General features: G+C 33.7%; 6 protein-coding genes and 1 long non-coding RNA gene across 13 annotated transcripts; 3 read left to right on the top strand and 4 right to left on the bottom strand.

Annotated features, from left to right (window-relative positions):
- Nucleotides 1-6534: 6534 nt before the first annotated feature.
- LOC132598907 (uncharacterized) lies at nucleotides 6535-8729 on the top strand. Its single transcript, XM_060312056.1, has 2 exons — nucleotides 6535-7300; nucleotides 7775-8729. The coding sequence occupies exons 1-2, from the start codon at nucleotides 6696-6698 to the stop codon at nucleotides 8481-8483; spliced, it is 1314 nt and encodes a 437-aa protein (XP_060168039.1). The 5' UTR covers nucleotides 6535-6695; the 3' UTR covers nucleotides 8484-8729.
- A 3724-nt stretch (nucleotides 8730-12453) lies between these two features.
- On the bottom strand, nucleotides 12454-17025 carry LOC132598906 (uncharacterized). 3 transcript variants are annotated; one of them, XM_060312055.1, is made up of 2 exons: nucleotides 16754-17025; nucleotides 12454-14194 (listed from the first exon to the last, which is right to left on the bottom strand). In XM_060312055.1, the coding sequence occupies exon 2, from the start codon at nucleotides 14153-14155 to the stop codon at nucleotides 12662-12664; it is 1494 nt and encodes a 497-aa protein (XP_060168038.1). In that variant the 5' UTR covers nucleotides 14156-14194; nucleotides 16754-17025; the 3' UTR covers nucleotides 12454-12661. The 3 variants fall into 3 exon arrangements, with proteins under 3 accessions (XP_060168038.1, XP_060168036.1, XP_060168037.1); XM_060312053.1 differs by having other exon boundaries at nucleotides 12454-14175; XM_060312054.1 differs by having other exon boundaries at nucleotides 12454-14170.
- A 1472-nt stretch (nucleotides 17026-18497) lies between these two features.
- On the top strand, nucleotides 18498-29005 carry LOC132598904 (uncharacterized). Of its 5 annotated transcripts, none has more exons than XR_009566723.1 (4): nucleotides 18498-18926; nucleotides 19018-19185; nucleotides 22369-24545; nucleotides 25078-29005. It is a non-coding gene; the product is annotated as an uncharacterized LOC132598904 (long non-coding RNA). The 5 variants fall into 5 exon arrangements; XR_009566725.1 differs by having other exon boundaries at nucleotides 18498-19185; nucleotides 25078-25158; nucleotides 26373-29005; XR_009566724.1 differs by lacking the exon at nucleotides 22369-24545 and having other exon boundaries at nucleotides 18498-19185; nucleotides 25078-25158; nucleotides 25279-29005.
- Nucleotides 29006-30935: 1930 nt separating this feature from the next.
- Nucleotides 30936-32875, top strand: LOC132600205 (probable xyloglucan endotransglucosylase/hydrolase protein 10). The gene is made up of 4 exons (XM_060313296.1): nucleotides 30936-31162; nucleotides 31268-31368; nucleotides 31464-31657; nucleotides 32082-32875. Exons 1-4 carry the CDS (start codon nucleotides 30979-30981, stop codon nucleotides 32482-32484), a joined length of 882 nt encoding a protein of 293 aa, XP_060169279.1. The 5' UTR covers nucleotides 30936-30978; the 3' UTR covers nucleotides 32485-32875.
- A 1214-nt stretch (nucleotides 32876-34089) lies between these two features.
- On the bottom strand, nucleotides 34090-34594 carry LOC132600204 (pathogenesis-related leaf protein 6-like). The gene has a single exon (XM_060313295.1). The coding sequence runs from the start codon at nucleotides 34579-34581 to the stop codon at nucleotides 34090-34092; it is 492 nt and encodes a 163-aa protein (XP_060169278.1). The 5' UTR covers nucleotides 34582-34594.
- Nucleotides 34595-37599: 3005 nt separating this feature from the next.
- LOC132600203 (pathogenesis-related leaf protein 6-like) lies at nucleotides 37600-38203 on the bottom strand. Its single transcript, XM_060313294.1, has one exon. The coding sequence runs from the start codon at nucleotides 38201-38203 to the stop codon at nucleotides 37712-37714; it is 492 nt and encodes a 163-aa protein (XP_060169277.1). The 3' UTR covers nucleotides 37600-37711.
- Nucleotides 38204-39587: 1384 nt separating this feature from the next.
- Nucleotides 39588-40447, bottom strand: LOC132598903 (basic form of pathogenesis-related protein 1-like). Its single transcript, XM_060312052.1, has one exon. The coding sequence runs from the start codon at nucleotides 40415-40417 to the stop codon at nucleotides 39872-39874; it is 546 nt and encodes a 181-aa protein (XP_060168035.1). The 5' UTR covers nucleotides 40418-40447; the 3' UTR covers nucleotides 39588-39871.
- Between the last annotated feature and the right edge of the window lie 23351 nt (nucleotides 40448-63798).

Genomic DNA, 63798 nt, shown 5'->3' with positions numbered 1-63798 from the left:
AAAGAAAACATGAAATTGTTATAGTGAAATAATGTTACGAAGGATAATTATTAATAAAGAGAGGTTTGACCGTAATGCAGGTATGTCAATGGACATATTGGATTACATTTTGTGTGAGTTAATGTAGGTGAATTAATTAATGTATTGAATCATAATTCATGCAATATTTGCTTAAGTTAAAAAGAGTGGGTCAATTTGAACTAAATTATGGATCATCTCATGAGTCATCCGAGATGGACCGAGAATTTCGATTTTATAAGTTCTGAATTCAGAACAACGATTTCAAATGGTAATAATTGAATTCTAAATTATATATATATATATATATATATATATATATATATATATATATATATATATATATATATATATATATATATTGATGACTTTCTTAGCACAAAAATATTGTTTGAGCAAAAGTTACTGAGTTCAGTGAACCTGTATTCAACTTTAGCCGTTGGAGGTATTTAAAATATTAATTTTTCTGCACTTAAGTACACGTTTTTTTTTTTTTTGCTCAGAAATTGTTCTTATTATTTATCTTTGCATAGTAGGGGACTATTGGAAATAACCTTTGACAAATGTAAAAATAAAGAAATTTTCCCCTTTCCTCTCTTTATTTTTTAGGGTCCCTTTTTATTTATTTATCTTTGTCTTATGTGAAAGATAAAGTGTCCCTCATTGGTGGTAGAAAGAATTTTTTTCTCTTTATATTGAATTGTGCATTATTGGGATTGTAAAGAACTAGTAAAAGGAAGTGGCCCCGCGCACACGAGAAATGAGTCTTGCAACCCAAAACAAGTCAATTTTTATTGTATCTTTAAGTAAAAAGTCAAACTAATAAAAGTTTTTTTTTAACTATAACATGAATTATCTTACTCCTCTTTGAGATTTCGAGAGTAATTACTTTCTCTCAATTACACTCAATTCCTTACTAATCAAGTAATTACTTGATCAAACAAAAAAATCAAACAGTATAATTACATTCAAATTTAATTTCCTTGTGATCCAAACAGAATCTAATGTAATCCGAGCTACCATCATTGTTGATCAGCCTTTCTCTAACGGATCCCCAAAAAGTCCTAGGACTTGTTTGGCGAATTCAGGAATACAAGATGAAATTATCAAAATAAGACAAGCAATATCATGTTTAGCTGTTGCAGGTTGGCAAGGGTCCCAATTTTGAGTTGCTACTTGCCAAACAGCAGTGGTCCTAATTGAGGTACCCTACTGCAAAATTTTGCGGCCAGCTGAGCCATTGATTTTAGCCAACTATGTTTCCAGAATCTTTTTCTTTTTCTGGATTAGTTTATACCATAGAAATATATCAATTTTGTTGTTAAGTTCATGTTTAAATGAGTGCATATCTCTTATTCCAATTTGGAGTATATATTGTCAAATCTGCCGTTAAGGGGTGTAAATGGACCGAATTGGTTCGAGTTTTTTAAATATCAAACTAAACTAATTGCATCGCGTTTTTAAATCTATAAACCAAATCAAACCAATAAAAGTCAGGTTTTTTAACTTCGGGTTTTCTCGATTTTTTCGGGTTGCTCGGATTTTTCAGATTTTTTTGAGTAAAGTCTTCATACAAAACATATAACTTGTACTTCAAATATTTCTTTAATCCTAGTAAGATACAACTATCTAATTAAGATAATTTTTAAGAAAATAACACAAGATGAGAGATGACATTGTATTAACATACTCAACAAAAAAAAGCAATAAAATTGCATAAAATAAAATGATCATAATCTAAAAGTACTAAGTCATGCTATAATAAAAACGGCTAATTTATAAGGCATATAGATAATGATCATAATCTAAAAGTACTAATAGCCTGTTTGGCCAAGCTTATTTCCCCCCCAAAAGTACTTATTTTTTCAATAAGTGTTTATTTGAAAAAAAGTGAAGTGCTTGGCGAAGCTTTTGGGAGAAAAAAGTGTTTTTGGGGAGTAGCAAAAACAGTTTTTCAGAAGCTAAAAAAAATTGTTTTTGAGAAAAATACAAATAGAAATATTTTTTAAAAGCTTGGCCAAACACTAATTACTATTTAAAAGTGTTTTTTTAATTAATTGGCCAAACACAAACTGCTTTTCGCCAAAGTGTTTTTTTTTTAAAAGTACTTTTAAAAAAAGTACTTTTTAAAATAAGCTGATTTTAGAAACTTGGCCAAACAGGCTATAAGTCATGCTAAAATAAGTACGGTTAATAAGTATTAATTACATGATTAAATATTAAAGAAAAAAAATAAAACTAAGTTATGTATTTTCACTGTCTAAATCAAAAAATATAAAACTAAAGAATAGATATCCAACATTATTGTCATTCCTAGTGTTAGAATTGAATTTCTTTTGTTAGCATTAGTATTGATTTGATTTTTGTTGGGTTTTATTTAAGTCACTAATTCTATTGGCTATATAAAACTTATTGAACCATTCAAAATTTTAATTCCAAGCTTGAAATAATATGTTAAAAGATAAAAAACTATGAAAAAGTTTAAGAAATATTTATAAATTACATTATACATGTAATGTCGGATTGGTTGATTCGGTTTGACTTTTAGTTAAAACCAAACCAATAGTGGTTGGGTTTTTCCTTTTAAAACCAAACTAAGTCAGACCAAATCATTGGTCGAATTTTTTTCTCGCTTTGGTTCAGATTATCGATTTGATGAGGCTTGTCGGTTTCCTTTCTACACCCCTATCTGCCACCTATCATCATATATCTTTCATATCTGCTGTAGTACTTTATTATAAATCAAATCATTAAACACTTAATTGTGCAAAACTTAGTTAATATATGCAAAAGTATAATCATATCTCTTTAAATAAATTGACAGAAGTTTTCTCGGTATCCCTGTTTACTAAGTAAGATTTAATTTTCTACTTTCAATGATAAACAAATGTGAAGTATACTTCAGATCAGTGTATGCTCCAGACTATATTGTAATTCAATCTGTGCTATGTAAGAATTAACTCAAATCAAACTAAACTACAGTAGGACTGCACAACATAAGAATTAACTCTAGTTGTACAAAGTGACAAAAATGAGTACTATTAAAAGAGTGATAATCTCCCAATTTTAGAAAAATGATGGGTTTTCTCCTAGCAAAACTCTAGACAAAGACATTCAACAGCCTTAATTATAGGTTTAACTAGTACTAGAATGATTTATCCCTCTTTAACATCTTACGTAACTACCATTCGAACAGTTGTGAGTAGGTATGAAAAAGTTATAAATAAATGTCTTATTTTTCTAACACATTGAATATTTTTAAAACAAAGTTGATTTACAAAACGACATACATTTAGGACCCGGGAGTAAATTGGATAATTTGGTATGTCGAAAAAGAAAAAAGATTAATAAAATCAAGAAAGGACGGAAAAAAACGTAGATGAAATGGGTGATGGGACCATATTGGACATGACCTAGGATCGACGTTGGTCGAGAAAAGGACCAAAATCATCCATTATGTTTGGGTTTGGATCAAAATCATACATATTCTTTCACATGGAGCACTAATAGTACATTATGTTTGCATAAGTGGTGCACTTTTAGTCAAACTCCCTATTAAACTTAACGGAAAAGAACAAAAATGCCCCTGAACTTTTAGAAAAGGTATAAAAATACCCTTTATTCATCTATTTTGCTAAAACTACCCCTCAATTTAACTTTTTGGCTCATTTATTCCCCTTGACTAACGGACAACACTAATTTTTTTTAAAAAAAAAATAAATTGCACATGACATTTTATTACTAAAAAATTGATTTATTCTTTTAAAAAGAAATCTAAAAAATCGTTATTTGTAGAATAAGGAAAAATAATTTTTCAACATCCGTTTATTTAAAAAACAAATGTAGTAAGCCTTATATATATATATATATAAAAAAACAGAATTGGATTTTCATTAAAACATGTGGAATTTTTTTAAGTTTGGAAAACTTTTTTTAACGGGTGGAAACCCCTTTTTTTTTTTAGAAAATTCAATTTTTAAATCTGAAAAATTGATTTTTTTTTAAGTAAAATGTGCAAAACTAATACTCCATAATTTTCTTCTAGATTTAAAAAAAGATAATTTTCTGATTTTTTTTTAAACACAGTTTTTCCATAAAAATTGTAATTTTTTTAGATTTTTATAAAAATTCAATTTTTCACATTTTGAAAAGAAAAAAATAATGTTGTCCGTTAATCAAGGTTTTACCCGTTAAAAAAAAGTTTTCCAAATTTAAAAAAATTTCAAGGTTTTAGATTTCTTTTTAAAAGAATAAATCAATTTTTCAGTAATAAAATGTCATGTGCAATTTAATTTTTTTTTTTTAAAATTAGTGTTTTCCGTTAGTCAAGGGGAATAAATGAGCCAAAAAGTTGAATTGAGGGGTAGTTTTAGCAAAATAGATGAATAAAGGGTATTTTTATACCTTTTCTAAAAGTTCAGGGGCATTTTTGTTCTTTTCCGTTAAATTTATTTGGGAGTTTGACTAAAAGTGCACCACTTATGCAAACATAATGTACTATTAGTGCTCCATGTGAAAGAATATATATGATTTTGATCCAAACCCAAACATAATGGATGATTTTGGTCCTTTTCTCGAAGACTGGTACCAATTCCATTCATTTTCCTACTGGCTTAAATGAAAAAACTCCCCAACAGCTGTTCTACCGTTGTAATCCAATTACAACTGGTCCTCTTTAGTCTTCTATCTTCCTAATAAATCCAAAATGTATTCATCACAAGGCTTTTTTGCATTATCCATCCCTAATATTATGTACCATTTTCTTTAAGTTGCATCCTATGTTTTATTCTTTTACGATTTCATCCTTTTATTCTCAATTCTCTTGTAACATTGTTACACATCAACATTACAAAGGAAAAAAAAAAAAAAGAATAGCGACAATAAAGCTAATTTTAGTGTAATTTAAATGTTAATGATCATTTTATGAGATAAAACTGTCTGTAAAGAGGTAAAAAGGAGAAGGTACAACTAGGGATGGGCACAGTTTGGGCCAACCCGAAATACAAACTGAAATCCGAATTTTTTTAAATATTTGGTTTGGATATTTGGATTACGGATTGGACTTCGAATTTTATTTTTAAAATTTATGGATTTCGGATTGGATATGGATTTAGTACTATGGATTTTTGGATATCCGAAAATCCGAAATTTTTATACCGTATATCTAGCCCTACCTATATCATATGTGTCCAGTACTAATAAGTCTAGTTTCTAAAGGTCCAATAGATTAGTACCTACGACCCTACCCATTAAAATATTAAGTCCAATATACAATTCTCTACTAAATCAAATATAATATAGGGCTTTCTTACTTCTTCAGTCTCAAAAGTCTCAAGTTAGTGTCACCCACGGCAGAGTTCTTTGTTATTTTTCTGGATGACTACTTAGATTTTATTTTAGTCATTTCCACTTTTCCAGAATGCTTTTATTTGGTGTGGATTTACTATGTTGGACATAACTTGGATTTGTTAATCCTAATTTGAACTGGATGACTTTTTTTACTGAGCAATTAAGATTATGATTTACCTTTGTGGAACTAACACATGAATTTCGTTCCTAATAAGTTTGCCTTAAGTCTCAAGAGTCAAATCCGACAATCCGAAATATCCAAACCGAATAATCCGAAACCGAACTTAAAATATCCAATCCAATCCGAACTTATTTGGATTGGATTTGGATTGTAATTTCTTCAATCCGAAAACTGAATATCCAAACCGAAAATTTCATATCCAATCTGATGGCCTGAACGCCCACCTCTAGGTACAACTATGATTAAGTAAAAAGAATCTGCTTTATAGGACAATATCTTTGGTTCATCTCGATCAAATATTCAACTATGTGTCGAAAGATAAGATATTAAAAGTTTTAGCCGATTTTTTTTTTTAATCTTTAGAGAAGCAAAACTCGAACTAATAACACATATAGTCCAATTGCATAATTTTTTCTTTTTCTTTACTTCTACTCGTTGCGATTAAGACTTTGAAGCGAAGGAAGGCGGTCCCAGCGTTGCCTATATGGCTATGTAGCGCCAGTGTTGTTTGAAAATCACATCAGTGCAGACGCAACGTTGCGTCATGGTAGCATTAACTATGCGAGACTCACAACTGTATAACTCTGCTAGTGAGCCCCTGTGCGATAGCTAGACTCAAAGCGAGACTTTCATATTGACTACCCCTAATTCGGTCTATGTTTGGGTTGTTTCCATACTCAAGGTAAGGGGCTCCAAAGGTGAACGCGACCTGGCCTTAGAGGAGTGGGGAGGCAACTTTGGATTCTAGAGGAATAACTATAAGAAAATTAAAGATTAGGGTGTAATATTAGGAAAGAAAATAATATAGGGCTATAGAATGCGAAAAAGCCCTTGTCAAGACATACCTACAAGGGTCACAACCCAATAGAAAACTAGGAAAAGAAAGGAAACACTTTGTGAAAAAGACAAGTTAAGAGGGAGGGTTCAGGCTTAAATGCTTTGATTAATTGACAGAGAGAGAACAGAGATGCTCTTTGCTGGCGCACCTTGTATGCGTACGTGCCCACAGCTCATTCCGCACGCACGCCTATGCACCTTAACTTAATATATATGCCTTTACCCTCAATCCCACTTTCTTCCCTAAAATTCCACAAATCTTTTATCTCTTCTTCTTTTACACAGCAAAAAACAAGAAACGAAAGGACTAATGGATCCATGTCCTTTCGTGCGTATTGTGATAGGAAGTTTAGCTTTGAAGTTCCCAACTGAATCTAAACTGCCCCCCACTACAAATTTTGACTGTAAGATCAAGCTTAAAGGTTTCTTGACACAATCAACAAGTATCTCAGCGTTTTTTCAAGAACAAGAAGCGATCTTGGATAACAGAATTCATGGTTTTTTTAACTTCAGTAAATCAGAGCTAGTGAAACTTGTTGAGAAATCGAATGTTAGAGGAAAACCAAGTTGTTTAAAGATTGAAATATATGGGGGTAAGATGGGTTTTGGGTATTTAAAGGGTAGTACTGGGAAGCTTTTGGGAAGTGTTTTGGTGCCATTAGATTTGAAGAGTTTGGAAAATATTGGGCATAGAGGAGTTGTGATTCAAAATGGATGGGTTTCTGTTAATGGGTCTAATGGTGCAGAATTGAATTTGAATGTGAGAGCTGAACCCGACCCGAGATTTGTTTTTCAGTTTGATGGTGAACCTGAGTGTAGTCCACAAGTCTTTCAAGTCAATGGCAACGTCAAGCAACCTGTTTTTACTTGCAAGTTCAGTTTCAGAAACTCCGGTGACCGGAATATGAGATCCAGGTATAAATCCTTCTTTCAATCAATTGAAAATTTTACTTTGTCAGTTGTCACAGTTTTTTGGTTGCACGCTACATGTTTTGACCAATTTTTAGATCTTAAATAGGGTACAGAAGGTTCTAGGTAGAAGTAGTATTATAGTTCTGGCACATAAACAAGTTACGATTTTGGAATTTTTAGTCCAATTACATGTAGTTCAATTGAGTTGTTGATTTTGATGCCCCCTTTAAGGATGAAAAGCCAAGTCTTTAATTTCTCTAATTAGTACTTTCAACAAAGTGACAAACTAAATGTTTTGATTCCTTTGTATACCTTAACCTAACTTTTAAAATAAGTAATCAATCAGCTCAGATAACTGATATTTCTTGATTTGATAATCAACTGATTGTTGTTAATTCTTACTCTTTCGTGAATGGGTTTTTATTTTTAGTTTTTGAAAAGGGGTTTCTAATACTTAATTTGCTATTTTCTTTACAGATCGTCACTATCAGAACCAAGCACATCAACAAGCTGTTTCAGTTCTTGCACATCAGATAAAGAGACACCTGTAAAAGAACGAAAAGGATGGTCAATAACAGTCCATGATCTCTCAGGTTCACCCGTTGCAGCAGCATCGATGGTAACCCCATTTGTCCCATCACAAGGTTCTGATCGTGTTAGCAAATCTAACCCCGGGTCCTGGCTCATCCTCCGACCCGGTGACAACACCTGGAAACCATGGGGTCGCCTGGAAGCTTGGCGAGAACGCAACGGTGAGCTCGGATACCGGTTCGAGATCATCCCTGATGGAGCCACTGATGCAATCACATTAGTCAACTCAACAATCAGTACCAAAAAAGGTGGTAAAATTGGGATAGACATTATCAACGGGGCTACCCCGTTGACTAGCCCGAACAGCAGCTTCGACCTGAGTTCCGGGTCAGGATCCGGATCGGATTTCGGGTCGCAACCTGGATCCGGGTCGTGGGCGCAGCTGCTGTACCGGGGGTTCGTGATGTCGGCGACAATGGGGGGCGAGGGGAAGTGTAGTAAGCCGGAGGTGGAAGTTGGGGTGCAGCACGTGAGCTGTGCGGAGGATGCGGCGGCTTTTGTGGCGTTGGCAGCTGCTATGGATCTCAGTATGGATGCTTGTCGGTCATTTTCCCAGAAGCTGAGAAGAGAGCTGAGACAGCAGGATCAAGAATGATGCGATTAAACGGGTCGGGTCGCAATTATCATGATGGGTTGCTTCGTGGTTCAGTTTAAGTTTTGCTAATTAACTAACTTGACAGCAGTTTTTAGCTGGATTTTTCTTTTTCTTTATTGCTTTTTCACGAGTGTACAGTGCGAAGACAGCTGTTTGTTTTGAGTTTCCTTTTAATTCTCCACCTCACTTTTGGAATGTATTTATTGATTGATTGAATTGTAATATAATGATTTTGAACTTTCGTTACATGAATCTCTCACTTTTTTAACATTCTTCGTTTTGGATGAATGACATTAGTATGACTACTTCGTGTTAAATTTTAAAATCTATTGAATACTACTCCTTCCGTCTCATAATAAGTGATATTTTTAGCTTATGTCACACCTCTTAAGAAATTATTTACTCCTTAAAAATTAGAATTGTTTTTACTTCTCCAATCAAATTTTACTTCCTTCTAAGTTATTTTTTTTGTTAGAAAAGTTACTTAATGATTCTTGTTTATATAAATAAAGGTAATTTTGCAACAATAAGATCAATTTTTTCTTGATATCATAAAGCACTAATTATTTTGAAACAAAATGAAAAGTTTAAAATACCATTTTGGTTTGTACTCGTATTACAACAACAACCTAACATACCTAATATATTTCCAAAATTGAAGTTACGGAGAGGATGGAGTGTATGCAGGTCTTATCTTTATTTTTTAAGTAAGGATGATATTGTGGCTAATTTACGTCCATGATAATCATTTTACAGGTACTTACTACCTTTTATATATTGAGTATTTTTCAATAAGACTTAAATAAATGAAACGACATTACTTGCATTAAGTAGTTATTTCCATTAACACAAAATGGGAGTTAATTCCACCCAAGTTTAGGGAATTAACTTCAAATATCACTTTTATATTTTTTAGGCCAACAAAGTCACTCAACTATTACTATTTTACTTAAAATATACTAAACACATCAAAAGCCTCCTTCTCTCTTAATTGGCATGTCATGTCATTTAAGCCAATTGTTTGAATAATATACCTATTAAACTCATCAAACACATTTAACCAAATTCATATTTAATACTCAATTAAATATGACCCGATTAAAAAGCAATTGAATTAAACCATACTTTCTATTAAGCCACTTTTAAATAAATCATCAAATTAAGATTCTTTTATCTCAATTCAAATATATTACCTTCGAATTTATATTTATATTTGAATTTAAATAATTTTATCTTTCTATTTAAATTCAAATATTTTTAAATATCATATTTTTTCCAAAACCCTCTTGCCCGTTTAATTTGATAGATATTTGTTAAAAAGATTGTTGAAATTACACACAAAATTTGGCAGCATCTTCTATTGCATTGATTTTTTTTTTTTTTTTACTATTATTACGTTAGCCTATAGATTTAGAAAAAGAAGAAGAAACAAAGTAGTAACTACTATTTGGGTAAACACATAAATAAGTATATACATCTTCTATCACATTGGAACAAAAAATTATATCTAATTAGGTAACGAAAGAAGAAGAAACAAAGTAACTATTTGGTAAAGGCAAAAATTATATCTAATTAAAATTTAGGTTAAAAAGAAACGAATCAGCAAATTTGGTTTTAAAAAATGATTGGGTTTAATTTTTAAATTAAATAATATATGCAGCCAATCATAATAAGTCACATGACTTTTTAAAATTGAAAAAAAAAATGGATCATATTTGATTAGGTATAAAATATGAGTTTGGTTAAATGGATTTGACGAGTTAAATAGGTCTATTATTAAAAAAATTAATGACATGACATGTCAACTAGGAGAAAAGAAGACTTTTGAGATGTTTAGTATATTTGTGAAAAATTGTGATAGTTAAGTGACTTTGTTGTTCTAAAAGAAACAAAAATGATATTTGGAGGCAATTCCACAAACTTGGGTGATCATCTAGGGAATTAATTCCACGAAAGGGTATGCATAATGTAGATTTTAACAAGGCAATGGAGTTTTGTTTTGGAAGTGGGAATCCAAAGTTGGTTTATATTTGTCGCTTTTTCCAAAAGAATGCAATGTATATGGTTTTCTAGGCTGGCATACAATAGGCATCAGGTGGTTTTGGATCTGGAAATACATGTCTTATTAGAATGGTAATGCAAATCAATTAAATAAAATATTGCTGCATGACAATTAAAATAGTCAATTTTATTTGCATCGTTCAGCAGTACACGTGTGTATCTACTTGGTAGGATAATAAGACTTGGCTTGGCTGTAATATGTGGCAATTATCTGGTTTCTCATGTGTTTATTGGTGTAGTACAGCCCATTTTGGGTGATTGTCTGATTTGGTTTTTTCTTCTCTTTTTGATTAATCACATGGGTACAGAACACAAGGTAAAGCTATGTAACAAATTTACTGTTAAAAAGATTGATGCTCAACGGGGTAAATTAAGTATGTGATGGATATCCAGGTTAGGTTTAATCCGTGGCGAAGCGAGAAATTTTAGTTTTTTGATTTTTTATCCCATGTCTAGTGTTTGTATTGGGGCTTGATAAATCCGAATTTGCGTCGGGCAATCCCATAGTGAAATAAAATACTCCCTAGTAAAGACGATTCTTCATATCTAGCAAGGCTCGATCCAAAACCTCTAATTAAATATGAAGGTGTACTTACCACCCACTTAGTCAACGAATACACTTAACTATCAAGGAGGGCATCACATGATAGTTATGGAACGAGTGTTATAGAGATGGTTATGCTCTTAGTTTATGCAAAGTAATGTCCATGAATAATCTTATATTAAAAGATGAATCACAGGAAAATATAGAAAAGTCGAAGCTTTTCAAGGAAAAAAAATTTGCTAACAAATACTCTAGAAAAGAAGAAATATTGTAGTGGATTAGTGTCCACTAGCAATTTTAATATTAGCAATAAAAGAGAAACCGTGTATTCCCAAAACATAAATCGGAGAAATATCTTGTTAGTCCCTATGGCTTAATGCACCAACCTTCCATTTGCTTTGCTCATCTGTACCGTTTCAATACAGCAGTCTACATGATTTTTAGATCATACAAGTATTATTGTATCTCTATTGAAAATAATAAATAAAAGCTGGTCACAACTCACTACTGTCAATTTTGATCCCCAAGTAAAAGTCACCCTCTTCATTTTTTATTTTTTATTTTTAAATTTTTTGAGTGGATTTAGAGAGAGAAAATAGATGGAAATATTAGGAAACAGCTGCGTGTAACTATGGGCAGACTGGGTCCTGGCCCAAGGTTAAAGAGAGCCACGAGGTCCAGAATGAAAATATAAACATTTTCCATCGACGAATTTTTAGCGTCCACAGATTTTAGATTATAGCTTTATGTACCTATCCCATATCAGGTCCATCCCAAAAAACTGAAACTGGACCAGGCTTATCCATAGGTGAGGCGTAAATGGATAATTAATTCATTAATGAACAGTGACCTTTAATGTTGAGATCACATATGTAATTCACCTACTATTATTTTCCTTCACATGCAAACACACAGTGCGTCCATTATTTATTTATTTTTGGCTCGACTTCTGTAGAGAGTGGCACAGGCCCATATCTTAGATAATTGAATTTGAGATTATATCCAAAACCAGTATTAAGACTTGTGATGGGACAAAGGATTAAATTTGAAAGAGACTAAAAAATTGGGACTTCCATTTCTATTTTGGAACAATCTGGTGTTACACGAGAGTTCATGTTGAAATGCTAATACTTTCATCTTCCGTGCGAACCAAGTCCTCCTTGGAATCTTGAAAAATATCAGAAGAACCATGATCTACTTTGATTCTACACTGTGATTTTTAGTATATGCTACCTTAATTAATACCTTGGCAAGCAAAACAATCCAAAAAATTCAAGCTACCAAGTCATAAAATAGCATATATGCTCCAATACACAGCACAAACTTTGTAACAGAAGCACGATCAATACCACGATAGGAAACAGATTAAAGTGAAATGGAAGACACTCTGGTACTAAAGAGGCGAGAAACGATTATACAAGTTGGTACACTTCACTCTTGTCTATATTTTGTCTGCAATGTTAACATGGTCTACAGCTTATGAATTTTTGCACATTCGCGAAACTGAAAAGTAAACGGAAGTGTGAATTCTCATCACGAAAACTAAACACACTACTGCCCTAATTGTACAGTATCATTCTGCTGCAGCATCTTCCATGTTTCCTTCAGTTTGTATTTCAGGAAGAGTTTCCACATCTGTGCGGATATGTTTCTCTTCCAAGTGGGTGGAAGAATCAGAAGTATCAATTGGATCATCTTGAGCTTCTCCCAAATTCTCAGCAATTGACACATCCGCGCCTTCATCAGTAGTTCCAATTTCTTCACTAGTAGCATCTGCCTTCTCAACCTCAGTTGCATTTTTATCTTTCAAAGGCAACCCCACATTATCTACTGCTTCAATAGTTGTATTCCTCTGGACGACTTTTTCTGCCTCTGTATCACCAGACACATTCGAGGAATCTACCAGGGTTGAGTCTAACTCGTAATTTTTTGAAGAAACTGTTAAGTTAGAATCAATTTGATTATCATCCACCATATCTGTAGCGTTGTTTTGCTGTGAAGAACTAATTGACAGGTTGGAAACTCCAGACGTTGTATCACCTACTGTAACATTATATTCTTGGGTAACTGCTTGAGTTCTCGATTCAGAATTATCAGCCAATCCTTCTGTTTTTGTGGAATTTGAAACTGAAATATCTCTAGCAGTAGATGAGATCGAATCATCACCTTTCTCTTCACTGTTTGTAGTGTTTTGAGGAGGGCCGTCTACAACTGTTTTACCATCTTCCACCTCCAAAGCCGCTGTTGTATTTTGGCCGGCATTGATCTGCATGATGTTATTAACACCAACTTCACTCTTGGCTTCAGCAGTATGTTCCGCTTCTTGCTCTAACTTACCAGTGTCATTTTCAGTGGTAGTTACAACTGCATCATGAGTCACTGCACTTGAAGCATCATCTGCTTTATAGTGTTCTTCACGTGCCTCATGTGAACTGCTCGAATCCTCATCATGGTCGTGGTCCTCCAATGAATTCTCTTCCTCCACCTGACTATCATTCACTTCAGAATCTCTCTTTTCAGTTTCCTTCTCGTTATCTTCTCCTCTCTCATCAGTTTCCTTCTCGTTATCTTTTCCTCTCTCATCAGTTTCCTTCTCGTTATCTAATCCTCTTTCCTTGTCTTCGTCGACAACATCCTCTTCTTGATCAGGCTCTACATCAGACTTCTCTTGATCATGATCATCGACCTCGTCTTCTCCATCTTCTTTTTGTTCATCATTCTTCTCTTTAGTATTGTTCTCTTCTAGATCTTCTTCCTCGGGCTTATTCCCTTCTTCTTCTTCCACTGTTTCATCTGCTGGTTCCTCTCTATGCTTCTCACTAACAGTATCCGATCCCTCAATCCGGGGTAGGAGATCTTTCCTTCCTAGTTTCAGAAGTTCATTACTACTTCCAGTCTCAATTGGAGTCTTAGTATCATCTTCATCAAATTCTTTCTTTTTATCATGGGAGTGCTTGACCTGGTAAATCAACCAAAAGCAAACAGCAAGCAGCAGACAGATTTGTAAAACATTCTTAACCTTGATGCCTTTGGATCTATGGTTCCTACCAGGTGATCGCTTGTACATGGTGAGTTTTACTACCTGTTCTGCAAAGAGTCATTAAATCTGTCAGCAACCAGACTTACAAATCAGTCCAAGCACAACTCAGCAGCTTCAAAGCAAGATAGTTACTAATCAAATTCAATAAATTTGTCATCTTAACCTGCCAAATATACTCAGAGCATAATACAACACATCAACCTAATCCAATACATTTGGTTTAAACCAGCGCATGGGTTGGAGAAACAAGTGCTGCTGGAATCTACCAGTGTATTTAGCTTTAGATTTGCTAATTGAGCATTGACATCCCAGTAGACAAACAAAAAAAAAAAAAAAAACACCAGATGATTTCTTATGCCTAAGCCTTGGTGACTTAGTGTTACCCGGAACCTGTGCTAGGGAGAGACAGCATATACCCAGTGAAATAGTTGAGGTGTGCGCAAGCCGGCTCGAGCACCACCATTATTAAGAAAATGAAATGTTTTAAATTTGCTTAGAAAGTAAACTGCTGCCATACGCACATGACCATTTTCACATTTAATATTCTGAAAAGCATCATCTGGAATGTATGATAATGCATATATCTCTTGGCTACACAGGTATCTCAAATTATTAGGATTTAGGAGAATCCCAAAGAAGAGAGGAGTAATTTGGACATAATGAATAGATTTTTCCTTAAGACGGGCCAATTGTTTGAATTTGACAAAAGAAAAAAACTGTAGGCCCTATCAAGACCTATTTTTAGCTGATAAACAACCAGTTGACTGATTCCTCCTGAACTCGACTTTGGCAAAAGTTTATAAAAATGACAATAATCTGAATCTCTCTATATCGTGGACGTGATATGGTCAAAGTTTTGTGGCCATAAAGTTCCCATAGTTGGACAGGTCACCTAACTGAATAATAGGACTCCTTGCAATAGCATAACACGATCACCATTACAATCTTCCTCACCACAACCTAGCCTTAAACTTGTTAAGGAGTTAAATATCATTTAGTTTCAAGTAGCATATAGAAAATAGGCGCCAGACTGCTACTTTTAAGAAGTCAAAATATCTTTGAATTACCATCTCCATGTGCCTCACAAATGGCACCATATAGGCTGACAATCATTGATCTAATTCTTTCTGAAGTCAACTGTCAACTAGGTATTATAATACATGGTAAGTTATAGGCAGGCTAAAATTTTCTAAGCAAGAGGACTAGCATTACTTAGGGATGTAATATCGGTATCCTACCTCAGCCTCCTTAACAAGCAGGGAAGTGAAAAACAAATTAGGGGCAGAGGGGAGGGGAGGGTTGCAAATTTGAGTTAGAAATTACTCCACGCGAGGCCTTATTATTATTACTGAGATGGTTGTCTGGGCAGTACTAATAGTTCATTCAATCAATTTGGAAGGAAATAATATTCGGTGCACGTCATCAATGCACACAAACTGACTCAGAAACCACTGTTATCCCAAAAAGAATATTAGTGCATCAGCAGCATTGCGAAATCCATCTAAGTCACTAGTGGCAGTTTAACGAGAAAAGACAGTCAAATTAGATAAATAGGAAATAATGCACTTATGAAAAGACAGTTAAATTAGATAAATAGGAAATAATGCACTTTCTCATAATTTTAACTATGCCAGTAACATAATTGTGAAGTTTTCCAAAATAAAAATAAAGAGGAAAAAGGAAAACTGAGAGCGCAGTTGAAACCCTTAATCGAATTCCATTCATAAACGAGAAGTGCTCCACTTTCATGAAAAAAGGGTGCAATTTTTTTTTTCAACCGCTTCTAAAGAGGTGGTCTTATTAGAACAAAAAGTTCATAATTTTCAATATCCAGGTAAACGCTACAACGACTCGATTGAAAGATCAATTGCATTCATAAAAGACAAAGTGCCGAGAGATTACTTTCACGGTGTAATTACTATTTACACAATCAGGTCAATTATTAGATAATTACAGCTAAATCCTTCATAAGCATAATCAGTAATATGGTAAAATTGGTAACTAATATGCAATCGCAAGTTAAAATTCCCTAATAGTGTAAAAGAATCGTTACACAGTCAATATAAGTTAACTTCTTTGCTAATCCTTGTACAACCGACTCGACCCAAATGCAAAACGGATCAAACTACATCACAGTCATAGATTATAAAAGTGCATTTCTTCTATTCCCTAAAATAAATACTCCAAAGTCCAAACTATTGAAACTGAGGAATTAACAAAAGAATATGAAAAAAGGTTGATTAATATAAGGGAACCCTAACAACAAAACACCAAACTCCATAAATGCAATGACAGAGTAAGACAACTAATTCAGACTTCCCAAACTTAACTAAACCCCAATTAAATTTACACCAAGACAAGTTAAACCTAAAAAAACTCTCACACAAAAAGATATATTCATTAAATTACACAAACCCATTTGCAGAAGCAGTTGATTTACCAGAAAAAGATCAAAACTTTATGTATCAAGAAACTAATATTCATATTACACATCACACTATGTGTAAGAACAAGAAAAGAAAAATAAACAAGTGAGCTAACACTAATTGTACAAACTCAAACACTTCAACAAAATAAACAAGAAATACACTTCAAATAAACCTTGAAAGAGTAATATTGAAGTACCTGAAAAAGGAGGTGAGAATAAAGTAGCTTAGTTCCCAAGTGCTAGGCCAAGAAATGGGAAAAAGGGAAAGTAATAGCCTTAGTCAAAGAGTTTTCAATACAAAGTCTATTAGTATGTGTATGATGAGGAGATTGCAGTCCTTCAACATCTATAATTCTTCAGTGTCTCTTTCCTATTTGGATCTACAAACAAAGCAAAATGTACTGTTGAACAGTGAGAGGGATACCGATTTTGGACTGGCTCGCATACTTTTACTATAAATGGACCGGGTCATATGCCTGCTTTTCTTTTCTCATCATAAAATATACTACTACATCTGAGTTAAGATTTTGAGTTTATGAATTTTAAATTTTATATTAGAAAGTTATATTTTATCTGTTTTAATTTATGTGAATTTTTATGGAGTACGAGAGTCAAACTTTATTATAACTTTGACAGTAAATTTTAACATAGATTTTTGAAGTTTATAAAAATAAAATTTATATATTTAGATACTACATAAAAAGTACTATAAGTCATGTTAATTTGAAATTGAAATCATTTCAAAAAATTATTAGGAAAATATGGTCAAAGAACCATCTCGTAGACTCCTCAACTAATAATAGGTTCACATAAATTAAAACAAAGGGAGTAGATCGCTAGTAAATTGTTTATGCATATTAGAGTTTATTATAGGTTTTAAATTTAAAATAGAAATACAATAGATTTTTGATAAATTATTTATGCATCTTAACAGGGGCGGTGCTAGCTAGAGACAAGGGGGTTCACAAAACCCACTTTGGCGAAAAATTACACTGTCTATAGAAGGTTAAAATTGTTTTTTCATATCTCCATAACTTATTCGTGTATTTACTTCTTTATATTTTTGAATCCCGGAATGCTAGCTTTGCCCTGTCGAACAGCAACACCCCCCCCCCCCCACGCCCTCACGTGTAAATGTACAGTCAAACCTCTCTATAACAACATCTTTGGGTTCGAAATTTTTCAGATGTTATAGAGAATGACTGTTATACACCTATAACAACATGACATTCAAATAATATTTCGCTATTATAGGGAAAAAATATGCATAAAATCTAATTTTCATTTTTAATTGCCAAATTCTAAGCTTAATCACACTTTGTATGACGAAGGAAAATTTTTGTATAACGAAGGAAAATCGTTTAATGATGAAAATTTATAATCATATAACATTTTTTTTTATTGTAATAGTGTATTAAATGATCAAATATTTAGTCAAAATCTCTACACTTATTATTGGTAGTCATAGATATTCTATTTTTATAAAAATGGTTAATTATTATATTACCAAAAAAAAAGATAGCGGCTATATGTGGGATAATTTTACAGAGAGTGCATTGTTATAAAGTTAGTTGTTGCTGTTATCGGTGAGATGCTGTTATAGAGAAGTAAAATATAACATAAAAAATCGGTTTCGAAAAAAGTTTGTTATAAAGAGGTGTTGTTATATGCGGGTGTCATTATAGAGAAGTTCCTATCAAATAACTCTCCTCACCAAGATTTAGATTGATAAAAATATAATCTTGTGCTTTTTGTGTCTATTATTGATCTCTTTTGATTTTCACTTACTTTACTATTCGTTATGTCACACCCTTGATAGCTGTTCTCCTCACATAAGAGATAAAATAATATCTATTCTTTTTTATGAGAAAAAAAATTAATTCTTTGATAATAAATTCATGAGGACAGACCTAAAATAGAAAAGAAAGAATGAGCATAACATCGATGGTCACATGCAAAGCCAACAAGCTTCATGGGTCTTGATACTATGGTTGTGAATTTGGACCCACCCTAATTTTGTTATACTTCTTTAATACTCCTACGTTTTTCTTCTTCTTTTTGAACGATACATGATTTAGATGTGAATATTTCTTGAGGTGCGAAACTTGTAAGATACAGATTTTGTTATGAACCCAACACAGGACCGAGCTGTGGACAAGGAAGTAATTGGGTCGGGAGTTCAAGAATTTGGGCCTGAGGAGCAAACGACAGAAGCAGCCCAATAGGCTTTTGGAAGATTATATGTGGCAGCATGGTTGAAGCACATGTGGCAACAGGTAATAGTACGGTTATATTATGCAGTTCTAGAAGTAGTGGGATCGTTATTGTGTAAGGTTGCAGCACGTGCTCTGTCTCATCTTCATTATCTCTGTAATTTCTCCTCATCCCTTTTCCTTCTGATTTCATATTTCCCTCAAGTTGTAATTTTCCTTCCAGTTAATTCAATCAAAATCTTTGTTAGTTTGCAATTACGAATTGGGTTTGTTGCATTGGTGCTTTCATTGCTATCTACCGATGGTGGATACGAGACTCAAGCAACTCGAGGAGAATCAAACGAGCATGGCCTGGGAGATGTCGGAACTTCGCTCTACATTTGATGGTCGGCATAAATTGAGTCGGAACTTCGCAGGTACCTTCAATTGGATCTCATCTGAAAGGTCCGGTGGAGATTTGTATTGTTAACTTGGTACCTTGTTTGTTAATGTTGACAATAAATACTTAATGTCTTATTTTTTTATATATATATATATATACCTCAGGATTTTCACTCGGGGTAAAAAAAACAAGAATAGCTAAACATAAAAAATAATGTTGTCCTTGGGAGTCAAACCTTGGATGCCAAAGAGAATTTTGAACACCCTGGACCGCTTGAACTAACATTTTCAATTAGGTTAGGATATTCAAAACTTATATATGTACACAAGCACAGAAAATCTACCCTATAATACAATGTAATTTTTCGTGGACGGTGTCACCCGAACAGCCCCGCATGCCCCTAAATCCGCCCCGACCCGAACAGCCCCGCATGCCCCTAAATCCGCCCCGAATAGACCTTCTGCTCAAAAAAAGCATATATAAAAATTAATATGATTGATGAAAAACACCAAGCATATTCTTTATCTTCTAGTTCTCATTCAGGAGCGAACAAGAATTGTTTTGCTTAGATTTACTAAAAAAAATTGCTAACAGTAGACCTTTTTTTGCTGCACCGATAAAATCTATGATAGGAGTATAAGAATATCATTATAGGAGGAAAAAGAAACATCATAGAATACATAGAACTTTTATATACTGATTATGAGCCCGTTTGAATTAGCTTATAAGTTGGTCAAACCAGCTTATAAGTTATTTTTAACTTATTTGAGTATTTGACAAAATAGAAAACAGCTTAAATTAAGTTAAAAAATGCTTAAATAAGTCAAAATCAAGAAGTTACTTAACCCCAAATTTTTTTTTTTTTGGCTTAAAAGCCATTTTGGTTTGACCAACAACTTTACCCTTTTATACCTTATATTTTCTATTAATAGGATAGATAAATATCATGCTCTCTTGTTTTTTTATTTTACAGAAATGGTTAGTCAAAGTTCTGTTCTAGAATAAGTTAACACCAAGAGGGATCGGAGCTTTACAAAATTAATTACGGCCGTCTAGGTCTCACCGTATTCCTTTACAGTCGGCCTAAGTATGTATTTTAATGTATACTAAATATATATATATATATCAATGGTATAATCAATATAATAGCATACACATTAATCAAACACATATTATAGCTGAAATTACACCAAATGACCTTGAAAATGGATGGATTTGAAATTTTTGTCCACCCGCTTGCCTCATAAGAAAAAATTCAAGGCCAGAAGTGCGAAACTTGTTAAACTAGAATTTTTCTTAGGGGATGAAGTTCACAAATAGCCGATTTTGGTACCGTTGTTTCAGTTGTAGCCGAAGTTGATATTTTTCCTCACAAATTTAGCCACTTCTAAACAACTTCACGGGATTGAAGTTGCAGAAAGTCGTGTCTGAAATTTGATGAACTTTAGACCTTTTTTTGGCCTGAAGTATGGTCTAGCTTGTCATAGTTAAACTTCAGACATTTTTTGCCTAAAGTTTGGCTTGGCTAGCCAAGCAAACTTCCAACATTTTTACATGAAGTTTAGGTGAACAAAATTTTATCGAGATACAACAACTTGTTCTTTGAATTTTAACCATCCAACACGCCATTTAACATCCAAATCTACTCCAAATGAGCTCAAGCTTCAATCATCAAGTTGTCATAAAGAACAAACTTCAATCATCAATTTGTCAAACAAACCTATTTTGCAACAATAGTGGGTTGTCATTATTTCAAGCTTTTCCGATAAATGATAATACCCACTTAACTTAAATTCACTTTTCATATTTGAAATTATACACTCAATTTTTTTAAGCATTAAAATTTAATTTCGATAAATTAGAAAAATATAACAAAAAGAGAGAAGAAATAGTTTGCCTGAAATTACCTACATTGAATATCAGTTAAACTTTTTGAGAAAAATGAATACAGATTAAATGAGAGCGATTGGGGGTATACAAAGAAAATCAATAAATCAAATCGAATCAACCCGATTAAAAAGATCGACAAATGATTGGTTTGACTTGATTTGATGTTGAGGAAAAAAAAATCAACCATAATAAGTTTGGTTTGATATTAGCAAAAAAAAAAAAGAGTCAAACCGATACCAAACCAATTACATTTTTTTGCGCGGATTGCCCTTCTTTTGGGGTGGTCTTTAATTTTTGGCCCTCAAATTGCTAGTCTTTAATTTTTGCCCTTCGCTTAGAAAGGTGGCCGAAAATACCCCGAGGTTCTGGGTTTGAACCCACGCTCGGTTAAAAAGAAAAAAAAAAAAAAACCCAAGGCAAGGCTTTTGCAAATGTTTGCCTTATGCGGTAGACTTTGCCTTAAGACATAGCTAAAAGTTTGCCTTATAAGGCAAAGTCTGCTGTCTCCCGCATAGGTTCTATGCAACTTTGCTTGAATAGGCTTGCAAAAATATTAATTTTTTACACTGCTGAGTTTCGAACCTAGAACCTCGAGGTATTTTCGATCCCCTTTCTAAGAGAAGGCGAATTTAGGGGCCAAAATTAAAGACCAGTCCGTATGTATGAAGGGCAATCGTGAATGATTAAACTTGTAAGTTAGAGCTAGAAATTTTATTTTAAAAGTTCCCAGAAGATATCTATATTTTAACAAATTAATGAATTACAAAACTTGACATTAAGATTGAGGGGGTCATATTTAAAATGAGGCCGGCCTCAACTACCCTCCTTTTTCCACTAGTGCAAATGCTTAGAAACGACCTCTTTATATAATTAGATTGAGAATTATTGATTCATTATTTTAGTACATATATACTTCTTAGTTCTTAGTTCTTACAATTGGTTGACAAATTAAATGGATCTTGATTAAAGCTTATAGGGGATACTTTCTAATATAAATAGGAGAGATAAAGATCATGGACTCTTATTTTTCTCTAGTACATAAATGGTTGGTCAAAGATTCATTCTGGAAAGGGTAAAGGGCCTGATTTGCCCTTTTACTTTGCGAAATAGTTCACATTTGTCATCCGTTATACTACGCGACCAAAAATACCCTTGACGTTAGTATAGTTGTTAAAAATACTCCTAATTTTAACAGAGGTCCATCGTCGCCAGGCAAAGGAAATTTTTGGGTTCAAACTATACACGTGCTGTCTTCTAATTGGATGATATATTTGATTAATTATATTTAGTTATTATTTCTTAATATACCTTTTTCGTCCGAGACAAGGTTGGAATAGCCTCAATGGAAGACAAGATGCGGGAAGCGAGACTGAGATGGTTTGGGCATGTGATGCGCAGAGATGAAAATGCCCCAGTGTGGAGGTGCGAGAGGTTGGCCAGTGATGGCTTCAGAAGAGGTAGAGATAGGCCGAAGAAGTATTGGGGGAAGTGATTAGACAGGACATGACGCATTTCTTGCTTACGGAAGACATGACCTTAGATAGGAGGGTATGGAGGACTCATATTAGGGTAGAAGGATAATAGGTAGTCGCGCTTATCCTCCCTTGAGAGTAGCTATGTTGTTGTATAGTTTCTTGTCTCTTGATTTCTGCGAGTATCTATTGGTTTATAATGACTTATTTACCTTCATTGTTTTCATTTTCATAGTTATTTATAGCAGTTAATTCTCCTTTTACCATGACTTTCTTGCTTTGTTATTCATTGCTTTCATATTGTTTTCGATACGCTTGATCATATCTAACCTTTTGTCTTGTCTTGTCTTTCTTTCTCTTCTCTCTTGAGCTGAGGGTCTTTCGGAAACAGCCGTCCTACCTTTCAAGGTGGGGGTTAGGTCTGCGTACACTCTACCCTCCCCAGACCCCACATTGTGAGATTATTATGGGTTTGTTGTTGTTGTATTCTTATTTTTTTCCTTTTCTCTTTATTGCTTCTCTTCTTCCCAGGTCACTGCAAGCTCCCCTTCTACGCCATTTTCCCCCTCTTTTTTATTTTTTATTTTTTTGAATTCTTTATAAAGAGATTTGTTGATTGACTTGATATTAAACGGAATGAAGAAAGAATGGAGTACGTTAAAGGTCGAGGGGTATTTTGGGTGGTTGGAAAGCTTGACGTTCTCCGACACCATTTTTTCTGGCTAATGTAGAACAATTTTTTTCAGCTCATCTTCAAAAGGAACAAGTTCAACTGAAAAAGAACCAATAGATCTGAAGTATCCAACAACAATCATTAATACCCAACTGAAATATCTAGCAAAATACATTAACATTTCCAATCAATTAGCAAAGCTTCACTTTGTAGCAATTGCTGATAAAATTCAAGCCCAAAATTTCAATTTCAAGAATCACCAATCTCTTCTTTTTCTCTTTTGTTGCCTTTTACGATGGTTTGTTGGTTATAATTTATGAAAGTGGAAGAAATGGGTTGTTTCAGTTAGATAAAGGGATGGTGGGTGGGTTTTAGTGTGTATGAAAGATTGTAGTTATTTAGATTCTAATTTAATTAGGAATTAATGTGTAAAAATATCAGCAATGAAAAAAGGAAAAACTTTCAATAAGAAAAAAATATTAAGATTTAGTATTTTTTTTTAAGAAAAAAAATTGGTGGGGAGGTGGCGTGTCACATGACCTCCATCTCAGCCAAAATGTCAGGTCATGTAGGATTGTAATAGATGGGAATTCACTACAGTGGACCTCTGTTAAGAAAAAAGGGTATTTTTAGCAACTATATTAACGTCAAGGATATTTTTGATCGCATAGTATAATGGGGGCAAATGTGAACTATTTCGCAAAGTAGAGGGGGGAAATCAGGCCCTTTTCCCTTCTGGAAAAAGTTTACACCCAGAGGGAACTTTACAAAAATAACCAGGCGACTAAAAATATTTGCGGCCATCCAGGTTTATTCCTTTACAGTTAGACGTAAGTATCATATATATATATATATATATATAAAAGCAGTACAAAGGCTCGTGGCACTTTAAAACCTTCTTTTAAAGAGAATTCCAGCAGTCGCTTCTTCTAATCCAGAAAATAAAGGACCGAAATAAGACTGCAACAATTAGGACTTCACACCTTCCTCTCCTTGGTAAGCAGCACCACACCGGAGGCCGAAAGTCACCGTTGATTCTTGCTTTAACCGCATGTTCACTGACAAAAACTTCGATTCACATCATCAAAAGGGCCGACTGATAAAAGAGCCATACCCATATTGAAGAAGAAGAAGAAGAAGAAACAGTGGGACCCCTGAGGAAGAAATTGAGGCGCCTCTGATGAGGAGTTGGAAAGTGATGATTCATTGGCAAGTACAGAGGATTCTGATACTGATGATTAAATGGATGAGGTTTGCTCAGAAGAGGAAGACACTTTCGTGCAGCTACACAATGAAAAAGATCCAACTTTTGTTACGCTATGAGATTTGAATTTATGGTGTTTAATGACCATTTACCGGGTTTGTCTTGATGTCTCAAGGAAACTTTGGAATAACTATTTGAGCATTTTTGAATGCTGGAGTAAATTGTTAAGAGATTGTGTTGAGCCTTCAATGGTGAACATAGAAATAATTAATGAACATGTGCAGCCACTCAAAAAAATAATGAACTGGTGCATTGCAAATAAGTATTGATTAGCTTTTAAATCGAGTTGCAGGCATAAATTTTCCTTTTCTAGACGAACTGACAAAATAAAAGAAATAGAAGATAGTCAGAATGCAGGAGACCACCAATAAGTTCATGCATTTGTCTAAAATATATGATTGTGGTAGTTGTTATCCATCCTGAGATCATAAAAGTTATATGTATCCTACTGTGGTCATAATGTGGATTTCACCTTGATTTTGTGATTAAAAATATCTGGATTGCACCTCAATATGAACGTATAAGGGGTCGTTTGGTTTGTACCACAGATTTCAAGCTACTATATAAGGTGATTTATAGAATGTTGTTGGTATAAATCTCTGCATAGCTAATATTGTTAAACTTCAGGTTTTCGGTTTCAACGGCACCCAACGCAGTGAAGAACCAACAAACTAGAGGAAATCTTCAAGTTTTCAATTATCCTGACAGGTAAAATTTATATTTGATTAATAAAACTATGAGACATATGAATTCCGATTAGTTTCTTATTATTTTTTTTTTTTGTGAGATTGTTTGTTCTTTATTTTTTTGTCATTTGTGTTTGTTTAGGGTATCAATAGTTTATCCTTCTATTGGGGGGGCATATCTTATTTCTTCTTCTGCTTGACAAGTGCTGAAGAGGGTGCTATTAATTCCCCATATTTATTTCTTCAACTTTGTCCGCTGGAAATTGGAATCATTCTTGCAGTTCATTTTCATGAATGGTATAGTCCTATTATGCCTCGAACAAGAATTTGCAACTTTAGTCTCTGTCTTCAATTTATTTTTTGAGGTTCTTGAAATAAGAGCAACATATTTGATTAACGACATGAAATCGAAGCTTCTCATGCATTCCTTTACGATCGATTTTAACCTCTCGCTTTGAAACCGTTTACTATATATCTTCCTCATATTTCGCCACGTTATTGTTTGATTTTCATGTTGACTTATTAATATTATGAATTTTGTTATCTGTGTAAATGTATTGTTTGAAGAATATATTGTTTTAATAGGCTGAATAAGTTATATAGAATGACAAGCATCTACTTCATTCTGTTGGAAAATCTTCAACTGGAAAGGTAAGCTACATAAGATTTATATCTTATGAGCATGTGTCTTACTCCTCAGTGCAATAATATATACATAGCCATTCAAATTTTGACTTATGTGAACTTGAATTTTTTCTATCGAAACAAAAGGAAAACAAACCCCAGATAGGCAAACCAGTTGAAAAAAATTGATGTCATTAAGATTTGATTCATTGCAGCAACCTTTATCAACTCTACGAGAAAACTAACATGTATATAGATACCACAAGAAGCAGCAAGAGCCTTTTTGCTTTCCCGGCTTGCTGTAATTTCATTTTCATTTCAGTTTTCTTCTTGCTGGACCTTCTTCTTATTCCTATTATTTAATAGTTGAATGTTGTATATTTTCAAGTACTCAAGAAAATACTTAGGAAAACTATTTAACTTTTTCCTTCATTTTTTTTTTCTCTGATGGAATCACCCTCCATGCCCCCTTGCCAGGCATCAGGGTCTTAGTTATGAAATTAATATAACTACATAAGAAATAAGAATATTAGCCACAACATAAATATAATGTTAATTGGGACTTGGGACTTGGGAGGAACACAGAAAACTAACCCGTGATATTTTCATAAGGTGACGTTAATAAAGATGGAGTTTTGGGTCACAGGGAGTTTGTAGCCATTTTAGTCCACCTAAGAAAGATGACATATAAGGAGCACCTGCAGAAGGCGTTCGAATTTTTCGATAAGAACCAAAATGACTATATAGAGATTGAGGAGTTAAGGGAGGCCTTACATGATGAGATTGAGAACAGCAGCGAAGAAGTTATCAATGCTATTATGCAAGATGTAGACACTGCAAAGGTCAGTAATATACTTTTATACTAAACCAAGATACTATGGTCGTTTCTAAGACTAGACAAGGGCGAGGCTATGAACTGGAATAGAAGAAGACTAAGGTATCGTTAAAATCCTATACTTTACCTTTTTATGTTTGAGGTTAATGGACACACAAAATTACTCATGCTTGGCTGCCTTTGAGATTTTTTGATTTTCTTTTATGTATGGTCGGGTCATGGAGTCTTGGGTTTAATTTTATCCATAATATATATATTAAAAAACTAAAAAGTTACTTAATTCCTTCTCTTCCTCTTAATTTGTGTATCGTTATATCATGTATAACGGATTTCATGTTTCTCTTTTCAAAACTTAATGACCTCTGTAATCTTTTTACTTCTTTTACATGTTCGAAATTTTCATAACCCAAATTCGAAAATGATCCATTTTTCAGAAGAACTATTTTTGCTGATAAGTATTTGTCACTTCAACCGTAGTTTCATGATTGATAATGCCTGTTATTTATACACCCTCCACGTTATGGTAAGTAATATTTGTCTTTGAATTATTTTTATTCAGTCAATAGTATGTCACCGCGAACTCGAAATAGTTGAGGTCAATTGCATAATCAAAATGAACAGGCGCATTTGAATCTGTGACTCACAACTCTGTAAAATTAAACATAAATTCATGTTGATTAGCCCCATTCTCTTTGATTATTTATGTTGTGATAATGTTCAGATTGATGGTGGAAGCGAACATGGAATTCTCTGGAACCAGTTCAAATACTTACACATCCGAACTTTTAAATCAAACAAGTTTTACATATCCTGTGATGTTCGGTAGTTTATGGACGGTGAGCTCAATTGGTTGAACGTTTTTGTTTAATTGTTATTGATTCTTGCAGTTTCTATTCTTTTAAACCAGCAGTTTGTCATTACTTATAACCAAGTGTTCTGCTGTTCCTTCTTCCCATTTGTCATCATCATGTTTTCCTGTTAGTAGTTTTAGAATACCAAACTTTTTGTAGTTGCTCACTTTTTCCCTTCACGTTTATTTACTTCTTGCAAAGGAAAGATTTTCCATTAGAGGGCATAAGGTACATTAAGATTCTCTTTATGAATTCATAACTTATTCATTTCTTCAATATATATTTTCAACATTATCCAAGGCTTTGTTACTTGCCCTTCTTGTGGCTTGATAGTACAATTTGGGTGTTAGCCATGAGACTCACTTTTCAATTTTATGTCCAAAAAAGTGATGATGGATTTTCCTAGAAGCCCCCCTAAAAAGTACTACTGATTTGTAAGCTTACATATTTATCTATTTTTGCACGGATTTGCAGTTTTACATTTATCGGTTCTTGTATTTGATGTGCACCTCTTGTATATGTGGTGCTTCGATTATGAATTTATTTGAATGAGTCTTTAGATTAAATTTAAACTTCTTGCTATTGTTAAACAGTCACTTGAGTCAAGTCATTATGCAAGTTCAAAAAAGTATAATGGCTCGATGACAACTCTAGAATTCACTGGGACGAATCAAATTAGCCTTTTAGCCGAGGTTTTTGCAGGGCTATCAGCTACACAGTGCAACATATCTGAAGCTAAATTGCTGAATCACTATGGTCGAATTGTCTCCTTAATTTATGTAAAGAAAAACAATTCGAGGGGTCCCATTGAGGGCTCTGATCAAAAGATTGACAGAATTGAAGCCCATTTTAGGTGTGTTCAAGGGGGATAATGATTGTTAAAGTTGATAAAACATTAGTATTTATGGTTGTCACACAAACAGAAAGAAGACTTCACCAAATGAAGCTTGCGGATCGTGATTATGGAAGGAAGCCAGTGGTTAGGATTAGCAATGATACCACGATTGTATCAGTTTTTAACTGTTTGGAAAAGGGCTACTCGGTCATAAATATTCGATGAAAAGCTCAAACTAAGATTCTATTTGATGTCGTTTGCACGTTAACAAACAGTTCTACTACTTCAGGATACAACAAAGTACTTAATGTGGGGTAGCACACTCTTCTACAAACTGGTACACTATTGCAGCAGTTCATTATGGTGGTTGAAGAAAAAAGTTTTCACTATATCGGGAATGTAAGGGGAAAAAATCTTGGGGCTGATCTTTTTCCTGGATTGATGGATGTCCAAGGTCATTCTAATTGTTCAATGGTAGGAAAATTCTATTATCTACCTTCGTGACACACTGGAAATTTTGATTTATGGGTACAAAATTGTCAAGATGTAATGATAATTTGTAGGTTGTCTGGAAATTCAGACTTCTTTCACTTGAGATTGCATTCATTAATTACTTTATCTTCCTTTTTTTTCCTTCCTATTTTCATAAGTGTAACTTCCTTATTGAACCAGTTGACGATTTTTTGGAAAGAATTATGTTAGAATACATCACTATTGTTTAGCATATGCAACCTGTTTGGCTTCTATTTTTTTTTTTTTTTTTACAATCGCCCTTCTCTTATCTTTTTTCTTATCTACGTTTATTCATTAGTCAGAAAACTAATAAGAGGATTCCAATGACATTGGAAGGGTGAACATAATTGAAAAAATGTTAGTGTTCGGAATTTTCCAATCAACATTATTATTGACTTAAACTTTTAGTCAATTTTCAGCTTATTTAAACTAATTGTTGAGATTAACAATGATTATTTTAGGAAGCCCTAATATCACAAAGTTCGCGAGAACGAATATAGTGTATATGATGAGATTATTCATTAGACGTTCTCGAGATATGTGACAATCTCAAATATTCTAATTCATGTTAGAATATTTAATATTTACAAGAACCTATCTTTTCATTATTTAATATTCAGATATTAGCAAAAGATTGTAAGTTTAATGCTGTTATTCGTGATCGCGCAAAGCGAGGGCAAATTATCTAGTATACTAATAAATATACATTAATGGTATACTTAATGTAGTAGTATACACGCTAATTATACATAATTTCTGCAAGGAATTATACCTTACAACATTGGAAATAAGTAGTCTTCAAATTTTGACACTGGGCAAGCTTTGAAGGTCAAAACTGAAAAATTTATTAAACTCAAAGTTTTGTCCATGGGGCAAGCTAGTGGGATTAGAAGAGCTTAAGACCACCCACCTCCAAACATACTATTTTCTCGAAAATAAGACTAAACCCAAAATCAAATCGTTTCATATTCATCTAATTTCCACCAAAAAGAACTAATAAAGGAAAACGTCGAGCTAGCTATGGGTCGGGGTTGGTAGTAAGGTAGCAGTCATAATGCTAATTATAGGAATGCTTATCATATTCTTAAACGAAAATGAAAATTAATTAATTAAGATATATGAGTTGTGGTTGACATCATTTGGTGATGATTTCAAAAGGATCCAATATTGGCCTCAAATATATTAAGCAATCAAAGACGGAAAAGGAGGGAAGGAATAATTCTTAGTTCAATTTTAAGACAGGCGAATGAGAAATATGCTTGATTGAAATACCCTCAAAAGAAAGAATGACGAAAAAAGCAAAAAGCAAAAAAAGTATTTAAACGTTATTATGTATCAGTTCGTACTTTCCTAAACGTTATGCCTCTGAATTAGACGTTAAAAGGCCTGGTGATCAGCATAAGTTGGAAGCTTTGAAGGTTATTAACTAGTTATCGTATGTTAAAATAATACTGATGATGTAATTCTTTCTTTTTTGCAGTATTAGTATATAGGAGTATAACTTAAAGCTATTTAATAGGAGTTAAAAAAAAAGTCAATTTAGACGATAAGTGTATGATTCTAGGATTAATTGTAGGTCGAGCTGGTCCAGCATGTTGTGTGCGGGCTTACTGAACCCAATAACTTTTACTTGACCTTATATATATATATATTAGATTAATTTTCACCATATATGTATATATAAATACTTGATTTTGAACTCAGTTATTATCATATATTAACTTGAAGTAGTCATAGAAATCCATAAATTTTAAATTCTGAATCTGCCGCTTAGTAATTTCCTTACAGTTTCGGTGTATGAATGCTTAGCTTTAAACCATTAAGTTATTATCATATAGAAATGGGGCCTTAATCACCTAACGAAACCAGATCGCATTATTGAAATTCAATTTGTTTCTCTATCAAATTACGCCTTTTGGGTAAATTAAGCATACTTCAGAAGTAATATGAAATCATAAGCTAAAACCTTTTTTAGGGCTTAGAATAATTGTTATCATTAACGGCTAGCTTTGATACTACTCCTTTGCTTCGTATAAAAGATATTCTTGCTTAAACACTAAAACTCTTAATCTGTTCTCCTGTTTCTCGTCCCACCAACTTAACTCCCATGCAATACCTAACTACCTATATATTATCTCTGTTATCCCTATTTCCTCATCCTCCACTCTTGATAATTTTCCAAACATGAAAAACTTCTCTAGACTTATTTTCTTGGTCACTATTTTTATTTATTTATTTCATATTACATTAGCTTCTATAGTTTCTACAGGAGATTTTAATAAGGATTTCTACGTAAGCTATTCACCTAACCATGTAAACACTTCGATTGATGGCCGTTCAAGAAGCTTGATATTTGACAAGGAATCTGGTAATTACATGAAATGCTAATTCTCTATACCTCTATTGTTTTTAATGTTATGACCACAATGTTTGATGAATATTATCTTAATACTTGTCGTTTCAACTTGTTCAGGTTCAGAGGTTTGTTCAAATGATATGTTTTTATTTGGTCAATTCGACATGAAAATTAAGTTGATACCCGGAAATTCAGCAGGCACCGTTGTGGCATTTTATGTATGGATAAAACTAAAATTCTTGTAGTTTTAGTATTTTAAAAGTTTTACTTTATTTTTATTTTATTGTCAATGAATTTGGAACTATATATGCAGTTAGCTTCGGATCAACCAAATCATGATGAGGTAGATTTTGAATTTCTGGGGAATGCGCCTGGAAAACCTATTACTCTTCAAACAAATGTTTATGTTGATGGATCGGATGATAGAGAAGAGAGAATCAACTTGTGGTTTGATCCAACTCAAGACTTTCACACCTATTCTATTCTATGGAACCTTCATCAAATTGTGTAAGCCTTTTATTTTCTTGTTACAATAATTTTGGGTCATCACGATCAGATCAGGCGTGAATTCAAAATTTAAATTTGATATGTTCAACTTTTAAATTCTTATTATTGAGCCTGTTAACACTTTCAAATTATGAGTTCAGAGTTGAAAATTTAGTAAATTTTCACATATTTATTCATGCTTAATGTCAAAAAGACTGGGTCCAGTTTAACCCGTTCATTATATAGTACTCTATCTGCCCTTTAGCAGGCCTCATGCATATTTAACTTGATATCATTTTTACACATCACACGCGGGCATATATAAATTTTGTTTCAGTCTGAAACAAGTTGAAATTGACTATATATAAATGATTTGTGTATATTTCGCTCTATTCGGGTTCATTTAATTGTAATATTAAATGATAAAACTGTGATTATTGGGCAGGTTCATGGTAGATTGGGTACCTATTAGAACATACAGAAATCATGCAGATAAAGGAGCTAAATATCCTCGTTGGCAACCAATGGAACTCAAACTCAGCATATGGAATGGAGAAGGATGGGCAACAGATGGTGGAAAAACAAAAATTGATTGGTCACAAGCACCCTTTGTGGCCACATTGGGGAATTACTCAATTGATGCATGTATTTGGAAAGGGAATGCAAGATTTTGCAGAGCAGAAAGTGAAAGTAATTGGTGGAATAAGAGGCAATTCAGTACTTTGACAAGGACTCAAAGAAGATCGTTTAAATGGGTCAGAAGATATCACTTGACATATGATTATTGCATGGATAATCAACGGTTTCAAAATAATATTCCCATAGAATGCTCTCTGCCAAAGTATTAATCATCAACAATTATGGGCGTCAAATGAACGAGTTGGGCATGTTAAATTTTTCTAGGCTAAATTTGACGCCTCTGCAATAGAGGATGATGAGAAAAGATCTTTTCTTTTTCACTTTATTTACTTATATTTGTTCTTTGCATAATATAGATTTAAATCTAAAAAGTCTTTGAAGGTCCTTTGATCAAAGTATCTTTATCTATGAAGCAAAGTGGCGATTTTTACTTTATATTAGGCATTTATATTTTCTTTTCTTTACCTTTATTTATAGCTAGGGTGGAAGGATATTGGGATTGGTGGATGGTGCACCCTTTCCTAATTTCGTGTAATGTACCCTTTCAAGAATGTTTTTGCTGGCTTCTAATGAGGGAAACATTTTTAATATTAATGAGTTGACATAAACGGCCAATTGAGCTAAATTTAAGCTTTAAGTTTCTGGACGCAACTGGTCATCTTTAACGGGAAAGTGAATATATAGTGTAGATTCTGTTATTCATGTTTTTTTTTTTCTCTTCCTTTTAAACCCAAATATGAGTATTAAAAAAACTATCAAATAACTGCCCCCAGACTGTATATCCATATCGCTGTTTTCGTAGAATAAGAAATAAAGTAAATAAATCTTTTAGCATAGAAAATGCTGATTTCTTTTAGAATATATATATAGTCGTGTAACTGAATTACATTACTGAATTCCAAAAAACGTGTTAAAATATTAATTTGATGTCATTGGATTAAATCCAAAAAATTGATGAACACATTTGATTTGTCATCTCATAATGACTGTAAAATAAGAAGAACATAAACACCATTAAAGTCAAAAGTTAATTTTTGGGTCATTTGCACTTTTGTCCCAATTTTGTGCTGGTCTTAATTTTTGGTCCCCTATTTCAATTTTTTTCGCGGGGCATAAATTTGTATTTTCGCATCATAATCCCACAAGTTATGCCCCGCGCCCTTCAGAACTTATGTATCGCTAGACATAAGTTCGATTTTGAAGGGCAAAAATTAAAGGTCAACCTATTTGTAGGGAAAGCTGTGCAATTTCTTCTTAATTTTTATCATTTATTAAAGTCAAATGTTACAATTTAAGTATGATCATGTATGGGTAAAAAATGCACCTGACGCGTGGACCAACAAGTAGTTGACGCGTGTTAATTTATTACAAATTTAACTATTTGAGGAAAATACGAATTTTGACTCAAACAGATCACTTATTAATTAGACCAAACGGGCTCTAAGTTATCTTCTCATTTAGCAGATGAAATTTTCCGAGAAATATTGGAGTAAGTTCAATTTTCTTCTATTTCTAACACAAGCAGAAATGACAAAAGAAATTTAAAAAATTAGAGAAATACTGTAACTGAGAATAACCAATCCAACAACTAAATATGTCGTGCTTAAATTTCAATCCGAAGAACTCAAACAACAGATACGTAAAAATAATTCAGCAGCACTGGTCGTACACTCGTAATTTATTAGTGCAACGATGCTAAAATGCTAGTAGTACTTAAATGTTGCCAATAGAGATCATAAAACCTCTATATATTAGCTTATTCATCACATTGTTATAATGTTCTTATTTGATCATAGAACTCTTAGTCAAAATACTCAGTAAGGGAGTTGACCAATGTAGTTGCCTCGAGGATTATAGTTGCAAATAACAAACCACCAGCCATTGGAACACTGAACTCTAGCACAACCAACTTGAATCGAATTACGCCAGACCACCTGAGTATAATGTAGACATTGTTGTCCACCAGTGCAACAGTTATTATTATAGTCATAGTACGGCTTCTCCGCCACCCACAAGTTAACAGCAGCAGTGCCAGTGAAAGAACCACTTCCCTTAGCAATATTTTCACCATAAGGACCATTAGAGTGGACAAGATTGCAATCGCCAATTCTTTGATTGGCATAATTTTGTGCATAATTTGCAAGAGTTGTGTTCCATGCAATGGCACTAACACCAACTTGAGATCGAGCAGAATCATGTGTATTGAGATAGTCTGCTTGGGAATTTTGGGCATGAGAAGGAAAAGCAAGCGCCAACATTATTAAACAAATTAGAAGAGTCAAAAAAGAAGCTTGTGAAAATGCCATGTTTGTTTTTGCAATTTTTTTTTTCTTGAAGAGGTGATGAGAAGGAATTGGATATGTTGGATATTTATTGGTGAAAAAGGTGAATATTTTGCTTCGTGAAATTAGGAATTGCATGTGGAAAGTGAAAAGAATTTTAGTGTTCTAAAGCAACTTCTATAGTTAGGAAGACATCTCCCTTGGCAACGTTATAGTGCTTTGACCTTAATATATACTACTATATTAAAGTAAGAATTTAAATTACACACACAAAAAATATAAAGTATTTACATATTATTAGTGCAGTTTTATCGGCTATAACAGGTCACGATCAATCATACTTGCTATAAAAATTTACTTATAATTGACTTTCTAATAACCTGAATATAATTTTTACGTTGTATATTTTTAAAGTACTCTAAACTCATAAAAATGAATATAATGCAAGTAGCTAGGGCATGTTGAGGTTTGAATGTTGAGACAATTATTTGGGTATCTTAATGCCTTTAACAAAAGAAGTAATCACGTATTGCTTAAGTCTAGCTCTTTAGACAAATCAACTTGACTTGGCCTCTCGATTAACTACAATAATGTATAATAACATTTTTTCTCCGTTTCATATAATTATACAAGTGTGTTATCCACTAGAAAATTGATTAATAGTTTTAATTACTTTGTTTCTTTTTTGATATTATCCCATAAAATTGTTCACTTTATCAGTAAGTAACAAATAAAAGTCTTTTGAGTCATAGAGGTTAAATACAAATTGATTCCTAGCTAGCACTCAATTGATATTTGGAATTAACTCACTCATTGGTTTACTAGTAGATAGAAGTGTGATTTCTTGACCCAGCTAAATATTTAAATATCAGACCTGATCTTAATTACATTTACAGTTTTCAAAATTTAGTCAAATTAAGACTAGTTTTCAGGGGCTAGTGATAGAAAGTTTTGGGTTTAGTAACATTTTGTTTTAACCATATAGCAGGCTTTATTGATCAGTGGCAAGTGTATAAAGGAACGGGGGCTTTAAAATCTCCACCTAAGAAAATATACAGGAATGAAGGCTTTAAAAGCTCCAGGTGAAAAAAATAGATATATGGTTGATCATCAATAATCCTATCATTGAATAATTGGATTATAAGAAAATATTTCCTTAATATTTCCTTACTATCATTGGTAAAAGCACAAAGTAAATACGAATAGGAAGGGGCGCGCTTATCAGCAGCTAGAGGCGGAGCTATGTATGGTGAAGGGATCAATCGATTTCTTCCTTCGTCTTCGTCGGAAAATTATATTGCATATATTGAATCTCCTTTATAAACAAACAATTTGACATTGTTTTCGAAATCTATTTTTATTAAATTTTCTACTACGTCACTGCTTATCGGCTAGTCGAATAATGCTCTTACAGTGATGGAGTATTACTACAAGTTGTGTATCAATATATAGTGGCGAGTATCTCCACATGTTATGCGGTCGACGGACTTTTTCTTCCTTATCACTCCGCAGTTACTGAATTATTAAAGTAACAAATGTCAAGGTAAACTTACGTACCCACAAAGTTCAACTTGTCAAGCTTTAATTGTAACCTGCCTATTTCTCATTACAAAATGCTAATTACTATATAAATAAAGTAACAAAATCTAATTTTAGCCCATAAAAATATGATCCGCCTCCGCCGAACTGCTCAAGTGTGGGCGAGCTATTTATTGGCTCAACCCATTCCGATCCATTTAAACATTGGGTTAATATATAGCCTAAATTAACCCATGAGAAATCTTGTCAAAATATTTTCAAATTAAGAAGACGTTTTTTTTTCCCCGTTTGATACGTTAAATATAGTCATGATAAAGAGATTTTTTTTATTAAGTACTTAAAATAATTATGAAGGAATAAATAAAGAAATTAAAACTCAGTAAGAATTGAGCGGCTTGAATTATGACCCGCTTTTTAGCTCGTTTCAGCCGAAATATCTTTTGAGCGGGTCAATTCCATTTACTACCATTTTGACCCATCCAAATTTAACTCAATCCCCTTGTTTGACACCCCCTGAGTAACTATCTTAACCAAAGAACTCATTATTGCGCTTGCCAGCGATATCTTAAGGTTAGAGAAATCAAAATCTCCCAAACTGTACACGTTTTATTTTGTTTCATACTTAATTTAAAGAGCCCCAATATTATTCAAAATTGTAAGAGTGAAATGACATAATTAAGACCACAAAATTTAAAGAATATTATTAGTATATTATACACATATTTCTAGTTAAAAATCATAAAATTCGAGAATATTTCTTATAATCTTAAAAGTCGTACACGGGAAAACTAAACATACATAATAAAACAGAGAAAGTATTAGGGGAGACGATCGAGTCTAGTTCTTCACTTCGTTTTAAAAAAATAAATAAATAATCAAAAATCAAAGATAGGAAATAACAGAGAATAATTGAAATTTGTGTGAATTACTACCTCATAACGCAACAAGCCCACGACATGCACTTAACAGTTCCGCACGTTTATTATAAGCCTTATTGTCGACAATATCCATAATAAATGACTACACCAAAGACCAAGGTTTGGACTCTGATCTTAGATCTTGTTATTTAGATCAATACTATTAGTGAATTGATATATAGATTGTTTTTAAAACAAAAGTTAGTTTCTCATAAGTAAATTCTTTTATTACACTAAACAAACACATATTCAAATCGATGTATACGGCTTCTCTGCCACCCATGACCCATATAACATTGCTTGTTGAAGAGCGTGACAATCTTATCAAAAAGCTAAAGATGTTAGAAAGAGAGCATTTTTAATAACTTAATTATTATGTCTTAATTAGCAGAGTTAACACATAAAAAAATAAAAAAGGAAAAAGGAAAAGAAACTGTCAAACTGAGAATGGCTAACGAAATATGCCATGCATAAAATTGAGTCCGAAGAACTCAAACAACTGGTATAGGAAAATTAAACAATTTAGCAGCAATGGGTCGTTGACTCCTAATGATTTAGTGCAACGAAGCTGAATGCATGCGGCCAATAGAGATTATAGCCTCTATATTATTATTATATGTTTCTTTTTAGTAACTTATTCAAAACATTTCAATCACATTCTTAATTATTTGGTTAAACTCTTAATGAAAAATTAATCCTTAGTAAGGACGTTGACCAATGTAGTTGCCTGGAGGATCATAGCTGCAAATGATAAACCACCATCCATTGGAACACTGAACCCTAGCACAACCAACTCGAATCGAGTTACGCCAGACCACCTGAGTATAATGCAGACACTGTTTTCCGCCAGTGCAACTGTTACTATTGTAGTCATAGTATGGCTTCTCCGCCACCCACAAGTTAACAGCGGCAGTGCCAGTGAAAGAACCACTCCCCTTAGCAATATTTTCACCATAAGGACCATTGGAGTGGACAAGGTTGCAATCACCAATTCTTTGATTGGCATAGTTTTGTGAATAATTTGCAAGAGTTGTGTCCCATGTTAATGCACTAACACCAACTAGAGATCGAGCAGAATTATGAGTATTGAGGTAGTCTGTTTGAGTATTTTGGGCATAAGAAGGAAAAACAAGGGCCAAAATTATGAAACAAATTAGAAGAGACAAAAAAGAAGCTTTTGATAATGCCATTATTTAAAAGGTAATGAGAATTGGAATTGGATAAGTTGGATATTTATAGGTGAAAAATGTGAATATTTTGCATCGGGCAATTAGTAGTTGCATGTGGAAAGTGGAAAGAAGTTAAGAGTGTTAAAGCAACTTCTATAGTTAGGAAGACAGATCCCTTGGTAAAGTTACAGTGCTTTAACCTTAAGATATACTATTACAGTAAGGATTTAAGTGATATAACACAAATAATGTAATTTGTTTAAATATATTAGTAATGTTATTTTACATGTTATAATAGGTTTAGGTATCATTTTTTGCAAGTTACCGATCCATACTTGCGAGTAATAAAATTTACTTGTAGTTGACTTTTTAATAACATGAATTTATTAGTTAAAACTCTAACCTCATTAAGTCAAAGACATGATGTAAGTAGTTAGGTCATGTTGAAGTTTGAATATTGAGATTATTTGCGTTCTTAACACTTTTACCAAAAGTAGTAATCACGTATTGCTTAAGTCTAGCCCTCTAGACTGATAAACTTGTATTTATCTTGATTAGCTACAACGATATATGTATAATAATACCTTTTGTTTGTTTTAATATAATATTTGTGTGTTATCCACTAGCAAATTGATTAGTAGCTTTACTTCTTTCTTTTTTAATATTATCCCAAAATTTTGTTCACTTTATGACTAAGCAACAAATAAAAGTCATTAAGGTTAAAATACATATTGATTCTTAGCACTCAATAGACTTTGGAATTAACTCACCATTGGTTTTAGTGGTAGATAGACTTCTGATTACTTAACCCAGCTAAATGTTCAAAGATCATAGCAGACTTTATTTACGTTTTCAATTTCAAAGATTTTTAGTACTCAAATTAAGACCAGTCACTACAAAAATAAAAAAATAAAAAAATTGAGGAGGTTGAAAGTTGCAATTCGCGGGGGTTTTATCTTCCCCTAGCAAATAGTGGAGATTAAAACCTCTGCGAATTGCAACTTTCAACTTCTGTAAATTACCCAGTTTTTTATAGTGAGTTTTCAGGGGCTAGCTAGCAAGAGAAAATTTTGGGTCTAGTTGCATGATGAAAACAGCAGTTTAATACATATGCTTGATCTCAATAATCTTATCATGGAATAATTGGATTATATATGACACAATATTTCCTTACTATCATCATGGTAAAAGAATTAAAAGTACACAGTAGAGACATAAAGAGGAAGACTCTTGTGAGCAGTGATGGAGCACTGTATAATGAAAGGAGTTCAATTGAATCATTTTTATCGGAAAATAATACTACATATATAAGTAAAAGAGTATTTCATATATATATAACTTGTTCAGTTCAATAGAACTCTGTTGAGTTTATAGTTATATATAGTTTTATATCATAGTCCACTGATCATCTTTACATATTTTATATATCTATTCAATCAAACAGCTGGTACACACCCCATATTACCAATCTGTAAAACAAGACAATAAAAATAAACCGACAAGCAATTATTAAAACTATCCATATACATATGGATATCAATTTAGATCCATATTTCCATATATTCTCCGGCTACTACACCATTAGATTATTATCCGCTGGGTTAGATAACATCACATAGCATAGTACTGCCGGATTTATTTTCCTTAACACATGAAGCTTAATTTATTCATGACCATGTACACTCATGATCAGACATCAGTTGGAAGTTCCAACTTAGAATCGAAGGCCGGCTGTTCTTCAAGATCACCGTAAGGACGTTGTCCTCTCCAGTTACCTGGTGGATCATAATTGCAAGTTATAAAATACCACCCGTTGTTGCACCGAACCCTAGCACAACCAAGACGTACTGAATTACGCCAGACCACCTGAGTATAGTGTCCGCATACTTTACCGGCTTGACAAGTATTCGAATTATAATTGTACCATTGCTTCTCATCGACCCACATCTTCACGGCACCTGCTGCATGGAGCTGAGGGAAGGCGGCGGCTAGGTTTTCGCCGTAGGGACCACCGGAGTGCTGCATCCTGCAGTCCCCAATTCTTTTATTGGCATAATTTTGGGCAAAGGCTGCTACCCTATTGTCCCATGTCATAGGGCCGACACCAACTCGTCTACGTGCTGCATTGTGAGCGTTAAGATAATCTTGGGGAGAATCTTGAGCTTGTGATGAGTGAAATATAGCAAAGGTAATGAAACAAACAACTAATGTTGTTAAGACATTGGAGAATCCCATTTTGGGTTTTGGTGAGGATCAAGCAATAATTTGGGTGGGGTTTAAATAGGGAAGAAGAGTTGAATAGTCTACAATTTGTGAAATAAAATACTTAAGGGGTCGTTTGGTAGCGGGATAAGATATAAGTTATTCATCTATTAATTTCTGCATTAAATTGTACCATGTTTGACAGCTAGTAAAGAAACATCTTATTCATGTATTGATTTCTGAATATTTATACTGCGTTTGGTAGTTAGTTAGGAATAAGTTATTCATTTATAAAATTAGTATGATGTTTGGTTTGCAATTTAGAAACTCGCATAACTAATACATGTATAAGTTATGATGGAATCTATGTATTATTTTATGCGGGGAAGAAGATGGAATAACTAATACATGGATAGCAAATACATGAACAAAAAGTTAAAATGACAATATTATCCTTATCATTCCCCACTTAAATACTTTCCTTTCTAAACCATATTTTTATATAGTTTTTTAAATATAATATTTTAATATTTTTCAAATAAATAATATTTTAACTTAATTGTAAACAAATTAATTTTAAGATTTATATAATATTTATTAATTTTAATATAACAAACCAACATTCAAAGAAATAATTTATGCATAACTAAACCATACATAACTAAATCATGCATAACTAATACCTGCATAACTAATATATGCATAATCCTAACCAACTACCAATCGACTGAGAGGTTAATAACTTGTTAGCAGACTCCATAATATAATATTTGAAGAGCATATGAAATTAGCTTTTTAAATTCAAGGAGGTTAATAACTTGTTAGCAGACTCCATAATATAATATTTGAAGAGCATATGAAATTAGCTTTTTAAATTCAAAGAGGTTAATAACTTGATAGCAGACTCCATAATATAATATTTGAAGAGCATATGAAATTAGCTTTTTAAATTCAAAGAATGTCATTTCAAATCATGCGACTCTTCATTGAAGTGATAAGAGCCGCCATCAGTCATTCTTGTCTAGAATGGAGAGAAACTCACCGAGAAAACCATATTAATCCTTGTTATAAAATTGTTTTAAAGGATCAAAGTAGTACTCCTCGTCATCCTAAACCTTGTTATTTAATGGCGGCTTTTACGTTTCTGACCAAAAAACAAAAAACAAAAAAAACAAAAAAAGAAGAAGTACCACCTTGTTATTTAATGGCGGCTTTTACGTTTCTGACAAAAAAAAAAAAAAAAAAGAAGTACCACGTTATGGAGGCTGCGCTTAACTATAGATTGGTGATTTAACAATATCAAAACTTAAAAGGCTAAATTGCTAAAGGATCTTTGGAAAATATTTTCTACAAAAATGACTTTCGTCATATTCCACATACACAGGTTAATTCCCATCAAATCGTGCATTTCAAGTTTTCAACTTCTTCAATAAAAAATAAGAGAAGAAATCGACGATGTACACACCGGATTAAATAGAGGACCCCTTCTACTTGTAGTAATTGACACCTAACATGAATGCATTCCTTTAAAATATAGAGGGTGTTTAGTTTATTTGTGTGTTTGGATAGAATTACACCTAACATGAATGCATTCCTTTAAAATATAGAGGGTGTTTAGTTTATTTGTGTGTTTGGATAGATTAAAAAGCGTTTTTAAGTCAAGTGCATTTTAAAGATAGTCTCATCTCATAATCATGTCAAAAGTTTGGGATATCAAACTCAAGGTGTACTTCTTTGCAAATCAATGATTAAATGGAGACAGTTTAACCGGAAAAAAAAAGTCATGTGCTTTTAAAGTAAAATAATTTAAAATAAGCCAAAGATCATAAGTTGGTCTAACCGAACTTATTGTTTTTGAGTTTAAAAGTACTTGAGGTTTGACTAAGTAAATTACAAATTTAACCCATCTTTTCCTTCTTCTCCGTCTATTCCTTAGACCATTTCTCAATTGATTTCAGGTGGGAGTTTTGAGTACTCATTTTGAGAAGATGTCTTCAACTTCTTTTGAACCCCACTTCGTAATTACTGAAGTTTGCAAAGATTCAAAAAATGCTTTTAGTTGTTGAAAGAAACAGACAAAACTATCTAAGTAAAAAAGATAAGAAATTAAAGATGCTTTCATTTACCCAAATTACATGCTTAAACTAGGATTTACCGTACTAGCAATTAATTTCTATACTTTGTTTATCACAGGTTATATATGTTTTTTCTTTGACAATGGATACTGCATATAATGTACGTCGATAGTTTAGTGAAGGGAAAAAACTTCTAACAAATTAAAATAATTTTAACTAATAAAATTTATAACTTAAAATAACTAAAAAAACATAAATTAACTTGTACTAAAATCAATGTAGAATTAAAATCTAGCAACAATCAATTTATTTTAATGTTAACAGATTTAAGGACATTTTAGTCATTTTAGCAAAAACAATGTTTTTCATTATTTTTTATCAAATACATCAGACTTATTTTAAGTTTCAACACTTTTAGCCAAACACGTAACTATTTCTTTTTAAATTAAGGTTCAACACTTTAAAAGTGCATTTAAGTCCAAATGCTTAAAAGCTACTTTTATTTAGCTAATTCAAACGGCCTCATGGATACATAATAAGTTAGGATGTTGTCACTTTCTTAAAGCATATACCAGCTCGGTCTTCTAGTATCTCATAAACGTTAGGCCTTATCGCTTCAATTAGACAACTACTTAAAAATTAAATTAATTCAACGGAGACCATTATTAAGTTCACTTATAGAAATTAAAGTTACTCCTTGTTGGTTCGCTTTCTTTTTCAGTTTTCATGTTTCAACAATAACATACATTTTCTCCAAGCTAGATATATCTAACAGGAATGACTTTGTGACCATTACTTTACAAGATAATGGAAAAAAATAATTTATTAATTAGCGTTTTTTTTAACTTTTTTTCCTTCTATAATTAGCGTTGAATCACACGTGCAGTGGTAAAGCTGTGATGGACCCAACAAGAACAAAATATATTTTTTCATTTTGTATTAATATTACTGAAGTTACAGTTTTTTTTTTTTTTTTTTGAGGAATAAATTGCAGTTATTTGGTAGCAAAAACTTGTTGCATTGTCTTTTTTTTTTTTTTTTTTTTTTTTTTCTAATTGAGTTTATTATCGTTTTTTTAAAAGATCTCTTGATGAAGGGAAAACCTGATGATTGACAAAAATAATTATGTTCCGTTAGTGCTTTTTGGAGTGCTTAATTGTGATTCTTTTTATTTTAATTTTAAAGAAGAGTAACAATCTGGCTCTATAAAAAAGGTTCAGCTGAAGCTAAAAGAAAATTATAATAATATTATTAAAGAGTCCCATATTGAAAATCATAATAAAAATGTGGGATTATCGAGTTTTATTACTCCAATTGTCTGCCAAAATTTCTCTTTTAAAATTAAAGATACAAATAAGAGTGTGAGAATTGAAAGTTGGATGTCAACGAAAAACTTTCAGATAATTGTCAAGAGTATACCAAAATATAGTGATTGTGTTTTTTTTTTATAAAAATAACAAATGTTTTTGAAAAGTATTTTTCACAATGAATTTTATTTTGAAGCGGCACTTCTTAGACCAAAAGACATATTTATTATTTTCTATCTTTTTTTCTTTTGCCCATTTAAGCTCATCTAAATATGAATAATGACTAATGATAGACTCACATTTTTATGATATTTAATTTTATTCATGAAGAAATTTTTAACAAGAACTGAGTAGGAATGTCTCACTCATTTTTATCTCTATGCAAGAGTCCAAATACAATTACTAAAAAAATTATAATTTAAAATAAGTAATATTTTTTGATAATCTTTATTTAAACAGTATGAGGACTGGGAAGTTGACATGACGTGCATAAGCCCCAAATATCTATGTACAATTACTTAAAATACTATTGTACAAAATAATTAAAATCAGTAAAAAAATTCATTATTAAATGTCAAAAGTCTCTAAATATAATTAATAATAATTATTAATATTTACTATAACTAATAATATTGTTTCCGAACAACATATCATTACTGATAATTTTTTTCCCTGTCCCTAAATTTTTAATACAATTAATATCTTTTACCAATATTTATTTCTATGACCGCACGAAGCGCGGATATATTTACTAGTTTAATTATATCACATCATCTAAATGATGAGGGTCAGTGTCGTCACTATTATTGGTTTAATAGTTTAGTAAATACTAAATGCTTATCCGTATCGATCAAGTATATATATCGAATTTACTATGATTAAATTTAATAAGATGAGAATATATATATATATATATATTATCATTAATTATTAATAATTAAATGAATAATAATTTATTAGCAACATATATCATGTATCTATATGGTGCAATTCAAATACTATCAGATAAGAATATATTTTTAACTGATAGTTACAGGTACGAGGTCTCCATCGGTATTATATGGAGCGTATATGCTCACTATCAGGTACGACGAGATCTCCATCAGTATTGTATGTGGAGTACATATGTTTGTGTCCCCTTTTATCTAATATGGACAATTTTAGCCACTCAAAAAGATAACGTGCCTGTTCATTCGTTTTCTAAAATCGTACATTTCATTATCAGTCTCAAAGAAGAATATTTCAGGTTGATCTTTACAGCTACACATGTGGGATGGCTTACTTAAGTGTTTATTTTGATTTGTTAGTATTCACTAGTGTTGTATACTATTTTTGATAAGATTGATTGAAGAGAAAATTACAATCAAATACCATACAGTTATCTAGTTTGTAAAATGTGTACACAGTGTATAGATAGTGTTTATATTATATTAGGATAGCCTAGTATACTAAGCTCTCGCTATGCGCGGGGTCTGAGGACCGAACTGCAACGGCCTATTGTACGAAGTCTTACCAGGTCAATAGTACGCAGTCTTACCCTGCATTTATGCAAGAGGATGTTTTCATGCCTCGAACTCGTGACCTCCGGTCACATCACATCAACTTTACTAGTTACCCTAAGACTCCCCGCCGTGGTGTATATTTTATACTAAATACATATTTTACATACCTATACACAACATATACAATCAAAGTGCATACTTTATGTACTTTAAAGATGCATATCTATACACAATATATAAACCAAGTGTATAGATAGTGTATACTTCGATCATGTTGATAAACTAGTTGGTCGAAGGATACATTTATATAAGTTTCCCTGATTACATGTAGGTCTGCTAGCTATGCAAACAACGACCAAACGATGTAGAAGAAGAGAATATTACTTTAGTGTAATTGATTATGTCTATATAGATATCTGCGCGGTTGTACTAATAAAGAAATATACCTTTTAATTATTTGACTGCAATTATTGTAATACGAAGAAATAATATATTATATTACTCAAATTTTACAATATTTCTTACCATATAATCGTTTTCATGATTATATATTTTTTCAATTGAAAATGGCAACCTCCCAGCCTAGTGATCAAGCTACTTCTTTGCTTAGCTGATCTACAAAAATATTTTCTCTTTAGGTCATTATCTAAATTTTCCTTTTTTAAAAAAAGTTGTGTAAATATAGCTCATGAAGAAATTACTTTTCAAGGTCTACTATCTGCTCATTTATTGCTCAATCTTATAAAAAAAATATATTAGATTTTGTCTTCTAATATTCGCAATACAACAACAACAACAACAACAACAACCCAGTGAAATCCCACATCGTAGGGTCTGGGGAGGGTAGAGTGTACGCAGACCTGACTCCTACCAAGATAGGACGGCTGTTTCCGAAAGACCCCCGGCTCAATAAAAGCATAAAACGAAGTCAGATACTGTTAGATAAGGTTAAGAGATTCGGATTCGGATAAGAGATTTAAAGCGATATGGAAATGAAATAATGTAAGCGACACAGATAATACAGGATAATCAGAGCACAGAAAATAACCGATAATAGCAGAAATCAGAGCAGATGACACAGGATAACCAAAGCACAGGAAATAACACATAATAACAGATAATAGCAGAAATCGGAGTACAAGAAATTATATTGCAATAATGCGACTACTAATAAGAACGGATAACGAGACTATCTACTAGCCTTCTACCCTAATTTGGGTCCTCCAAACCCTCCTATCTAAGGTCATGTCCTCGGTAAGCTGTAATTGCGTCATGTCGTGTCTAATTACCTCTCCCCAATACTTCTTCGGCCTACCCCTACCTCGTCTGAAACCATCCATGGCCAACCTCTCACACCTCCGCACTGGGGCATCTGTATCTCTCCTCTTCACATGCCCAAACCATCTCAATCTCGCTTCTCGCATCTTGTCTTCCACCGAGGCCACCCCCACCTTATCCCGAATATTCGCAATAACTTACAAATTTTAAACCTTGATCTAAATTTTTGCGTAAGATTTTCAATTTGTCGAAATAGATTTCTAGACAATGGTCTAAACGGTCCATTAATTATACCAGAAATAATTGAAAATTTACCTGGTCTATCAACTTATAATCTCAGTGAAAGAAATGGTATTGTTGTATATTTGGTGTTGTTGAATGATGATCAACTCTCTTTGCTCCAAGACGATGCAGTAGAAATTATTTTGTAACCATACATTAAAGTATTTTTAAAGACTCAATATCAGAGCACACGGAATTAGAATTTCAACTTTACACATTATATTATTGATATTACATATTATTGTCAACTGATATAAATAAACTAGCTGCATTGGTTTTGAATCACGTGTGAAGTAGTAAAGATGTGATGGGCCCAACATTAATAAATTATGTTTTTTTATTTTGTATTAATATTATTGAAATTAAAGTTTTTTTTCCTTTTTTGAGGAATAAAATTGCAATTATTTGCTAGGAAAACATGTTGCATTGTCTTTTTTTTTTTTCTCTTTTTCTAATTGAGTTTATTGTCGCTTTTTAAAAAATTTCTTGACGAATGGAAAATCTGATGATTGGCAAAAATAATTATGTAACACTTTTTGGAGTGCTTAATTGTGATTCTTGACTTTTTTTTTTTTAAAGAGTACTAATCTTGCGCCCTAAAAAAGGTTCAATTGAAGCTATAAGAAAATCATAATAATATTATTAAAAAGCTCCATATTGGAAATCATAATAAGAATGTGGGATTATCGAGTTTTATTGCTCCAATTTGTCTGCCAAAGTTTCTCTTTTAAATTTAAAGATACAAATAAGGGTGTGAAAATTGGATGTCAATGAAAAACTTTCAGATAATTGTCAAGAGTATACTAAAAAATAGTGATTGTGTTTTAGAAAAATAACAGATATTTTTGAAAAGTATTTTTCAACTAGATTTTATTTTGAAGTGGCACTTCTTAGACCAAAAGGCATATTTATTATTTTCTATCTTTTTTTCTTTTGCCCATTAAAGTTCATCTAAAAATGAATAATGATTAATGAAGACTCACATTTTTATGAAATTTAACTTTATTTATGAAGAACTTTTTAACAAGAACTGAATAGGAATGTCTCAGTCAATTTTATCTCTATGCAAGAGTCCAAATACAATTACTAAAAAAATATAATTTAAAATAAGCAATATTTTTTGATAATCTTTATTTAAACAGTATGAGGACTGGAAAGTTGACATGACGTGCATAAGCCCCAAATATCTATGTACAATTACTTAAAATATTATTGTACAAAATAATTAAAATCAGTAAAAAAAATCATTATTAAATGTCAAATGTCTCTAAATATAATTAGTAATAAATATTAATATTTGCTATAACTAATACTATTGTTTCCAAAAAATGTATAATTACTAAGAATTGTGATACAGACGCTTAAAGAACGAGAGCTTTACGCCAAGTTCTCAAAATGTGAGTTCTGGTTGGGCACTGTTTCCTTCTTAGGACACGTGGTGTCTCGATATGGGATTCAAGTTGATCCAAAGAAAATTGAAGCAGTTCGAGATAGGCCTCAACCCACTACTCTTACAGAGATACGCAGTTTCATGTGACTAGCTGGATATTACAGAAGGTTTGTAGAAAGTTTCTCAAAGATAGCCACTCCATTGACATGTTTAACTCAGAAGGGTGTGGTATTCCAGTGGTCAGATGAATGTTCAGAAAGTTTTCAGAAATTAAAGATTGCATTGACTACGGCTCCGATTTTGGCCTTAGCTACTGATGAGGGTGGTTTCACCATTTATTACGATGCATCTTGAGTCGGGTTGGGTTGTGTATTGATGAAGAATGGCAAAGTGGTAACTTATGCGTCTCGACAACTAAAGAAACATGAGAAGAATTATTTGACTCATGACTTAGAATTGGCCGCAATTGAATTTGCACTGAAGATACAGCGTCACTATCTTTATGGTGAGCCGTTTGAAATCTATATTGATCACAAGAGTCTGCAATACATATTCAAGGAAAGAAATCTGAATTAGAGATAGCGATGATGGTTAGAGTTACTTAAAGATTATGATCTTACTATTTTGTATCATCCTGGTAAGGCGAATGTGGTGACAGACGCCTTGAGTAGAAAGTCTATGGGCAGCTTGGCTCGATTTACTGCTGAGGAACGACCTATGGCAAAGGATATTCAAGCATTGGACAACCGCGGAGTTCGGATTGATCATACAGTGCAGGGCAGGTTACTTGCAGGTATGGTGGCATAATCATCCTTAGTAGGACAAGTCAAGGCTTGCCAATATAAAGATCCCCGTCTTACTAGACTGCGAGATCGAGTGCAAAATGGGGGCGTTAAGTCATTCTCTATTGATAGCGAAGGCGTGTTACGTTATCATGGTAGACTGTGTATTTCTATGGTGGGTGATGTGAAGCAACTAATTCTTGAAGGGCCTCATAGCTCGCAATACTCCATCCACCCAGGTGCTACGAAGATGTACCAAGACTTGCGTGGATTATATTGGTGGAAAGGTATGCAGGCTGATATTTTGAAACATATGACTAGTTGCTTAAATTGTCAGCAGGTTAAAGATGAACATCAAAAACCCGGCGGAGTAATGCAAAACTTAATTATCCCAAAGTGGAAGTGCGAAAGAATTACGATAGATTTCGTAATTGGGTTGCCGAATACTTTCAAGAAACATGACTCAGTCTGGGTGATTGTGGATAGACTCACAAAATCCTCTCATTTTATACCAGTTCAGGTTACTCATACCGCAGAGCAGTTAGCAAATATTTACCTCTGTGAGATAGTTCGACTTCATGGTATGCCCATTTCTATAATATCTAATCGAGATGCACAATTTACTGCTGAGTTTTGGAAGTCTTTTCAGAAGTCGTTGGGTTCACAGGTCGAGTTGAGTACAACTTTTCATCCACAGACTGATGGACAGTCTGAGTGGGTTATTTAGATTTTAGAGGACATGCTTAGAGCTTGCGCGATTGATTTTGGTGGTCATTGGGACGATCAGTTGCCTTTGGCAGAGTTTGCTTATAATAACAGCTAACAATCGAGTATACAGATGACGCAGTTTGAGGCTCTATATGGTCGCATGTGTCGTTCACCAGTTGGATGGTTCGAACCGGGCGAAGCATAACTATTAGGTCCAGATTTGGTTCAGCAAGCCTTGGAGAAAGTTGCGATGATACGAGAACGACTTAAGACAGCTCAAAGCACACATAAGTCCTATGCAGATAAGAAAGTTCGATGTGGAGTTCATAAAAGGTGAAAAAGTCTTCTTAAAAGTTTCAACTATGAAAGGAGTTATGAGATTTGGTCGGAAGGGTAAGCTAAGACCTAGGTATTGTTATACCCCATTTTAACCGGGTTAAAGTAGAAGTACAACATATTGGTGATTCCTATTTATTTTGTTTTAAGGAGTCGCCACCTAATTAATTTAACGGTGAATTAGGACACCCAGATGTTAACTAAGGTAAAGTTAAAACTAAACCTCTGTTAATAGTCTGCTTAACCAATGTGATTCTAGGTAAGGGCTCTATATTATCCTAAAGGGAAGGGGTTAGGCATCCTTTAGAATCCGCTAACTACGGTTATCCGACCAAACTTAGGTTAATTAATCAAGATGTAGTGCTTAAATTAAAAAATGGCTTACAAATATTGTTAAAGTTTTAAGAGAAAATAATGTTAGCTAAAAAAACAAGATTTACAAAAAATACAATAATTTATATAAAAAGGAGAACTTTAAAGGCTATTTTAAAATAAGACTTATAAAGATTGTTAAGATTTTAAAGAAAGAATATGATAATGCTATTTAAAATAAGACTTATAAATATAATAATTTGCATATAAGTAGAAGGGAATGCGGGTTGCAACGTTTTAATAAATATTTGAAACAACTCAAGTAGCGAGGTATCAATTGATTTTTTGCAATTTAGACAATACGCGAGTTTTCTTTCTCCTTTTCATTATTTCTTATTAATTAGGCTTAGCTAAAAAAATATGCATGATTGATTCAAACTTGAAGAGTTATCTATGAAATATACTTGAGTTTGTACTTGCGTATTAGTGACGTTTTGAAACATTTATGATAAAAAATATGATTCCCTTTATTTAAAATATATAGTCATGCCATTTTGCAAATCAATTATTCCAAAAATAAAACATGAAAAGAAGAGAATAATTTATGGAATTAATTGTTAGTCTTCCTTAAACTAAACTACCCATTACTAAACCTACTAATTCATTAGGATTTATCCAAATTAAGAAACAAAACAAACAAAGAGTTAGTTGCATAATACAAATTAAAGGCATAAAATGAATAGAGGAGTAGATAACATTAAATGGACTCTACCCATTTTGGAACTGCTAGGATCTGTTTGCTGCTGTTGGGCCTCGGCCCAGCAGAAACTTTATACACAGCTGCGGACAGGACTAACGGATGGTGACCCGAAGAGATTACGTTGGGCTTTTAGCCCAACACCGATGGCGGAAGAAGAACGAGTCCCTCGGACTCGTATGCGATGTTCATGCATGAAACAAAAGAAAAAGATTAGTATATAATTCAAAGAATCTTAATAAGGAAGAGTCAGACCAGACGTTCTATTCCTTGAAAATGTAATAACTTGCTTCAAAACCCGCAAATAGGTAAAAAATGACGAGTCGACTCCTAATTATCAAAATAAAATAGTTCAACCTAATTCTAGTGTAGGGGAAATAGAACCAACAATTCTCATCTAAATCATGTTTCAAATACGAAAAGGACCAAGTATCCAATTCAAAACAAACAGAACTAAGACTTTTATGCTGAACTTGGACAGAATTGAAAAGCAAAGCTGTGAAATAAATTAAGCCAGTTCATGCTTGTATTTCGAAATCTCTTAAACCAAATGACAGGAAGAGAACAACAAACAAGGATCATATTATGAAAGAATATATTCAGTTTGAAAGAACATAGTGAATTTAATCCCGAAACACTACTAGATAGCAGCAAAATGAAGTAACTAAGAACACTGTTAAGTAGCCATAAGCAGTGGCCGTTATGGCAGGTATAACAAAAAGGTGGCAGTCCAAGAATACTGTAGTAAATTGATTCATAACTACAACAATCCTAGTATCCATTTTCCCAAGGACAAAGTAGCCATCGATTGTTTATCCACACAACAGCAGCCACCAGTCCTTTAGAATATACCAGATTCAATCTCAAAATACAGTAGGCATGAGGAGATGGAACAACAAAGCAGTCAAGCCAGTAAACCAGTTACACAATGTACTAAGGAAAAGATTATGCACAACAGCAACACGAACAGAGGTTTATAAAATGCGAGTGCCTTCATGAAACATATATTCTATGTATATCAGTATATATTCATTTCAAGAGAGAAAACCAGAATTAGGGTACTAAGACAAATAACCTAAGACAGTAATTAAGTGTATATCTGAGCCATATGATTTTAAGAAGGGCCTCAAACATCTTCAACATGTCACACAGACCTTACTGCCTATGCTCTAATGCACTTATCACGCATACAGTTTACTTGGTAAGTAATTTTTAATAGGTTCAATCAAATGGATCTTCCAAGTTTCAATTAATCAGTGATGACGCTTCCTATTCATTATATGGTTGCAGTCACTAGCAGCAAACAAGTTGAGACAAGGGGGTGTCATTGTGGCAAGCACTTGATGTTAAGATCATAAGTATTTAGTGCAATCAGTTAAGTGCATACAAACAGGGGAACTAACTAAATGCCATGTTTAATAAGATTTAGATAGCTTTCTGAGAGGATGACATATTCCCAGTTTCATACAAGGTTTGAGACAGACACTTTCAGAGAAAACAGACATATGCAAGTACAGGAAGAGAGATAAAAATGGGTAGGCAAATGCCTTAGTCATACACAAATCCAAACATAGAATTATATAGACAGTTTTAGACAAATGAACCTTCAATTAGACACATATACATTCAGGGCACAATCATAATAACTTTGCAATCTATAACACAATCTAGGCCTCATACTTTTTTTTTTTCAAATCACACCTGTAGATGGGATTCAGACAAAAGAAAAACTTCTTCAACATGCCTAACAGGTTCAGAATACAAGACTCTCATTCATAAATAGACAACACTGCATAGTTCCATCACAGGTAAGACATTTTTGAGAAAGTGAAGGGTATATAGTGTGATGAAAACTAGCCTTAGTAACAAGGCGCCACAGAGTTTTAGATATCAGGCTCCAGTAAACCAAGTTCTACATTTAAGATGGATCTGGGGGGGGGGGGGGGGGGGGGGGGCTACGCAGAGGGCTAGCATTAGATTTAAGGAACTAAAGAGATGAATTTAAGAAATGAGATCATACCCACAAGTCATGGAAGACATCACCATTTATTTTGAGATGCAGCTAGGTCTGATGCAAACTTAAATACAAATATGCAAAGTTTCATAGGGCGAGAACAGAGTTTAAATAGTTTGCTCATTTAAGGAAACACATTCTGAAATCCGTAGATATTAAAACCAATAGCAAATTAGCCATTTTAGACAGAGTCATTAAAGATCATACAATGTCTTGGTCGGTTTGACAACCCAAATCACTTATCCTTTGATCTTTATGAACATAATTTAGATCCAAGCAAGCTTATACAAAACTGGTATGCAGCTTATCATAAAGGTTTAACATACAACAAATTTTAAACTTCCTAAGGCCAAATATCACCTTGAAATACCATTAAAATATTGACATATACATGCTTGGAGATGAGTTTATACTACCAAAAAACTAAACAGCCACTTATAAAGTCCCACAGAGATCTGATAAGATATCCAACATGCTACATAAGTGTCTTAGAAATTCTGACCAAATAAGATATCCCAGCTAGCAAAATATAATCACACTAATCATTTGCACAAGTAAACTAATGTCTAATAGAGAATAAGCTACTGGGAGAATAGAAATGACTTGCTCTTTGCACTTCACATGAGCTTACACGAATCCAAACAGGGGCCATATGCAAGTTGATTTTAACCCATTGGATTAACTAAACATGCAGCTAGATTCAGGTGATCTAAGACCAAACATGTACTTAATAAGGTTTAAGACTAATAACATCTAACCTATGCCACATAGTAACTAAATTAAACAGCAACTTAAAACATGCTTAACCATAAAACATACCAAACCGAACACATAATCGACTACAAATAACTAGAGAAATCGAACAAAAAATGCAAAATAAAGGAAAGGGGAATCACTAACCTTCTTTAGGTGCAGCGAAATGGAGCAAAGGTCTCGATATCTACCCGAACACTACCAACTCCGAGCTTGCGATGCTCGATTCGCAGCAACACCCAGGCAAACAAAAAAAATGATTTGATATTTCGACTTGATAATAAAAACAAGATTAAACTGCTAATAGAATTCGTATTTTAGGGAATTTTAGGCGACTAAAAGACTTATATTTTAGAGTTCTCGGGGTTTCAAGAACTTGTTTCAGAATTTTAATTTTCCGGGGATTTTTGAATCGAAAGATTTGATTCTTCGGGGGTTTCTGCGATTTCAAAGCCCGTTCTTCGGGAATTTCATGAATCGAAAAAAAAAATCCTCCATTCTGGGGAATTACATCAATCCAAAAAACCTCCTCTAACTGGATCAGAAAGTGAGTACTTATAGGGAAATTTTAGGGTTTTTCGATTGACAAGAGGAGAGAGAGGAGCGGGGGGGAACATACGGAGGTGGAGGCAACAGAGGAAAGTGGAAGGGACAGAGGAGCGTGGGGGACAGGGCGTGGTGGAGAGGAGATGACGATGACGATGAAAGAGAGGAGAGAAGAGAGAGAGAACAGGGGTCGAGGGAGGCGCTGAGGAGAAGAGATGAAACCCTAGGGGTTTCATCTTTTGTTTAAAAGGAAATGGGCCAATCGGGTAAGGTCGGGTATTGGATGTGGTGGGCTGAAAATATATGGGCTGGGATATTTTTTTTGGGCTGGGGTGAATTAAAATGTGGGCTGATTTTATTAATTGATCCGAAAGTAATACGGGTTCTAAAGAGACCCGTTTTAAATTAATCATATACTGAGTGTGCTAAAATATCCCCTAATATAAAGTATGCGTTTATTAATATTTAGATGAAAATAAAATGATGTCGTAATAGCCGTGCAATAATATATCGAAAGTCCACAGTAAATAAACACTATTATTTAATTATGCGAAGATAAATGCGATGCGTGAGCCGGTAAAAATGCCGAAATGATAAAAATTGTGAATTATAATAATAATAATAATAATAATAATAATAATAATAATAATAAAAAAAAAATAATAATAATAAAAATTACAATAGTTGGTGAATGCAATGGAATAATGAAACGCTGATTTTAATAAAGCTAATAATTATAGTAAAAAAATATAAATATATATTTTTTAATTTTCCAAAATATTAGAAGCGCAAATAAGTATTTCGGAGGAGAGGCGGGACAAAATTGGGTGTCAACATGTATATCGGTCCTTATGAAATTTTGGACCGAATTAGGTTGGTGGCATATAGACTTGCTTTGCCTCCGAGATTGCCTGCTGTTCATCCTGTATTTCATGTGTCTATGCTAAGACGATATGTTGGTGATGATAGACATAAGATTCAGCCACAGGATGTGAAGCTCGATGAGAATTTGACTTATGAACAGGGTCCAATATCTATTCTTGATAGGCAAGTGTGACAATTGAAGTCGAAAAAGGTAGCTTCAGTCAAAGTGTTATGGCGTAATCACCCAACCGAGGAGGCTACTTGGGAGTCCGAGGCGGATATGCAAGATAAATATCCTCATTTATTTGACGCGACAGGTATGATCTAGATTCGTTCGAGGACGAACGTTATTTTTAAGTGGTGGAGAATGTAATAACCTAGTTTTAAAATAAGGGTTATTTGGTAATTTAGCCTAAAGATTATTTATATTATTTTTATCAAAAAAAAATTTAAAAGGAGTGGGCCAAGCCCATTGTGTAATTCTGGTTGCTGGTTAGGTTTTAAGATTTACGGAGTAGAAAATTAGGGTAGTTGTTGGCTGTAGTTTTTAAAAGAAAAGAAGGGGGAAAAGAAGTAAACTCAAGAGAGATTGGGAGATTCACGGACGGAGAGTGCACAACAACGATTAACATATTCAGGTATTAAGAGTACTTGGTTCCGTTAGCATTGAATTTTAAATTACAGGTGTTGTGATGCTTTTGTGGAAGTGCATTAATGAGGGAACAATAATTACTCATTATTAGAATAATGATTTGGAAACAAAAGGATTTGGTGAAACGGTGGAATTAGATAGAAAATAGTACCTAGAAAGCCGCTACGTAAAAGAAGGAAAAAAACATATATTTTTTTCTATTGATGCAACTTTGATTTTCTACCATTTTGTTTTCCAGTTAGAAGACCTATAATGAACCAATGATTGGTCAATAATGAGAGGGTCATATGATATGGTAATGATTATGGAGAATTTTAAAAGTTTATTCCACTATGTGTTGGCCATTTGTAATCACTGTTCGGCATGCTGTTTCGCTGCATGTTTTGAAAGCCATCTTAATTTGCTTACACAGTTTGATTATTATTTGGAAAACTAGTGTTAATATTAATATTGGGAAGGATTTTCACTAATTATGTTTGAGCAGTGAAGTTAAGATACTTTTACCTCTAATCCATGGTTTAAGGTGTGAGATATTAAGGGTTGGTTCTTTGCTTGAAAGCTAGGGATATTGAGATTTAACCCCGACTAGTATAATTGACATTGTTAATCAATATGTTTGCATAGATTGAGGTAATTGGAGGCCGTTTGGTGGGTGTTCTAGACTTTGCAAAGTGGAACTTGTCATTAGCGAGGTAACTGAGACTTTAAAGTTTGGGTACTTGCTTTTCAAAACCCGTTTTAAAAATATGCTTTGTCTGCCTGGTCCATATGTTGGGGCGAGCGTGTGCTTGGGAGAATCGATGGTCCTTAATGTCACGACTCGACTAGGAGCCGTGACGGGTACCCGGGGCTAACCACCGAGCACCACTCATTTCCTTACTCGTCATAGTCATTATACACTTCTTTACCATTCATAAACTCATAATAATAAGACAATCATTTATCATTTGAAAACATAATTGATTTTATATACATACGCCCTTCGGCTATCAAAATAATAACATATACACCGTAGTAGCATCGTGAGACCATATTACCCACACATACGTATCTATGAGCCTCTACTAGAGTACTAGAAATATAGACGGGACAAGACGCCGTCGTACCCAAAATACATATACATACATATATACACAAAAGTATAAAATCGATCAGCACCTCCGGAATAATGGAGTGCTCCTGCAAATCTGTTGATAGCCCCTAAAGGTCTGCGTCGTCTTCCTGTCTACCTGTGGGCACGAACACAGCGTCCAAAGAAAACGGACGTCAGTACGAATATTGTACTGAGTATGTAAGGCATGAATAACATAAACATGATAGGGAAATCATAAGGTGAAGGCAAAACCTGCGCGACCTTTAAGGATGAATACATTTCATACATATATCACATATACCTAATCGTCGCACATGAATCATCATAGCGTATACATCATCATGTCATATAATTCATCGTCGTAATACCGTATCTGCTCATGCACATAAAACATTATCCGTATTCGGCCACGTAGGGATCGACAACATCCGTATTCGGCCACGTAGTGGCTCGACAATATCGCATGCACAATATCCGTATTCGGCCACGTAGTGGCTTGACAGTATCCGTATTCGGCCACGTAGTGGCTCGACAGTATCCGTATTCGGCCACGTGGTGGCTCGACAATATCGCATGCACAATATCCGTATTCGGCCACGTAGTGGCTCGACCATATCACATACATCATAACAAGGATCATTTTATCTCATCATCATCATTGTCATCACATACATCTTATAAGCATATCGTAACCTTTCATTAATTCACACATTTAAATTTAAAGAGAATTTATGAAAATCACATCATATTCCTAGCATGGACTCCGTATGAATATCGTAGGATAGACTTCATAATCTCTAGGTTCAAGCTCAACATTACCACTATCGTTTATATAGCATACTCTTACCTTTTGTCTCATATGAAATCCTCTATAAACATAGACTCGCAACTTTACGGAACATTGGTCATAATACGTGCATTAAGGCTTATGGACAATCTATAACGATGTCGGGGTGACATAAGGTCGAGAACCCCCGAGTCCATTATGGAGCATTCATAAGCATTATGCCTCACCTCGAAGGAATTAACATATAAGGTGAGTGTAGTAAATGAACAATATCAATGGATCGTAATATGGATCATTAGCCTTGTAGAACCATGATATTATAGGCCTTAGTATCTTTAGACTTAGACTAATCATCATCATTGTCGCATTCGTAACATGCCTCTTATCTTATCTCATGTGGCTATTCATGAAAATAGGCTCTTAATTTTCCGGAAAGTAAGAAAGTCATGGAGAGGTAAGGAAAAATACCATCATAGGAATCGTATAGGAATCATTAAATTCGTAGGAATATCATATCATGATCTTTATGACTTCTAGACTTAGATTCATCATCAACATCGTCATGCTCGTAACGTGTCTCTTTTCTTTATCTTGTGATGCTCTTTATAATCGTAGACTCATAGTTTTTTGATACGCAGGAAAAATCATGACGAAGGAAAGAAAATCATATCATAGGATTCATGCCTTAGAAAGAAGGGACTAGCCTTACATACCTTTGTCGTTTAGCTAAGCTATCGTTCACTTGTTTTCCTTCAATGTCACGTCGCTACCTTCACGAGAGAATTCGTATTAACGTTAGTTAATCGACTATAAGAACGTGCCATTATTTCTAGGGAAAATTGGTCAGCATTTCCTTTGTTTCTACTACTTTCCCCATGTTCTATTTCAACTCCCAAACATTTACAACAACACTCATAATATTGCAAGCAACAATCATCATTTATATACTTTAAACAAAATCCACCATTTCTCTCCAATTTCTTCACATTTATTGTTATAGCTTGTTATCGCATTTCCTTGTATTTAATACTTATTTCATGACCTAAACATCACTTACAACGTATTCATAATCATGGCGTATCAACATTTATGATCCAATCTAACTATCATCCAACTATAGCACTATTCACTCATGTATGACCCATCTTCGATGTCTTTCTACCATTCAAGTGTCTTAGCTTTCCAATACCTTAAACAACATGATAAAGTCATGAAACTTACCTTGGATGATGGTGGAACAAGCCTAGAGTGGAGTTCTTCCTTTTTCACCAAAACCCTATTTCCGCTCCTCTTGGATTTTCTTGATTTGGATGACTTCTACTTGAGTTTCATAGACTTTGATCCATGAATTTGATGTTTTTGATCCTTGATTTACTTGGTATTCTTGTATATGATGTTGGTGGAACCTTCTAGAGGTCTTGAGAGATGAAGAGTGTGTGGGAAATGAAAAAAATGAAGTGGGAACATCATTATATAATTGAAACATGTTCAGCTGGTCGGGACTTCCACGGACACTACCACGGTCCGTGGAATATTATATGGTTCGTGGATCTGGTCGTGGATTACCATCAGGAGATCATCTCCTCTGCTGGGTATTCCACGGACCAAGATACGGTCCGTGGAAAGTTTCACGGATCGTGAAACACGTCCGTGGAACTCACAGCTCCGAAGTTGTCTGCGTAGTTCTGTTCAGTAAAAAGGTCATAACTCTTGATCCCGATATTTTGTGAGGTCCCACAACCTATGGTTGGAAATATATTTCAATTATCTACAACGTTTCACTCTTGGTGTGTTTCCAAATTCCAAACTTATAATGACGTTTTTGCCCTTCCAAGTCAGATCATCCGGAAATGTTTCCTTAAATTGCCCTTTTTGGATGGCTTATGCTCATATTTGGCTTATGGGTACTTCTTAGGACTTGCTAAACTTTCCATGTACTACTCATATATCTTTTCATTTGTCCTTTATAAAACCTTACCAAGCAATCCTTAATACAAAAAGTTACGGGATCTTTCCTAAACCTCACTTATGCTCCACTTGTCCTTATCGATTCTTATTTCATCATTTCATATAACTTCAAGATCTTAACGTATGCATTCCAAAACCACTAATCATCCGTCTTAAAATCTTAAGATCTTCCTATTGTCCTTAAGCTCCCGTTGGTTCATTCACTATGCGATGACATGAAATTTTCGAGGTGTAACATTCTTCCCCCCTTGGGAACATTCGTCCTCGAATGTTAAATTATTCGGGATTCTACGAAATTTCGCCATATATTTTCCTTTAACTGACTCGGAGTGTCATGACCACACTATTATTTCTTACTTCTTATTCCTCTTTTTGAGTACTCACTTGATTTCATTGGCGATGCATAAACACTTTCAAGTCGCATTATTGCTCTTGCGTGATTCGTGTACATACATTTCTATACATATATAAGTATCCACATCCGTATTCTTATTCGTACTCATTTACTCATCGTATCAATATTCATATTCATATGCATATCATTCGCATATCATGCTCGACCACGAGGGTTCTGTGTTTCGCGTGCCTAAACTCTTTCATCTATCGGTAGTAACTTATCTCGTCATGCTCTCTTACTTCTTTTATCTCTCCTTGATTATCGTGTCTTATGTTCTACTATAGAAAACTTTAGGTCTCTTTCTTCATTGTCACTTATGAAAAACAATATCATTAACAACGACTCTACTATTAGTGCCTTTTTTTTTCATTCTAGTATCACATCGCCATCCTTCACAATACCCCTTGAGTTATTTGCCCTCAATGTCACATGGTTCCAGATCTTCGCGGATGATTTCCAGTACAGCCTCAGATACCTGCTCAATTCGTATTCGTTTATTTACCAGTCATTAGACTTATTTCTACACAACTCTCACTATTTATTCATATAGAACATGTCACATCTTTAGTCATGTCCTCCCTATACTTTACTTACCACATAAGTTATCTCACCAATGTATTCACATTCACTCTAACCCTTCATATTCGTATCTCTGTCTCCGGGTACTGTTACTTTATTCTGCTAATAAACTTATCGTATTTTACTCATGCTTATACATCCGATCGCTACTCCAGTATCGCACTCTATTAGAGTTACACTTTCTCCTCCATGTCATGTTTTAGTGCTACCAATCCCCTTTGTTTACTCTAGCATTTCTCTTTATCGTATCAATATCGCTCTTATAACTGCCATTACTATCACTTCAATAGTATCTAACTCAACTCTTGTAGTCATTAACGATACTCCTAGCTTAATCTCATTATGTCATTACTCTTTTGCACACCATCTTTTTCTTGTTAGGACATATTACAAGCTTATATCTTAGCTCCTTTGGATTCTAGGAAAATTTCGGCAGGGTTTCCTCTATATTTCTTACTATCCGAAAACCTGCACGCAGCAAATACCAACAATGCCGCACAGGGCCAATATATATATGACATATACACGACATATCTCAGCCATACAGGGCTCCCACTTTCAAGTAAAAGCACAAAGATGTCGAAACTTACCTCATATATCGCACTTCGGGATGTACTTGATCCTTTAGCGATCTACCCTGTTACCTCTTCCTATTTACATTCTATTTCATTCTTCGGCTTTTCATTTCGACTATATCTCGATATTCTTACTTTATTCGACGCACATCTTTCGTACCATTGCTTATCTTTGTTCGGATTCATTCAATTTGCTGAATTCTCAACTTATAGCTGAACTTATCATCAAAAGACACAATCAATTCCCCTATCGTATAAACACTGAATTACTTTCACAACAATCAATTCATCATCATAGTATTACACATTTCGATAACGTAGCCTTAACAAAGGGGCTTACCTCCGTAGCTTTCAATATCATCAATCACTTTCTTCTATCATTACCACTCTTCTGCTGCAATCAGAGGTTAGTATAAGGAATCTCATTTCCTATGGCTTAGCTCTATCGCACGATCTTAGAGATGAAAGAAGAGTAACCATCCTAAATGCCCTGTAGCCTCCTGTTTATAGATGTGGCGCGCAACACACTATAAACAAGACTCTACTAGACACGGCTCGTAGACACTTCATAGGACTGAACTGCTCTGATACCACTTTTGTCACGACCTGACTAGGGGCCGTAACGGGTACCCGGGGCTAACCACCGAGCACCACTCATTTCCTTACTCGTCATAGTCATTATACACTTCTTTACCATTCATAAACTCATAATAATAAGACAATCATTTATCATTTGAAAACATAATTGATTTTATATACATACGCCCTTCGGTTATCAAAATAATAACATATACACCGTAGTAGCATCGTGAGACCATATTACCCACACGTACGTATCTACGAGCCTCTACTAGAGTATTAGAAATATAGACGGGACAAGACCCCATCGTGCCCAAAATACATATACATACATATATACACAAAAGTATAAAACCGATCAGCACCTCCGGAATAATGGAGTGCTCCTGCAAATCTGCTGATAGCCCCTAAAGGTCTGCGTCGTCTTCCTGTCTACCTATGGGCATGAACACAGCGTCCAAAGAAAACGGACGTCAGTACGAATATTGTACTGAGTATGTAAGACATGAATAAAATAAACATGATAGGGAAATCATAAGTCATAAGGTGAAGGCAAAACCTGCGCGACCTTTAAGGATGAATACATTTCATACATATATCACATATACCTAATCGTCGCACATGAATCATCATAGCGTATACATCATCATGTCATATAATTCATCGTCGTAATACCGTATCTGCTCATGCACATAAAACATTATCCGTATTTAGCCACGTAGGGCTCGACAACATCCGTATTCGGCCATGTAGTGGCTCGACAATATCGCATACACAATATCCGTATTTTGCCACGTAGTGGCTCGACAGTATCCGTATTCGGCCACGTGGTGGCTCGACAATATCACATACATATCTTCCGTATTCGGCCACGTAGTGGCTCGACCATATCACTTAAGGCCAGCCGCACATAATATATTTTCAAATACTCTAAAACTCTCTTTATAAATTGTTTTGTGATGTGATACAGCTGTGAGCCATGATATTGGGGCATTGTGTATGATTCCCTTAGCATTGTGTATGCTTCTTGATGATATTCGAGCATTGTGTATGCTTCCTGACATATTTGACACATTGTGTATGTTGCCGTGGAATCATGGTGTTGATTAATTCTTTAACTGCCGTTTGTGACAGGTCCTTAGTGTAAATTGTGTTGAGATATATAATATACCTGATAAACAGTGGTTTGGACCTTGGTTGCTATTATTTAATGATATATTCATATGCATAATATTTTTGTTCTTGTTGTGTGTTTGTATTTTCTAGCACTTGTTCCAGGGCTATTTAAAGTGACGGGTCGAGGATCTTACTGGGTTATATTTATGTATAACTCACTCCTCACCTGCATGTCCATGCAGATACTGTCATTGAGAACGAGGCTGGTGGTTGAAGATTTCGTGAGTCGATTCTGTTGCTGAGGTGAGCCACCGCATTATTCATGGAGGCAGCATTTCAGTTTTACCTCGTTTACTTCTAGTTACTTCCTTTATTTTGGGTTTACATGCTCGATATTCAAACTCATGTAACTCTGTTAGATGCTCCATGGTCTTAGTGCGGAATTTGGGCTAGTGATTCTTTTATCTTAGCGTTGGTTGGCTTTCATTAGTCGATAATGGATTTGGTTGATGACTATTTCTTATTTTATTATTAATAGCGTTGTTGGACCTGCACTTATTTTCTTTTAGTGCTTTCGTAAATGATTAAGAGTATGATATATGGTTCATCTGGCGGGTGGTGTTTGCTGGGTGCCAATCACGTCTAGCGGGTATTTTGGGACGTGACAGCTGTGATGGGCCCAACATTAATAAATTATGTTTTTTTATTTTGTATTAATATTATTGAAATTGAAGTTATTTTTCCTTTTTTGAAGAATAAAAT

This window comes from Lycium barbarum, chromosome 6, assembly GCF_019175385.1.
Source record: "Lycium barbarum isolate Lr01 chromosome 6, ASM1917538v2, whole genome shotgun sequence".
Taxonomy (NCBI): domain Eukaryota; kingdom Viridiplantae; phylum Streptophyta; class Magnoliopsida; order Solanales; family Solanaceae; genus Lycium; species Lycium barbarum.
This window is presented reverse-complemented; position numbering and strand designations above follow the sequence as displayed.

Excerpts from the sequence above, each read along its gene's own strand:
- LOC132598903 (XM_060312052.1), bottom strand. The coding sequence starts at position 40,417 with ATGGGATTCTCCAATGTCTTAACAACATTAGTTGTTTGTTTCATTACC.
- LOC132600203 (XM_060313294.1), bottom strand. The coding sequence starts at position 38,203 with ATGGCATTATCAAAAGCTTCTTTTTTGTCTCTTCTAATTTGTTTCATA.
- LOC132600205 (XM_060313296.1), top strand. The coding sequence starts at position 30,979 with ATGAAAAACTTCTCTAGACTTATTTTCTTGGTCACTATTTTTATTTAT. Across the intron at positions 31,163-31,267 it reads GATATTTGACAAGGAATCTG|GTTCAGAGGTTTGTTCAAAT; the intron begins GTAATTACATGA and ends CAACTTGTTCAG. Across the intron at positions 31,658-32,081 it reads TGGAACCTTCATCAAATTGT|GTTCATGGTAGATTGGGTAC; the intron begins GTAAGCCTTTTA and ends ATTATTGGGCAG.
- LOC132600204 (XM_060313295.1), bottom strand. The coding sequence starts at position 34,581 with ATGGCATTTTCACAAGCTTCTTTTTTGACTCTTCTAATTTGTTTAATA.
- LOC132598906 (XM_060312055.1), bottom strand. The coding sequence starts at position 14,155 with ATGTACAAGCGATCACCTGGTAGGAACCATAGATCCAAAGGCATCAAG.
- LOC132598907 (XM_060312056.1), top strand. The coding sequence starts at position 6,696 with ATGGATCCATGTCCTTTCGTGCGTATTGTGATAGGAAGTTTAGCTTTG. Across the intron at positions 7,301-7,774 it reads GACCGGAATATGAGATCCAG|ATCGTCACTATCAGAACCAA; the intron begins GTATAAATCCTT and ends TTTTCTTTACAG.